Here is a 72,089-nt window from a genome sequence, read left to right as displayed (position 1 = left end):
TAATTATGTCCACTCTAATTAAGTCAGGGGACCCATTATAAAGAATCTTTGCTTTACAAAAGGAGCCAGTCCTATTGAAGTTCACCTAAGAGATACATTTCAATGGTGCACTATGAATACTATGTTGATGGCAAATTTTATCATACGTATGTTTTTTAGCACTAGGTCATCTTGTAGTACTAGATACCACTGCACTTCTATGAAACTGCAAGATTAGACTATAAGAGGAATTTAAAGACAGTTCACTTTGGAAATACAACTGCTATATCCTGATTCTAGTGGACAACCCTCATATGAACTATTTACTCCAATTTTTAACAATAATAAAATTATTATTATTTTGTTTGTTTTGCATGTTTAGACCATGGCCCTATTTAACTGCAATGAAAGATATAGGATGAAGTGATCCTACCTTTCTTCAGAATCCTGCCATTCACAGTAGCCAATATATGTTTCCATTCTATTCTCATTTTCTAAATTTCTTTTAAACTCTGATCAGCCACACTCTCTCCCTCTACCTTCTTACTACTGCTAGAAATAGTCTTTTGCTTTTTTACCTTTGTTTCCTTTATCCAAGACAAAGTTTATTAACACATGTTGCTACTATGACTTTTAGAGTACTTTGATCTTATTTTTTAAAAATGTTAATGTTTTATTATAAATATAATGTAAGAACACAGTAAAGAATTCAAGCAGTACAAAGGACATACAGTATGCATATACCTCCCTTCCTCCTCTGACTCACAGTAATTTGACCCTGAGAGCCAAATGTTGATTCCAGCCCTTTATGTACTATCCCAGAGATACTCCATCATGAGTGACTATATATGAATAACAGTATTTCATATTTTTATTGAGGCAAAATTCATGTAACATAAACATAACCATCTTAAAGTGAACCATTCAGTGGCATCTAATATACTCACAATGTTATGCAACAACTTTATCTAATTCAATATCACTTTCACTATCCTAAAAGAAAACCCTATAATTTAATGGTTACTTCCATTCTCCTCTCCCTCAAGTCCCTGGCAGCTTCCTATCTGTTTTGTCTCTATAAATTTACCTCTTCTGGATATTTCCATATAAATGGAATCACTCAATGTGTATACTTCTGTGCCTGTTTTTTTTCAATTAGCATAATGTTTTTGAAGTTCGTCCACATTGGAGCATGTGTCAGTAATTCATTGCTCTTTATGACTAAATATTATTCTATGTATCCATATGCTCAGTTCAGTTCAGTTCAGTTCAGTCGCTCAGTCGTGTCCGACTCTTTGCGACACCATGAATTGCAGTTCACCAGGCCTCCCTGTCCATCACCAACTCCCGGAGTTCACTCAGACTCACGTCCATCGAGTCGGTGATGCCATCCAGCCATCTCATCCTCTGTCGTCCCCTTCTCCTCCTGCCCCCAATCCCTCTCAGCCTCAGTCTTTCCCAATGAATCAACTCTTCACATGAGGTGGCCAAAGTACTGGAGTTTCAGCTTCAGCATCATTCCCTCCAAAGAAATCCCAGGGCTGATCCCCTTCAGAATGGACTGGTTGGATTTCCTTGCAGTCCAAGGGACTCTCAAGAGTCTTCTCCAACACCACAGTTCAAAAGCATCAATTCTTCAGTGCTCAGTTTTTTTTTTTTTTCACAGTCCAACTCTCATATCCATACATGACCACTGGAAAAACCATAGCCTTGACTAGAAGGGCCTTTGTTGGCAAAATAATGTCTCTGCTTTTCAATATGCTATCTAGGTTGGTCGTAACTTTTCTTCCAAAGAGTAAGCGTCTTTTAATTTCATGGCTGCAGTCACTATCTGCAGTGATTTTGGAGCCCCAAAAAATAAAGTCTGACACTGTTTCCACTGTTTCCCCATCTATTTCCCATGAAGTGATGGGACCAGATGAAGATCATTTTCTGAATGTTGAGCTTTAAGCCAACTTTTTACAATGTGCTTATCCATTCATCTGTTGATGAAAAGGTTGTCTTCACTATTTTGCTCTTGTGTGTAGTACTACTATGAATATTTGTGTCCAGGTATTTGTTTGAGTGTGTGCATGCTAAGTTGCTTCAGTCATGTCTGATTCTTTGCAGCCCCATACTTCAGCCTGCCAGGATTCCCTGTCCATGGGATTCTCCAGGAAGAATACTGAAGTAGTATACTATTTCCTCCTCTAGGAGATCTTCCTGATCCAGGGATTGAACCTGGGTTTCATGTCTCCTGCATTGGTAGGCGGGTCCTTTACCACTAGCACCACCTGGGAAGCCAATTTGTTTGAGTACCTGTTTTCAATTCTTTGAGGTATATAATTCATAGTGGAATCTTTGGGTTATATGGTAGTTCTATGTTTATCTGTTTTTGGAACTGACAAAATGTTTCCCACAACATATGAACAATTTTATATTCCCACCAGCAGTATACAAGGGTTCTGATTTCTCACTGGTGTTTTTTATTTTTCTTAATTAAACAAAATTCAGCCATCCTTGTAGATTTGAAGAGGTGTCTCACTGTGGTTTGGATTTACATTTCCTAATGATTAATGATGTTGCATATCTTTCCATGTTCTTATTGCCCATTTGTATATCTTCTTTGAAGAAAAGTCTATTCTAGTACTTTTCCCATTTTTAAAATGAGTTATTTGTTTTTTATTGTTGCTGAGTTATAATTATCTTTTATATATTTTTGATTACTAGATTCTTATCATATATACGATTTGGAAATATTTCCAAACTTTACAGATTGTCTTTTTACTTTTTTATGAATATGCTTTTATGAATAAATGTGTTTAATTTTAATGAAATCAAATTTTTCTCTATTTTTAATAATTCTGGTGTTATATCTAAAGAAGCCACTAACAAATCCAAGGTCATAAAGATTTACCCTTATATTATCTTCTAAGAGTATTATAATTTTAGCCTGATATTTATGTCCTTGATCTACTGTGAGTTAATTTTTGTATAATTCTGTATAAATTTTGTAATATTTGAGATATGTGTCCAAATTCATTCCTTTGTACATTAGTATGCATTTGTCCTTAGCACTATTTGTTGAAGAGACCATTCTTTCCTCATTGACTCGTCTTAGCACCTTTGACAAGAAACAATTGACCAGAGATGTATGATTTTATTTCTGGATCCTCACTTCTGTTCCATTGATCTATACCTCTATCCTTACACCTGTACTACAATCTTGATGATTTTGTCTCTATAGTATGTTTTGTAATCAGAAAGTATAAGTTCTCCAAATTTGTTTTTCTTTTGTAATATCGCTTTGGCTATTTAAGGATCTTGCAACTCCATATGAGTTTGAGGATTTTTTTTTCCATTTCTGTTAAAATGGTCAATGAGATTTTGATAAAGATTGCATTGAATCTGAATATTATATTTGGTAGTATTGATGTCTTAATAATATCCAGTTTTCTAGTTTATGATATGGGATGCCCCCCTCATTTATTTAGTTCTTCTTTGATTTATTTCAACAATGTTTTATAATTTTCAATGAATATGGCTTTGGCCTCTTTGGTTAAATTTATTTCTAAGTATTAATTCTTTTGAATACTACTGTAAGTAGAAATATTTTATTAATTTCCTTTTTAAAAATTCACTGCAAGTGTATAGAAATAAAAAGGATTTTTATGTGTTGATCTTGTAGCTTGTAACTGCATAATTTATGATGTCTAGTCGTGTGAGTGTGTTCTTTGGGATTTTCTATCTATAGGAGTATGCCTTCTATGAATAAAGATAGTTTTACCCTATCCTTTTCCCACTTTCCTTTCTTGCCTAATTGCTCTAGCTAGAATTTACCATGTTGAATAGTAGTGCTAAAAATGATCATTCTTGTTTTGTTCCTTATCTTAGTGGAAGAAAATATCTTTCATCTTTTATCATTGAGCACAGTGTTACCTGTAAATTTTTCATAAATGTCTTTTATTATGTTCAGGAAGTTCCATTATCTTCCTATGATAGCACTTGTTTTTATCATAAAAGGGTGGTGGTTTCAAAATATTTTTTGGATATCAATTGAAATGTCATGTATTTTTTTTCTTTCTTGATTTTATTGATGTGGCATATAATACTGATTGGTTTTCTTAAGTTGAACCACTCATGTGTTCCTAAGATAAATGCCAATTGATCATCATCTGTAATCTTTTAATATGCTAATGAATTTGGTTTGGTAGTATTTTGTCAAGGATTTTTACATCTATGTTCTTAAGGGAAAATTATCTTTGTCTGTCTCTGATAGTAGAGTAATACTGACCTCATCAGTTCAGTTCAGTTCAGTCACTCAGTAGTGTCTGACTCTTTGTGACCCATGGACTGCAGCATGCCAGGCCTCCCTGTCCATTAACAACTCCCGGAGTTTACTCAATCTCATGCCCATTGAGTTGGTGGTGCCATCCAAACACTTCATCCTCTGTCATCCCCTTCTCCCACCTTCAATCTTTCTCAGCATCAGGGTCCTTTCAAATCAGTCAGCTCTTCTCATGATGTGGCCAAGTTATTGGAGTTGCAGCTTCATCATCAGTCCTTCCAATGAATATTCAGGACTTATTTCCTCCAGATTGGACTGGTTGGATCTCTTTGCTGTTCAAGGGACTCTCAAGAGTCTTCTCCAACACCGCAGTTCAAAAGCATCAATTCTTTGGTGCTCTGCTTTCTTTATGGTGCAACTCTCACATTCATACATGACGACTGGAAAAACCATAGCTTTGACTAGACAGACCTTTGTTGCCAAAGTAATGTCTCTACTTTTTAATATGCTGTCTAGGTTGGTCATAACTTTTCTTCCAAGAGCAAGCGTCTTTTAATTTCATGGTTGCAGTCACCATCTCCAGTGATTTTTGAACCCCCCCCAAAATAAAGTCTATCACCGTTTCCACTTTTTCACCATCTATTTGCCATGAAGTGATGAGAACAGATGCCTGACCTGACCTCATAGAATGTATTGAAAAGTATCTCCTCCTCCCCTATTGTTTGGAAGACTTTGAGAAAAGTGGTATTAATTCCTTTCTAAAAGTTTGGTGGAATTCACCAGTAAAGCCATGTGGTCCTGGACTTTTTTGTTTGTTGTGATTTTGAAAAAATTACTGAATCATTATATTTACTAGATATACAATGGATCAGATATTTTATCTTTTTGAGTTAGTTTTAGTAATTTGTACGCTTTTAGAAATTTACTTATTTTATCTATATTGTCTAGTTTTATTTCTGTAAGGTTAGTAGTAACTTTATTTTTATTTATTTTTTTAACTTTAGTTATTTGCATATTGTCTCTGTTTCTCTTTTAGTCAATTTGGCCAAAACACTTTGCATCATGTATATTATTAACCCCTTATCAGATAAATAGGTTGGAAGTATTTTCTCCCATTCCTTAGGCTTCCTTTTCAGTTTTGTTGATGATATCTTTTGCTGTGCATAAGCTTTTTAGTTTGAGGGCGTCCCACTTGTTTATTTTTGCTTTTAGTTGTGCTTTGTTTTCATATTGAGGAAATTGCTGGTAATACAAAGAACGAGTTTTTTTTTTTTTTTCTTTCCTGTTCCTTCTAAGAATTTGAAGGTTTCAGATCCATTTCAGATCCATTTTAGGTTAATTTCCATGACTGGTGTAAGATAGGGATTCAATTTCATCATTTTGCACATGGTTATTCAATTTTCCCAACACCATTTATTGAAAAGACTATCCTTTCCCCCACTGAGAATGTGTGTCTTCCTTGTCAAATATTAATTGACCAAATGTGTGGGGATTTATTCCTGGGCTGTCATTTCTGTTCCATTGGTCTACGTGTCTCCATTTCAAAAAGTATCATATTGTTTTGATTACTTTAACTTTATAGTTTATTTTGAAGTCAAAAGTGTAATGTCCCTGGCTGTATTCCTTCTCAGGATCACTTTGCTTATTTCAGGTATTTTTATGGCTCCACGCAAATTTTAGGATATGTTTCTTTCTATGAGAAATTCCATTGGAATTTTGATTGGCATTGTGTTGAATCTATGTACGGATTTGGGTAGTGTGGATATTTTAGCAATCTTCTTCTGATTCATTAACATGGTTTCTGTGTCTTCTTAATGTTATTTTATCTACGGCATGTATCAATAATTTTCATCTCACAAATATTTCACCTCTTAAGTTGTTAAATTGATTCCTAAATATTTTATTCTTTCTGATGCTTTTGTGAATGTGATTATCTTTCTTTCTTTTTCAAAAGTTTTATTGTTATTACATAATAAGACAACTATTTTTTTCTATGTTGATTGTTGTATACTGCAGTATTATTTTGTTGCTTGATGTTAGAAGTTTTTTTTAAAGGAGTCTTAAATTTTTCCATATATAAGATCATCTCATCTGCAAACAAAGAGAATGTTGCTTTTTTAAAAAAAATTCTTTGTTCTTTCTTATGCCTTCCATTTCCTTATTTTGCCTGGTTGCTTTGCTTAGGGCTTTCAGTAATATTCTGAACAGAAATGGTGAGAGTGAGCTTTATTGTCATGTTTCTAATTTTGGTGGAAATTCTCACCCTTAACCATTGAGTATGATGTTAGCTGTGTGTTTGTCATATTTGGTCATCTTTGTGCTTAAGAATTTTTCTTCTATATACAATTTGTTGAACATTTTGAACTTGAAAGAACATTTTATATTGTCAAATGATTTTTCTGAATATATTGAGATAATATGTTTTTTATCTTTCATCCTATTAATGTACCTACTCACATTTGCATCCGTTGAAACATCCTTGCATTCAAGGGATAAACCTCACCATTATCATGGTGAATGATCCCTTTATTGCATGCTGAAATCTTTTGCTACTATTTTGTTAATAATATTTGCATCTATATTCATCAAGGATATTGATCTCTTATCTGGGTTGGGGTAGAGAGTAATGCTGCAACATAAAATGAGTTTGGGCATGTTCCCTCTTCTTTAATTTTTTTCAGAGTTGGGGAAGGATTAGCATTACTTCACTTTAAATATTTGGTAGAATTAAGTAATAAAATTATCTGGTCATGTACTTTTTTTTTTGGTTACTGATTGAATCATCTTGTTCATTATTAATCTGATTTTCTATTTCTTCATGATTCAGTCTTTGTAGGTTGCATATTAATAGGAAAATTATCTTTTTTCAAGATTATCCAACTCACTGGCATATGATCATTTATAGTACTCTCTCATGATCCTTTATGTTTCTGTGGTATCTGTTGCAATGTCTCATTTTTAACTTCTGATTTTATATTTGGGTCATCTCTGTTTTATTCTGAACTAGTATAGCTAATGTTTGTCAATTTTGTTTATCTTTCCAGAGAAAGACTCAGTTTCAATGATCATTTTTATTGTTTTTCCAGTCTCTATTTTATAAATTTCTCCTCTTAACTTTGTTATTGTTTATAAATAACTTTGTTATTTCTTTCTGCTAACTTTGGGCTCACTTCCCCCTCCCCCGGGGAGTAGAGGTGAGAGATTGATGAGGAGCAGGATACTAAATGTTAGTGAGGATATAAAAAAATCTGAAAATTTCATTCATTGTTTGTGGGAATTAAAATGGCACAGAAAATTTAGAAAATAACTTGGCCATTTCTTAAAATGTTAAACATGGACCTACCATTTGATCCACCAATTACACACCTAGGCATTTATTCAACCAATATGAAAGTGTATGCTTATAGAAAGACTTGGACACAAATGTTCTAGCAGCTTTATTTATAATAATTCAAAACTGTATACAACTCAAATGCCCATCAACAAATGAATGGTTAAACACATTTTGAAACAATGTAACATGAACCAGCAATGAAAAATATGAATTATACCACAAGCCACAATGTGAATGAATCTCAAAATAATTATGCTGCATGAAATAAGCCAAATAAAATAGAGCACATATTATATGATTCCACTTATGTAAAATACATTATATGTTTATTATTTTCACTCTGGTGATTTTTTTCACACATGTCAAAACTTATCTAAGTGTATAATTTAAATATGTGTTGTTTATTTGGTTGTCAAATATACCTTTATTAAACTTACTAATTTCAAAAGAAAGCTAAACAATAATTATAACATAAATGTATTAGTGCAATTATTAATATTTAAGGGGAAAAGTAGAATATGTAAACTTTATTTAATGAGGTACAGGAACGAGATAGACAAGTGATGTAAAAAAAATCAAAATCCAGTATTGAAAGTAGTAAGAAAGTATCAATAGGCTCACAGTCATATAGGAATGGGGTGTACACATAGAAATGTGAAACTTTAAAAAAATGTTTTAGCTAAGTAGTGATTCTCATGTTATTATATTCACAATCAAGAATGTTTTGTTATAAACAAGAAATCTTTAAAAGAAAGAATGGTCAAGTGTAATTGGATCCTGCAAATGATGATAAATCATTACATTCAAAAGAATAGCATACAAATATACATATTTTTGTTTTCATTTATTCTCATTAACAGTGTCTATTGATCTCCTTTATATATTTAAAACAGAATAGCTGACCACTGCTTTATTTTTCAGCTTTATGAGGTATAATTGATGAAGTAATAAAATATTTAAAATGTAAAACACACTGATTTGATATACAAATGATTTGTGAAATCAAGTTAATTAATACTCATCAAGTTAATTAATACTTCTTCCAAACACTGTTTGAAAAACAGAGAATTCAAAATAGTATGTGAGAAACTATGAGCTTCAATTCAGAGCTTACAGTTTTAAGTAGGGATGACATAACTACATAAAATGATTTCAATAAAGCTAAATATATATTTGTTAGTTAATTTATTATAAAGAATGTTTCTGTATTTTTATTCAAATATTTTTCCTTGTTTTTTTAATCTATTTGTTTGTTTATTGTCACTATAGAACATTGAATTCTTACTTTATTCAGTGAATTATAGTATCACATTGTACAAGGTTTAATTGTTTTTTACCAGGCAACAAATGACATGGTTCATTTTTTCCTGTACTCACTGACAACTTGGATATTTTCCTTTATAAAGTGCCTGTTAATCCTTTGTGTCATTTTTACATGTTTGTGATTTGTCTTTTTGCATTTTTATGTGTAGGAATTTTTATATTTACATATATACAGCTTATATAGATATGCAGTTTTATATGCATGCATATTCTGTATACATTCTCTAGACATTCCATTAGATATATGCATCATTATGAGGAAGAAATATAGTGCTATATAATGATTCAGAAAATGAAAGAAATTACTCCAAGCTAAGACAGCACTTAGAGCAATAACTTGGAACCAAAGAAAAGCTGATAAAGAGGATTAATGGGTCCTACTACTTATCCTACTGCAGATGATCACTGCAGATGGTGACTTCAGCCATGAAATTAAAAGAGGCTTGCTCCTTGAAAGAAAAGCTATGGCAAACCTAAAGAGAATATTAAAAAAGCAGAGACATTACATTGCTGACAAAGCTTTGGTTTTTCTACTAGTAATGTATGGACCTAAGAGTTGAACCATAAAGAAAGCTGAGCACCAAAGAATTGATGCTTTTGAACTGCAGTGTTGGAGAAGAGTCTTGAGAGTCCCTTGGACTGCAAGAAGACCAAACCGGTCAATCTTAAAGGAAATCGCTTCTGAACATTCATTGGAAGGACAGATGCTGAAGATGAAGTTCCAATGCATTGGCCACCTGATGCAAAGAACTGACTCATTGGAAAAGACCTTGATACTGGGAAAGATTGAAGGCAGGAGGAGAAGGGGAGGACAGAGGATGAGGCAGTTGAATGACATCACCAACTCAATGGACATGAGATTGAGCAGGCTCTGGGAGTTGGTGAAGGACAGGGAAGCCTGGTGTGCTGCAGTCCATGGGGATGAAAAAAGTCAGACACTACCTACTGAACTGAATTGAACTGAACTGAACTGCTTATCCAAATGAGAAAGTGGATCACCTTAATAAATTGTCATTTTGAATCTTTTCATCTTTCTCTAACTAAAGTCAGATTCTTGAATACCTACTTGTTATTCCCAACGCAAAGAATGCTCAAAATACCACCCAACTGCACTCATCTCACATGCTAGTAAAGTAATGCTCAAAATTCTCCAAGCCAGGCTTCAACATTATGTGAACTGTGAACTTCCAGATGTTCAAATTGAATTTAGAAAAGGCAGAGGAACCCGAGATCAAATTGCCAACATCTGTTGGATCATTGAAAAGTGAGAGAGCTCCAGAAAAATCATCTATTTATGCTTTATTGACTATGCCAAAGTATTTGACTGTGTGGATCACAACAAACTGTGGAAAATTCTTAAAGAAAGAAATGGGAATACCAGATCACCTGACTTGCCTCCTGAGAAATCTGTATGCAGGTCAAGAAGCAACAGAACTGGACATGGAACAAGAGACTGGTTCTAAATTGGGAGCAATAAATACTGGAGAGGGTGTGGAGAAAAGGGAACCCTCTTACACTGTTGGTGGGAATGCAAACTAGTACAGCCACTATGGAGAACAGTGTGGATATCCCTTAAAAAAAAAAAAAAAACTGGAAATAGAACTGCCATATGACCCAGCAATTCCACTGCTGGGCATACACACCAAGGAAACCAGAATTGAAAGAAACATGACACGATACCCCAATATTCATCACAGCACTGTTTATAATAGCCAGGACATGGAAGCAACCTAGATGTCCATCAGCAGACGAATGGATAAGAAAGCTGTGGTACATATACACAATGGAGTCTTACTCAACCATTAAAAATAATACATTTAAATCAGTTCTAATGAGGTGGATGAAACTGGAGCCTCTTATATAGAGTGAAGTAAGCCAGAAAGAAAAACACCAATACAGTATACTAATACACACACATATATATATGGAAATTAGAAATACGGTAATGATAACCCTGTATGTGAGACAGCAAAAGAGACACAAATGTATAGAACAGTCTTTTGACTCTGTGGGAGAGGGCAAGGTTGGGATAGTTTGGGAGAAGGGCATTGAATCACGTATATTATCATATGTGAAATGAATCACCAGACAACGTTCTATGCATGATACAGGGTGCTCGGGGCTGGTTCACTGGGATGACCCAGAGGGATGAGATGGAGAGGGATGTGGGAGGGGGATTCAGGATGGGGAACATTTGTACACCCGTGGCAGATTCATGTCAATGTATGTCCAAACCACTACAATATTGTAAAGTAATTAGCCTCCAATTAAAATAAATAAATTTATATTAAAAAAGAGTATATCAAGTCTGTATAATGTCACCCTGCTTATTTAACTTATATGCAGAGTACATCATGAGAAATGCCCCAGGGAATCGGACCTTGAATAGCAGTGGGATTTGATTATAAGATTTCCACAATAGTATGGGAAAAAGAATTCAGTCTTGGAGGGTACAAACAAAATCTTGTGTGCACCAAGACCCAGAGGAAAAGAGCAGTAACCCTATAAGCGACTAAACCAAAACCACCTGGTCTGTTTGAGGGTCTCTTGTGGAGGCTTCAGTGGGCAGGGATTCAACACAGGGATAGGGGCACTGGCAGCAACAGTCAGGGAATATCCCCTTTGGTGTAACCTCTCTTGGAGGTCACCATTAACCTTACCCGAATGCCAAATTCAAAGTTAAGTTGAACAAAGTAAGGAAAACCACCGGACCATTCAGGTATGAGCTAAATCAAATGCTGTATGATTATACAGTAGATGTGAGAAATAGATTTAAGAGACTAGATCTGATAGACAGAGTGCCTGATGAAATATGGTGAGAGGTATGTGATATTGTAAAGGAGACAGGGATTAAGACAATTCAAAGAAAAAGAAATGAAAAAAAATACATAGGTGCTGAGGAGGCCTTACAAATAGCTGTGAAAAGAAAAGAAATGAAAAGCAAAAGAGAAAAGGAAAGATCAGTTCAGTTCAGTTCAGTCACTCAGTCGTGTCTGACTCTTTGCGACCCAATGAATCGCAGCACGCCAGGCCTCCCTGTCCATCACCAACTCCCGGAGTTCACTCAAACTCACGTCCATCGAGTCAGTGATGCCATCCAGCCATCTCATCCTCTGTCGTCCCCTTCTCCTCCTGCCTCCAATCCCTCCCAGCATCAGAATTGTTTCCAAAGAGTCAACACTTCACAATAGGTGGCCAAAGTATTGGAGCTTCAGCTTTAGAATTATTCCTTCTGAAGAACACTCAGGACTGATCTCATTTAGAATGGACTGGTTGGATCTCCTTGCAGTCCAAGGGACTCTCAAGAGGTTTTTCCAACACCACAGTTCAAAAGCATCAATTATTCGGTGCTCAGCTTTCTTCACAGTCCAACTCTCACATCCATACATGAACACTGGAAAAACCATAGCCTTGACTAGATGGACCTTAGTTGGCAAAGTAATGTCTCTGCTTTTGAATATGCTATCTATGTTGGTCATAACTCACCTTCCAAGGAGTAAGCGTCTTTTAATTTCATGGCTGCAATCAACATCTGCAGTGATTTTGGAGCCCCCCAAAATAAAATCTGACACTGTTTCCACTGTTTCCCCATCTATTTGCCATGAAGTGATGGAACCAGATGCCATGATATTTGTTTTCTGAATATTGAGCTTTAAGTCAACTTTTTCACTCTCCTCTTTCACTTTCATCAAGCAGATTTTTAGTTCCTCTTCACTTTCTGCCATAAGGGTGGTGTCATCTGCATATCTGAGGTTATTGATATTTCTCCCAGCAATCTTGATATCAACTTGTGCTTCTTCCAGCCCAGAATTTCTCATTATGTACTCTGCATATAAGTTAAATAAGTAGGGTGACAATATACACCCTTGACGTACTCCTTTTCCTATTTGGAACCAGTCAGTTGTTCCATGTCCAGTTCTAACTGTTGCTTCCTGATCTGCATATAGGTTTCTCAAAAGGCAGGTCAGGTGGTCTGGTATTCCCATCTCTCTCAGAATTTTCCACAGTTTATTGTGATCCACACAGTCAAAGGCTTTGGCATAGTCAATAAAGCAGAAATAGATGTTTTTCTGGAACTATCTTGCTTTTTCCATGATACAGCAGATGTTGGCAAAATGAACTCTGGTTCCTCTGCCTTTTCTAAAACCAGCTTGAACATCAGGAAGTTCACGGTTCATGTATTGCTGAAGCCTGGCTTGGAGAATTTTGAGTATCACTTTACTAGTGTGTGAGATGATTGCAATTATGTGGTAGTTTGAGCATTCTTTGGCATTGCCTTCCTTTGGGATTGGAATGAAAACTGACCTATCCAGTCCTCTTGCAACTGCTGAGTTTTCCAAATTTGCTGGCATATTGAGCATAGCATTTTCACAGCATCATCTTTCAGGATTTGAAGTAGCTCAACTGGAATTCTATCACCTCCACTAACTTTGTTCGTGGTGATGCTTTCTAAGGCCCATTGACTTCACATTCCAGGATGTATGGCTCTAGGTGAGTGATCACACAATCATGATTATCTGGGTCGTGAAGATCTTTTTTATACAGTTCTTCTGTGTATTCTTACCACCTCTTCTTAATATTTTCTGCTTCTGTTGGGTCCATACTATTTCTGTCCTTTATTGAGCCCATCTTTGCATGAAATGTTCCCTTGGTATCTCTAATTTTCTTGAAGAGCTCTCTAGTCTTTCCCAATCTGTTGTTTTCCTCTATTTCTTTGCATTGATCACTGAGGAAGGCTTTCTTATCTCTCCTTGCTATTCTTTGGAACTCTGCATTCAGATGCTTATATCTTTCCTTTTCTCCTTTGCTTTTTGCTTCTCTTTTCACAGCTATTTGTAAGGCCTCCCCAGACAACCATTTTGCTTTTCTGCATTTCTTTTTTTGGGGGGATGGTATTGATCCCTGTCTCCTGTACAATGTCATGAACTTCTGTCCATAGTTCATCAGGCACTCTATCTATCAGACTTAGTCCCTTAAAGCTATTTCTCACTTCCACTGTATAATCATAAGGGGTTTGATTTAAATCATTCCTGAATGGTCTAGTGCTTTTCCCCACTCTTTAATTTAATTCTGAATTTGACAATAAGGAGTTCATGATCTGAGCAACAATCAGCTCCTGGCCTTGTTTTTGTTGACTGTATAGAGCTTCTCCATCTTTGGCTGCAAAGAATATAATCAGTCTGATTTTGGTGTTGACCATCTGGTGATGTCCATGTGTAGAGTCTTCTCTTGTGTTGTTGGAAGAGGGTGTTTGCTATGACCAGTGCATTCTCTTGGCAAAACTCTATTAGCCTTTGCTATGCTTCATTCCATACTCCAAGGCCAAATTTGCCTGTTACTCCAAGTGTTTCTTGACTTCCTACTATTGCATTCCAGTCCCCTATAATGAAAAGGACATCTTTTTTGGGTGTTAGTTCTAAAAGGCCTTGTAGGTTTTCAGAGAACCGTTCAACTTCAGCTTCTTCAGCGTTACTGTTTGGGGCATAGGCTTGGATTACCATGATATTGCTTTGGAAATGGACAGAGATCATTCTTTTGTTTTTGAGATTGCATCCAAGTAATGCATTTCAGACTCTTTTGTTGACCATGATGGCTACTCCACTTCTTCTAAGGGATTCCTGCCCACAGTAGTAGATATAATGGTCATCTGAGTTAAATTCACCCATTCCAGTCCATTTTAGTTCTCCGATTCCTAGAATGTGGATATTCAGTCTTGCCATCTCCTGTTTGACCACTTCCAATTTGCCTTGATTCATGGACCTGACATTCCAGGTTCCTATGCAATATTGCTCTTACAGCATCGGACCTTGCTTCTATCACCAGTCACATCCACAACTGGATATTGTTTTTGCTTTGGCTCCATCTCTTCATTCTTTCTGGAGTTATTTCTTCACTGATCTCCAGTAGCATATTGGGCACCTACCGACCTGGGGAGTTCCCCTTTCAGTACCCCAAGCCAAAGCCTTTTGCTGTGTGGATCACAATAAACTGTGGAAATTTCTTCAAGAGATGGGAATAGCAGACCACCTGACCTGCCTCTTGAGAAATCTGTGTGCAGTTCAAGAAGCAACAGTTGGAACTGCACATGGAAAAATAGACTGGTTCCAAATCGAGAAAAAGGTATGTCAAGGCTGTATATTGTCACCCTGCCTATTTAACTTATATGCAGAGTACATCATGAGAAATGCTGGCCTGTATGAAACAAAGCTGGAATCAAGATTCCTGGGAGAAATATCAATAACCTCAGATATGCAGAGGACACCACCATTATGGCAGAAAGTGAAGAGGAACTAAAGAGCCTCTTGATGAATGAGAAGATGATACGGAGAGAGAAAAATTTGGCTTAAAGCTCAACATTCAGAAAACTAAGATCATGGCATCTGGTCTCATCACTTCATGGCAAATAGACAGAGAAACAGTGGAAACAGTGGATGACTTTATTTTTCTGCACTCCAGAATTACTGCAGATGGTGATTGCAGCTATGAAATTAAAAGACGCTTACTCCTTGGAAGGAAAGTTATGACCAACCTAGACAGCATATTAAAAAGCAGAGACATTACTTTGCCAACAAAGGTCCATCTAGTCAAGGCTATTATTTTTCCAATAGTCATATATGGATGAGAGAGTTCAACTATAAAGAAAGCTGTGTGCTGAAGAATTGATGCTTTGATCAGTGGTGTTGGAGAAAACTCTTGAGAGTTCTTTGGATTTTAAGGAGATCCAACCAGTTCTGGAGATCTGTCCTAAAGGAGATCAGTCCTGAGTATTCATTGGAAGGATTGATGTTGAAGCTGAAACTCCAATACTTTGGCCACCTGATGAGAAGAGCTGACTCATTTGAAAATACCCTGATGCTGGGAAAGATTGAGGGTGGGAGGAGAGGGGGACGACAGAGGATGAGATGGCTGGATGACATCACTGACTCGATGGACGTGAGTCTGAGTGAACTCCGGGAGTTGGTGATGGACAGGGAGGCCTGGCATGCTGCGATTCATGGTGTCGCAAAGAGTTGGACATGACTGAGCGAATGAACTAACTGACTGATGTATAATAACATGTCATTTACAAACACTGAAGTTTTATTTCTTTTTTTCCAATATGTAGTCCCTTTATATCTTTTTCTTCACTGATTGTTATGGCAGGGACTTTCAAAACAATGTTGATTAAGAATGGTGAGAGTGGACATCTTTGTCTTTTCCTCATCTTAGGGGAAATTATTTTCTTTAACTAATGAGAATTATGTTTGACAGGGGTTTGTCTTATTTGGCCTTTATTATGTTGAGGTATTTTCTCTCAATGCCCATTTTCTGGAGAGTTTTTATCAAAAATGTGTATTGAATTTTTGTCCAAAATTTTTTCTGCATCTATTATTATATGATTTTTATTCTTAATTTTTTAATATGTTGTATCACCTTGATTGATTTGCATATATTGAATAATCCTTATATAGATAGGGTAAACCCCACTTGCTCCTCCTGCATCTTTCTTTTTATGTGTTGTTGGATTATGTTTGCTAGTATTTAGTTGAGGAATTTTCTGTTTATGTTCATCAGTGATATGGTCTATATTTTCTTTTTTCTGATATCTTTGTCTGGTTTTGGTGTCATGGTGATAGTGGCATGATAGAATGAATTTGGAATGTTCCTCTGCAATTTTTTGAAAGATTTTTAGAAGGATAGGTGTTAGCTATTCTCTAAATATCTGGTAAAAACCTGTGAAGCCATCTGGTCCTGGGCTTTTGTTTGTTGGAATATTTTTAATCACAGTTTCAATTTCATTACTTGTGATTCATCTGTTTATATTTTCTAATACTTCCTTGGTTCAGTCTTGGAAGGTTGTACCATCCCTAAAATTTAACTGCAAGTAATTTAAAATCATTATTTTATGTAGGTGATAAAATTTTTGTTTTTTTAATAAACAGAAAGGCAATATATAATCATACACATGAATATTATTTTTCTACAGTTTCCACAACAAAATAACACAAACCAGGTGGCTTATGCAACAGAAATTCATTGTTTCATGTTTCTGGAGCCTGGAAGTCCAAAATAAAGGTGATGGCAGGTTTAGTTACTTCTCAGAGCTATGATGAAAGGGTGTTTTCTGGGCCTCTCTCTTTGGCTTGTAGATGGTCATCTTCTCTCTGTGTCTGTTTGTATTATCTTCCCTCTATGCATGTCACTGTGTCCAAATTTCTTCTTTTTAGAAAACATCACTTATATCAGATTTATGCCCATCTTCATGACTTCATCTCACCTTACTGCACTTACAATGACCTTATTTCTAAGTCAGGTCACATTTTGAGATACTAGAGGTAGGAACTTCAACATTTGAATTTTGAAGGGACATAATTTGACATAATTCATGTGTGTCATATATGCTATCCATGATGGATTTTAACAGATCCAATTCATCAGGTTAAGTTCATCAGGAAGTTCTTTTCTAACAATACTTAAGTACAAGTTTTCAGTAGGAAGGTATATTGAGTTTTGTCAAATGCTTCCTTTTGATATTTCTTAATATAAATATATGTTTTCCTTTTTTCACCTATTAATATTTTTATTACATTCAGTTCAGTTCAGTCACTCAGTCATGTCCGACCCTTTGCAACCCCATGAATCTCAGCACGCCAGTTCTCCCTGTCCATCACCAACTCCCACAGTTCACTCAGACTCACGTCCATCGAGTCAGTGATGCTATCCAGCCATCTCATCCTCCGTCGTCCCCTTCTCCTCCTGCCCGCAATCCCTCCCAGCATCAGGGTCTTTTCCAATGAGTCAACTCTTTGCATGAGGTGGCCAAAGTACTGGAGTTTCAGCTTCAGCATCATTCCCTCCAAAGAACACCCAGGGCTGATCTCCTTCAGAATGGACTGGTTGGATCTCCTTGCAGTCGAAGGGACTCTCAAGAGTCTTCTCCAACACCATAGTTCAAAAGCATCAATTCTTTGGCACTCAGCTTTCTTCACAGTCCAACTCTCGCATCCATACATGCCCATTGGAAAAACCATAGCCTTGAGTAGACGGACATTTGTTGGCAAAGTAATGTCTCTGCTTTTGACTATGCTATCTAGGTTGGTCATAACTTTTTTTCCAAGGAGTAAGCGTGTTTTAATCTCATGGCTGCAGTCACCATTTGCAGTGATTTTGACATTATTACAATTTTAATTGCTGCACATTCCCTGGATCCTAGGGAAAAAACACAGTTGGTCATGATGTATGCATTTATTGTTACGTATACTCTTCAGGTAGCAGCGGCCAACATTTTTTTAACTTACTTTTAACAGTAAGCGGGCTCCATTATAACCTCCTGCTTCAAGCCCAGAGCTTACTCAGGTACTAAATATTCAGTGGAACAATTTTAGTGTTCACAAATCATAGATGCTGAACACTCAGCTGCTATTGGAATATGCAGAATTAAAAACATTCAGGTCCTTGGCTTCAGCCCTACTCAATGCTTGATATTTTTTGTTTGTTTCTGATCAAAAAAATACTTTCCTTTCATTTCTAAGCCTAACTATCATTTTTTTGTTTTCTCTTTTCATACCTGATTTCATCTTTGCTCAGTGTTTAAAGCATAAATAATGTCAAAGCTTGAGCTATATTTTATCAATTTCACCATAAGCTCCATGGTGTTTTTATATTAGTGAAAATTATAAGCAATTTAATTATCTTTTAATGGGAAATTCTAGTACTATGTATGATGAAAACAGTAGTAGAAATAGATTTGGTAAATTGAAAAAAAAAGATTCATAATATATTTTTTATGAAAAAAAGAAAACTAAAATTCAGCACTTCCTGGGTGCAATATTGGTTTTCATTACTTCATAGATTATTACTCTAGACAAGTTATGTAACCTATCCCTGCTTTAGTTTCTTCAACTATAAAAAGAAGAGAAGAATTTTACTAATATGATGTAGTTGTTAGAACTTTTTAAAATACATTAAGTATTTTATCACCTAGAAAATTTAGTGTTTAATAAATTTGGTATTTATCAGTCATATTCCAAATTTGTAAACCAAAATCAAGAATTTCATATATGTGCAGGAATAAAGACTTGAAAGAAGTAGAATAAAATGCAAATGAAGTTATGGCTATTTTTAACATTTTGTTCTATTTTTATTTTTTATAGAAATCATGTATGAAAGGTACAAAAAGTAAAACACAAAAATGGAATGTGACATTTGAGTGCAGACTTGAAAAATGTGACATAGATAGTAAAGGGGAAGAACATCCCAGCTAGAAAGAAAGCAGTACGATGGCCCCAAGCTGAGAGAATTTTTGTCTAAGGAACAGCAAAGAGGTCAGTGCATGGCTTGAAAGTGCTGATAAATGTACAATAAAATGCATGACAAGGTATCAATTGAAGTGAAATAAAGAATAACACAAATATCCATAATTAGTAGAATGGATTACTTGTGGAGTACTCATTCATAATATCGAATATTATATGGCAATGAGAATGATGTTAGTTCTACATTGGGCAACATAGGTACCCTTGATGAAAAGGTTGAATAAAATGTCAACAATAAAACAGTGAGTAGCACAAAATGGCCTTGTGTTGTGTTAGTCACTCAGTCGTGTCCAACTCTTTGCGACCCCACAGACTGTAGCCTGCCAGGCTTCTCTGTCTATGGAATTCTCCAGGCAAGAATATTGGAGTGGATTGCCATTCCCCCTCACTCCATCTGAAATAATTTATTTACTTTTGAATGGACCTGAAGCAAAAATAGTATAGCATTATTTATTAAATCTGAGTGGTGTGTACTTGGGTACTTGATATATTAATATTCACTTTATATGTTTCTAAGGCTTCTCTGATAGCTCATTGGTAAAGAATCTGCCTGCAGTGCGGGAAACCTGAGTTTGATCCCTGGATCGGGAAGATCCCATGGAGAAGGGAAAGGCTACCAACTCCAGTATTCTGGCCTAGAGAATTCCAAGAGTCAGACACGACTGAGTGACTTTCACTTCATTTATGTGTTTCTGATACATTTTATGCTTGTTTAAAATAGAATTAATTTAAATTTTTCTGTTAGAATAAACTCCTACCCTTAGGGTTTCTATCATTTATATATTATTTATTTTTTCATGTCTTTTACTACAGCAGGTTTTTAAGATGGTGGGAAATATTTGCTTCATTATGATAGTCACCAAAATGGTTAATATCATGCCTTGCACATAATAAACATTAGACAAACCCAAAGTAATTATTAAAACCCATTCAATTAATGTACTTCTTAAAGTCATCAGTGATTTTATCCATGTTTGTGACTGGGATGATTGATTTACAGTTGCAGAATGGAAGAAAAATATGGGAAATTGATTATAGATTTATAAATGTTGAATTAAGCATTAGTTAAAATACAACAAAATAGGAAAAAAACCCTCAGTTGATGATCTCATTTTATATATATACTATATCTTCTTTATATATTCATAGACATCTAGAATTGCTTCCATTTCTGAGCCAGTGGTGGGAATGCTGGATCATATGGCAGTTTTATTCATAGCTTGTTATTGAATTTCCATACTGTTCTCCATAGTGGCTGTATAAATTTACATTTCCACAAACAGTGCAGAAGGGTACTTTTTCTCCATATCTTCTCCAACATTTATTGTTTGTCTTTTTTTTTATGGTGGCCATTCTGATTGGTTATTCAGGTCATTAAAATCTTCTGTGTATTCTTGCCACCTCTTCTTAATATCTTCTGCTCCTATTAGACACTTTCTGCCCTTTATTGTGCCCATCTTCACATGAAATGTTCCCTTGGTATCTCTAATTTTCTTAAAGAGATTTCTAGTCTTTCCCATCCTGTTGTTTTCCTTTATTTCTTTGCATTGTTCACTTAGAAAGGCTTTCCTATGTCTCCTTGCTCTTCTTTGGAACTGCATTCAGTTGAATATATGTTTCCTTTTCTCCTGTGCCTTTAGTTTGTCTTCTTTTCTCAGCTATTTATAAGACCTCCTCAGACAACCATTTTGCCTTGTTGCATTTCTTTTTCTTTGGGACCATCTTGGTCACTGCCTCCTGTACAATGTTACAAACTGGATAACCGGGTAACCACGATGGTGTGATCATTTACCTAGAGGCAGAAATCCTGCAGTGTGAAGTCAAGTGGGCTTTAGGATGAATTACTACAAACAAAGCTAGTGGCTGTCATGGAATTTTAGCTGAGCTATTCCAAATCCTAAAAGATTATGCTGTGAAAGTGCTGCACTCAATATGCCAACAAATTTTGAAAAATCAGCAGTGGCCACAGGACTTGAAAAGATCAGTTTTCATTCTAATCCTAAAGAAGGGCAATGACAATGTTCAAGTGAAGTGAAGGTTGCTCAGTCATGTCTGACTCTTTGCCACCCCATGGACTATACAGTCCATGGAATTCTCCAGGCCAAAATATTAGAGTGAGTAGCCCTTCCTTTCTCTAGGGGATCTTCCCAACTCAGGGATCAAATCCAGGTTTCCCACATTGCAAGCAGATTCTTTATCAGCTGAGCCACCTACCGATCCAGGAATCAAATCAGGGTCTCCTGCTTTGGAGGTGGATTTTTAAAAAAATATTTTACTTTATTTTACTTTACAATACTGTATTGGTTTTGCCATACATCAACATGAATCTGCCACGGGTGTACATGAGTTCCCAACCCTGAACCCCCCTCCCACCTCCCTCCCCATACCATCTCTCTGGGTCATCCCAGTGCACCAGCCCCAAGCATCCTGTATCCTGCATCAAACCTAGACTGGTGATCCGTTTCTTACATGATACTATACATGTTTCATTGCCATTCTCCCAAATCACCCTACCCTCTCCCTCTCCAACTGAGGCATCAGGGAAGCCCAAGAATGTTCAAACTACCACACAATTGTACTCATTTCACATGCCAGCAAGGTTATGCTCAAAATCCTCCAATCTAGACTTCAACAGTATATGAATCGAGAACTTTCAGATGTACAAGCTGAATTTAGAAAACACAGAAGAACCACAGGATCAAATTGCCAACATCCACTGGATTATAAAAAAAGTAAGAGAATGCCAGAAAAATATCTACTTCTGCTTTATTGGCTACACTAAAGCCTTTGACTTTGTGGATCAAAACAAACTGTCGAAAATTCTTAAAGAGATGGAAATATCAGACCACCTCATCTTCCTCCTGAGAAACCTTTATGCAAGTCAAGAAACAACAGTTAGAACTGGACATGGAACAATGGACTGGTTCCAATGTGGGTAAGGAGTACTTCAAGGTTGCATACTGTCACCCTGTCACCCTGCTTATTTAACTTATATTCAGAGTACATCATGAGAAATGTCAGGCTGGGTGAAGCACAAGCTGGAATCAAGATTTCCAGGAGAAATATCAGTAACCTCAGATCTGCAGATGACACCACCCTAATGGCAGAAAGTTAAAAAAAAAAAAAAAAACTGAAGAGCTTCTTGATGTCCATTGAGTCAGTAAAAGAGGAGAGTAAAAAAGCTGGCTTAAAAATCAACATTCAAAAACCTAATAGCATGGCCTCTGGTCTCATCACTTCATGGCAAATAGATGGGGAGACAATGGAAACAATGACAGACTTTATTTTCTTGGGCTCCAAAATCATTGCAGATGGTGACTACAGCCATGAAATTAAAAGATGCTTGCTCCTTGAAATAAAAGCTATGATAAACATAGGCAGTGTATTCAAAAGCAGAGATATTACTTTGACAATAAGGGTCCATATAGTCAAAGCTATGATTTTTCCAGTAGTCATGTATGAATGTGAAAGCTAGACTGTAAAGTAGGCCGAATGCTGAAGAATTGATGCTTTTGAATTGTGCTGTTGGAGAAGACTCTTGAGAGTCCCTTGGACTGCAATGAGATCATACCCATCAATCCTAAAGTAAATCAACCCTGAATATTCATTGGAAGGACTGATGCTAAAGCTGAAGCTCCAAAACTTTGGCCACTTGATGTGAAGAACTGACTCATTTGAAGGCAGGAGGTTAAGGGGATAACATAGGACGAGATGGTTGGATGGCATCACCAACTCAATGGACATGAGTTTGAGCAAACTCTGGGAGATGGTGAAGGTCAGGGAAGCCTGGTGTGCTGCATTCCATGAGGTCACAAAGAGTCAGACACGAATGAGCAACTGAACAGCAATTCTGATTGATATGAGTGATACCTTATTGTAGTTTTGATTTGAATCTCTAAAAATGAGCAATGCTTAGCGTCTTTTCTTGTTTACTGTCATCTTCATGTCTTCTTTGGAGAAATGTCTGTTTAGGTTTTCTGACCCTTTTTTGTTTGTTTGTTTTTAATTTGACTGTTCTGATATTGAGCTTCATGTGCTGCTGATATATAATTTGGAGATTAATCCTTTGTTAGTTGTTTCCTTGCAATTATTTTCTCCCATTCTGAGGACTATCTTTACATCTTATTTATATTTTCCCTTCCTGTGTAAATCTTTTAAATCTAATTAAATCCCATTTATTTATTTTGTTTTTATTTCCATTACTCTAGGAGGTGGGGTCAAAGAGGATCTTGCTGTGATTTATGTCAAAGAGTGTAACTTACTATGATTTCCTCTAAGAGCTTTATAGTTTCTGGCCATACACTTAAGTCTTTAATCCATAATGAGTTTATTTTTGTGTATGATAATGAGATGTGCTCTAATTTCATTATTTTATGTGAAGCTGACCATTTTTCCAAGAACAATTTGGTGAAGAGACTCTTTCTCCATTGTATATTCTTGCCTTCTTTGTCAAAAATAAGGTGCCCATAGATTTGTGTGTTTATCTCTTTGCTTTCTATCTTGTTCCATTGGTCCATAATTCTATTTTTGTGCCAGTATCATACTGTCTTGATGACAGTAAATTTGTAGTATAGTCTGAAGTCAGGAATGTTGATTACTCCAGCTTGCTCCAGTTTTTTTTTTTTTTTTCTCAAGGTTGCCTTGGCTATTTGGGGTCTGTTGTGTTTCCATACAAATTGTAAAATTTTTTCTTCTGGTTCTATGAAAAATGCCATTGAAAATTTGACAGTGATTTAATTGAATCTGTAGATAGCTTTGAGTACCATAGTCATTTTCAAAATATTGATTCTGCTAATCCAATAACATGATACATCTCTCCATCTGTTTGTGTTGTCTTTGATTTTTGTCATCAGTGTCTTAGTTTTTTGCATACAGTTCTTTTGTTTTCTTAGGTAAGTTTATCCCTAGGTATTTTATTCTTTTTGTTGCCATTGTGAATGAGATTGTTCCCTTAATTTCTCTTTCTGATTTTTATTGTTAGTGTATAGGAATGAAAATAATTTCTGTGCATTAGGTTTATATCCTGCATCTTTATTAAATACATTGATTAAATCTAGTAATTTTCTTGTGGCCTATTTAGGTTTTCTATGTATAATATCATGTCATCTCCAAAGAGTGAGAATTTAACTCCTTCTTTTCCAATCTGGATTACTTTTATTCATTTTCTTCTCTGATTGTCATGGCTAGAATTTCAAAAACTATATTAAATAACAATCATGAGTGTGGGCACCCTTTTATTATTCCTAATATTATAGAGATGTTGAGAATAATGTTTGTTGTGGGTTTGTCTTATATGGCCTTTGTTATGTTGAGGTAGGTTCCTTCAATGCCAATTTTCTGGAGAGTTTTTAATTATAAATGGGTCCTGAATTTTGTCAAATGGTTCCTCTTCATCTATCGAGATGATGATAGGGTTTTTATCTTTCAATTTCTTAACATGGTGTATCACATTAATAGGTTTGCATATATTGAAGAATCTTTATATCCATGGGATAAACCCCAGTTGATCATGCAGTTTTAATGTGTTATTGGATTCTGTTTGCTAGAATTTTGTTAATAATTTTTGCATCTATGTTTGTCAGTGATATTGGCCTGTACTTTTCCTTATTGTATGATATCTTTGTCTGGTTTTGGTATTAGGGTGATGGTGGCCTAGTAATATGAGTTTGGGAGTTTTTCCTCCATCAGTAATTTTTTTAGAGGATTTTGAGCAGGATAGATATTAGCTCTTCTCTAAATGTTTCATAGGATTCACCTGTGAACCCACCTGGCCCTGGGCTTCTGTTTGTTTGAAAATTGTTCTGTTGCTGCTGCTAAGTCTCTTCAGTCGTGTCCAACTCTGTGAGACCCCATAGATGGCAGCCCACCAGGCTCCCCCGTCCCTGGGATTCTCCAGGCAAGAATACTGGACTGGGTTGCCATTTCCTTCTCCAATGCATGAAAGTGAAAAGTGAAAGAGAAGTCGCTCAGTTGTGTCTGACTCGTAGTGACCCCATGGACTGCAGCCTACCAGGCTCCTCCTTCCATGGGATTTTCCAGACAAGAGTACTGGAGTGGGGTACCATTGCCTTTTCCATGAAAACTTTTGATTCAACTTTTGATTTCAGTGCTTGTGACTGGTATGTTAATATTTTCTAATCTTTTCTGGTTCAATCTGGAAGGTTGTACTTTTCTAAAAATTTGTTCATGTTTTTTCTGAGTTGTTCATTTTATTGTCATATAGTTGCTCATAGTAGTATCTTATGATCCTTTATATTTCTGCATTTTCAGTTGTAACATCCCCTTTTCATTTCTAATTTTATTGATTTGAGTCTTCTCCCTTTTTTCTTGAAGAATCTGGCTAGTGGCTGTCAAGTTTATCTTCTCAAAAACCAGCTTTTAGTTTTATTGATCTTTCCTATTGTTTGCTTCATTTATTTTTTCATCTTATCTTTATGATTTATTTGTTTCTACTAACTTTGGGGTTTTGTTCTTTTTTTCTAGTTTCTTTAAGTTTAAGGTTATATCATTTATTTGATGTTTTTATCATTTCTTCAGGTAGACTTATATTGCTATATACTTCCCTCTTAGCACTGCTTTTACTGAACCCCATAGATTTTGAGTTGTTTGTTTGTTTGTATTATCATTTCTTTCCAGGTATTTTTTGACTTTCTTTTTTTTTAATTTTCCTTAAGTGACCTTTTTGTTTTTTAGAAGCATATTTTTAGCGTCTGCGTTTGTGTTTTTTACAGTTTTTCCCCTGTAATTGATATTTCATCCTATAGCATTGTGGTCAGAAAAAAATACCTGATACAATTTCAATTTTCTTAAATTCACCAAGGCTTGATTTGTGATCCAAGGATGTAATCTATCCTGGAGAATGCTTCATGTGCACTTGAGAAAAAAGTAAATTCTACTGGTTTTGGGTGGAATAGCCTGTAGATATCAATTAGGCCCATATGGTACAATATGTCATTTAAGGCTTGCTTTTCTTTTTCAAATGTCTGTCTGTTTGCATGATCTGTCCATTGGTATGACTGGGGTGTTAAAGTCCCCCACTTTTACTCTTTTGCTATTGCATCCTTTATAGTTGCTAGTATTTGAGGTGGTCCTATGTTGGTGCATAAATATTTACAATTATGTCTTATTGGAATGATCCCTTGATCATTTTATAGTGTCCATCTTTGACTGTTGAAATATTCTTTATTTTAAAATGTATTTTATCTGATATGGTTATTGTTACTCCTGTTTTCTTTTTATTTCCATTTGAACAGATTAGAATAAAGAAAGTAATAAGAAAAATCCAACAAACATACAAACAAACAAAAAAAGAATGGACAGACAAACCTCCAAGACAAATGGTAAAAGCAACATTAAAGAGACAGTAACACACAAAAACTTACACACACACACACAAAGAAAACAACAAAAGAAGAAAAAAAAGAAAGGGTAACCCAAAATAGAGAGCAATCAAGCCAACAAACAAACTCATAAATGAAAACAAACACTATACAATAGACTAGCAAAAATACAAAACCAAAAACATGGAAAAATGCACTATAACAAAAATAAATTTATTAAAAAATAAAAGCACTCAAAAAGGAAAACTAACTAAAAATTTAACAATTAAAAGAATAATGATAAAGAACAACAATAGAAAAAATGAAAAAGACAAAAGAGAAAAATATTTTTTGAGAGAGTGATAGTAAGAAGAATATTTTCTTATGGCCTCAGTTGTTACTCTCCCTGCTACTTAATGAAGTCCAGCCAATCTTTCTACTCAGGAATTCCTCCAATATTTCTAGGAAGGTCTCCAGACCTGCTGTGGGCACTGTGGGTCAGCTCAGAATCAACTCTGTCCTCATTCCAGCTTGTAGTTGCTTCCAAAGTCCACAATTGCCCCCAAAGTCTGTAGCCTCAAACCAATTGTGGAGATTTAATTGAGTGCTCCTGTGGCTGCACAAGTGAATTCCCTTCCTCTTCTTTGTTCACACACAGCCCCTGGTGCTCAGCTTTGGTTTTGTCTGTGTCTTTTTGTAGACCACCCTCTGACATCAGTTCCCCATGCAGACAAGATTAGGCAAAAGCATCGGTTACTTAGGGCTCAATTATCCAGTAAGCCCAGGGAGAGGAAGGGATACAGCAGACAGTCTTCATTTCTGAGATTGGAGACTACAGCCTCAGCTAGTCCCATCCATGGCACTCGTGGAGGCGGCATCCTACCATAGGCAAGCACATGGGGTTAGAAAGTCTCCATGCCAGTGATCGCTTGCCTCTCTGGCAGGCCCAGGCTTTTCCCTGTATTCCATCAGCTGTATTTTACTAACTCCTTCAGACTGTTGTCAGGGCAGTTAACACTAGTCCTCACCCTTGGGTTAGATCTCCAAAGCCTAAGCCTCAAAACCCAGCCCCCATTCACCACGGCATGCATACAGAAGAGTATCTCAGGCTGGGAAATGCTGGTTGGCATCAGTCTCTGTGCTGAATTCTCTCCACTTTTTGTTCCATGAACCTGTTGCTGCACTCCTCCCTGAGGTTGCAGAGTTCTACTCTGTCCCCATCCATGTGTGGAAACTTTGTCTCTGTCACAGCTCCCTCCCAGAAGCACAGCTTCCATTCCAATTCCCTTGTATCTTTTTTCTTTTGTCCTAACGCATCATATGGAGATTAGCTTGCCTTTTTGGAATCCTGAGGTCTTCTGCCCACGTTCAGTAGGTCTTCTGTAAGAGTTGTTCCACATGAAGATATACTTTTGAGGTATTTGGGGAGGAAGATGATCTCCACATCTTACTCCTCCACTATCTTGTATGTTTCTCCATCACATTTTCTTTATCTAGTCATCTAACAGGAGGCACTTAAGATGTTTTATATTTTGACAAATGTAAATAAAATTGGAATAAACACAAGGGTACATTTATATTTTTGAACTAGTGTTTTCATTTTTTTTCATAAAAATACCCCAAAAAAGAATTGATGGATCAACTAATTCTATATTTCTATTTTTAATTTTTTGAGGAATCTCCATATTGTTTCACATAGTGGCAAGACCATTTTGCTATCCCACCAGTAGTACATGAGGGTTCACTTTTCTCTACATTCTGACAACCCTTGTTACTTTTTCTGTTTTTGATAATATCCATTCTGACAGATATGAGGTGATATAACATTGTTGTTTTGATTTTCATATTTCTGATGATTACTGATGGTGATCATTTTGTGTGCCTATTGGTCATCTGTATGCCTTCTTTGGGAAAATGTCCATTCATGTCCTCTCCCCATTTTTTAATCATATTTTTTGTTTTTCTAATGGTTGATATATGTGAAGTATTTGTATATTGTGGATATTAAGCCCTTATCAAATATATTATTTATAAATATCTTCTCCCGTTCAGTAGGCTTCCTTTTCATTTTGTTGATGGTTTCTTTGGCTTGTGCACAAGCTTTTCAGTTTCATGCAGTCCCATTTATTTATTTTTGTTTTGTTGTCCTTGGTTGTGAAGTCAGATTTAAAAAGAAATATCTCTAAGACTGGTGTCAAAGAGATTACAGCCTATGTTTTCTTCTAGAAGTTTTATGATTTCAGATCTCTAATCTGTCTGGAGTTCATTTTTGGGTATGGTGTATGTAGTGGTCCAATTTCCTTCTTTTGAATGTATCTATCCAGTTTTCCTAACAACATTTAATACAGAGACTATCTTTTCCATATTGTATATTCTTGCCTCCTTTGTCAGAGGTTATTTGACCATCTATTGCTGTTGTTCAGTTGCTAAGCTGTGTCCAACTCTTTGCAACCCCATGAACGGCAGCACTACAGGCTTCCCTGTTCTTCATTATCTCCAGGAGTTTGCTCAAATTCTTGTCCACTGAGTTGGTGATGCTATCTCAACATCTCATCCTCTGCCCTCTTCCCTTTTTGCCTTCAATCTTACCCAGCATCAGGGTCTTTTCCAATGAGTCAGCTCTTTGCATCAGATGGCTAAAGTTTTGGAGCTTCAGCTTCAGGATTGACTGGGTTAACCATCTATATATAGGCCTGGTTTGGGGCTCTCTATTCTTTTCCATTGATTTATGTGTCTCTTTTCATGTCAGTACTATACTGTTTATATTATCATAGCTTTGTAGCTTAGTTTGATATCTGGGAGTGTGATATTTCCAGTTTGTTGTTCTTTCTCAAGATTGCTCTGGCTATTGGAATCTTCTGTGGTTCCATACAAATTTTAGGATTATTTGTTCTAATTCTGTGAAAAATGCCTTGGTAATTTGAATCTATTTATTGCTTTGGGTAGTATAGATTACAACAATTTTATTTCTTTCAATCCATGAGAAATATGGAACTTCCTTTTACTTGTGTCTTCAGTTTCTTTTATCAGTTTATTCTAGCTTTCAGAGTACATGTTTTTCACCTCCTTGGTTAAATTTATTCCCAGTTATTCTTTTTGATGCTTTTGTAAATAGGATTATTTTCTTAATTTGTATTTGAAATATTGTGTTTTATTCTTCATTTTTTAGAGGTTTTTTTAAATTTCCCCTTTGTTTTCTTCATTAAAAAATTGGACTGGTCATTCAGTAGCATGTGGTGTATCATCAGTGTGTTTAGTATGTATTCCACTTTTGTTTTTGTACTTCATTTCTAGTTTCATACCATTGTCATCAGAGAAGATGCTTAGTATGATTTTCAGCCTTCTTGAATTTGTTGAACCTTTTTTGTGTTCTAACATAAACACAATGGAGAATGTTCCATATGTAGTTGTAAAGAATGTATATTTGGCTCATTTTATATAAAATTTTATGTATATCTCTATTAAGTTTATCTGATCTACTGTGTCAGTTAAAGCCACTCTTTCCTTATTTCTGTCTAGATTATTTATCCATTTATATAAGTGGAATAATAAAGTCCCCTCCTCTTTTGCGTTACTTTCAGTACCTCCCTATAAGTGTGTTTGCATTTGTTTTGTATATTTATGTACTCATATTGGGTGCATAAATATTTTTCAATATTATATGCTTTTGTTGGATTTACCCCTTTATCATTGTGTAATGCACTTCTTTGTCTTTAGTTGTGGTCTTTTTTAAAAATCTGTTTTGTGTGATATGTGTATTACTACCTCAGCTTTCTGGTTCCATTTTCATGTAATATCTTTGTTCCATTTCTCCACTTTCTGTCTGTGTATTTTTAGATCTGAAATGAGTAGTTTTTTATTCATTCAGTCACTCTATGTCTTTTGATTGAAATATTTAGTGCTTTTACATTAAAGTAGTTTTAAAATGTTGTCCAGTCACCACAGACTATTTATTATTATGTTGTTCATTGTTTTTTGGATGATTTTGTAAGTACTTTCTGTTTTTGTTTTCTCTTTCTTCTCTTATTGTTTGATAATTTTATTGTTATATTTAAGTACATTTCTCATTATTTTTTTGCATGTCTACTCTGTGTTTTTGCTATGTAGTTACAATGAGGTTCACATATAATAGTCTATAAGTTGTTAGAAACTTAAATTTAAATGCATTCTTAAAACTCTACATTTTTACTCCTTCCTTCCACATTTTATGTTTTTGACATCATGTGTTATATTTTTATTGTGTGTATCCCTTAATTAATTAAGTTATAATTAATTTTACTGTTTTTATCTGTTTACCTTTATACTAGTATATGAGTTGTTGATCTATTGCCTTTAGTATATATTTTCCATTACTGATGATTTTTCTCTTTCATATCTTTTCTTATTTCTATTTATGGCCTTTTCCTTTTAGCATAAATAAATTCCTTCCGTTTAACTATTATTTTGTAAGGCGTCCTTCAATTCTGAATCATAACTTTGCCATGTAGAGTATTCTTGGTTGGATTTTTTTTTTTTTCTTTTCAGCACTTTGATATATCATTCCACTCCCTCTGGACTGCAAAATTTCTTTTGAAAAACCAGCTGATAGTTTTATGGGGGTTCCTTTGTATATAATTAGTCAGTTTACTCCTATTGCTTTTAAGATTCTCTATCTTTAGTTTTTGACATTTTAATTATAATGTGTCTTGGACAAATATCTTTGAATTTATCTTGTTGGGGACTCCCTGTGCTTCCTAAACTTAGATGTCTGTTTCTTTTCCCAGGATTGGGAAGTTTTTATCAAGTAGTTTTTAAAATAAAATTTCTGCCTCTTTCCCTATCTCCCTTTTCATTCTGGGAGCCTAATAATGCAAATATTAGTATGTTTTATGTTGTCCTACAGATTCCTTAAACTATCTTTATTTTAAGATATTCTTTTGTTCTTTTTGATGTTCTCTTTGGTTGATTTCCAATATCCTACTGTCTAGGTCATTGATCCTTTTTTCTGTATTGTCATAGTTTGATTTTTATTATTTTTATTATTATGTTGATCATTTTAATTTTTTATTTTAAAAATTTATTATTATGTTAATTACTGTTTTTATTATGTTTTATATTTTTCAGCTCTGTTATTGTGCTCTTCAGCTCTGTGAGTTCTGTTTGAAACTTTCTTATGCTTCCATCTCCTGTTGAAATTTTCAATGTGTTTATTCATTTTTCTTCCAAGCTCCCTGACACCCTTTGTGATCATTACTTTGATTTCTTTCTCATGTACATTGTGTGTGTCTCAGTTGCTCTGTCATGACCGACTCTTTGCAACCCCATGGACTGTAGCCTGTAAGCCCACCAGGCTCCTCTGTCTATTGAATTCTCTAGGCAAGAATACTGGAGTGGGTAACCATTTCATTATCCAGGGGATCTTCCTGACCCAAGGATCAGACCTGGATCTCCTGCATTGCAGGCAGATTCTTTAGTATCTGAACCAACAAGGAAGCCCTCTCATGTACATTACTTATCTCCATTTCATTAACATGCTTTATCCTATAGTTTTATCTTGTTTCTTCATTTGGAACATGTTCCATTGATTCTTCATTTTGTTTGGCTATTTTTCTGTGTATAGTGCAAAACAACTGTCTTTGTATATCTTAAAGGAACGGCCCTGTATAGGAGATAAACATTATTGTCTAACTTTGCCCTACCTAGTTCTTAGTTTTCTCTCAGATTGGCTCTCCACTTATTCCAGCACCATGTGTCCCAGAACAACATTGTCTGATTTTAACCTGATTGTGGCACTTAAGGGAACTCTCCCATGTGAGTTGTAGGCACCCATTGTCTCTGGTGGGTGAGGTCATATGAGCAGTGCAGGAGAGTGAATTTGCTCCTTTCTATGTCTATTTGAGTCATGTACATGGCATGGGATTGGAGTTCAGGGCTGCTTGCTTTCAATGAGTTGATGCCATGTGTGAGCAATATCGGGCCAGAGGTGCCTGTTCACCCTCCTCATTTGTCAGTGTCACACAAGAGCAGCATGGGGCTGAGTGGACAGCATATTAATAATTTTTAATTATAATGAAGGTCATCTGTCACAAAGAAAACAAGTGACTTTCTGTGTGAATTTGTAGATTTGATTTTAACAACATAGAATGTTAGTTTGAAGTGTATCTTCATTTCAAATCACTTATTTAAGAAAAATATAAAGGACAATTCGGATATGAAGCATTTGATCCTTGGAAAGGAATCTTGCATTGAAATGGCTGAATTTACTTCTCAACTACTAAAGCTTAAAGAAATGCAAGTGGCCTCTGTATAAAGAAAATTCAGCTCTCATGCACGTGTGAATGAATGCATCCACAATAACATGTATACATATGGGATTAGATTCTTAATGTAATCAACACTTCTTTGGGAACTTCTCATGGTCTTTCTCAATATACCATCAGATTTTCAGTTCTCTAAGTGAAAATATTGCAACTGTATGTGTTTATATATATATATATAATGTATATTCAATATACATATTGTTTCACAAATGTCATATATATGATAGTGGATTCAATGAAATGCTAATATATTGGCTTTAATTTGATGCCTCAAACACTAAAATAGTGTCCTATCTAAATTCATTTAGTAGAAACATTCTGCCAATAAAAACAAAGACAATCTAAGGTAGTTGTGTGCACTGGGCATGGTTTTAAGTAATATTGAGATATTAGAGTCAAATATTAGGAATGGTTGATAAATTTCTAGTCATACTTGCCTGGCACCATGCTGAAGAAACTACATTGGTTAGTCCAGGGTCAATCAATTTTTCTCCTGAGGTAATATTAAATTGGAATATAGAAAAACTGAGTTATTGGAGTTATTTTCCTTATGAGATTATTTTCCTTATGAGGAAATAATGACTCAAAGATATTAAGTGACTTACCAAAGGATACAAAGGTAGTAAGAATGGAACCAAAAAGTGTTGGAAAGCCATAATTTCATGAAATAACATATATATGAGAATGTTTATAAATTTTTGCCTGCAGAATACAGAAGCAGATATATATAAACTTAACATGGCTAACTCAGAGTTACATTGTCTTCCTGGATTATAGGTATATATGAGACATAGTGGACAGTCTGCAAAGAATTTATGAATCAATGCAGAAAATAAATGATGAAATCTACCTGGCAACTTTAAACTTTAGAAATGCATAAATCTTAAACAGAAAATTTAAGATCTTGGAATGTTAGGTGATTATTTTCATTTATTTCTTCTTTTAAGTTTTGACTTTTCAGGGGTGAAATGGATTTTATGTTCATAGTCAGATTTGTAAATTGTATCTAAAACCAAGTTATTTTTTAAGTGTGGACCAAGTTAATTTTTTCATATGGACTCTTGTCAAGGTAGTTCATATACAAAAAGCAAAAAGCATATCATGTTTGACAGGATATTTGCTAACTTGACAAATGGATTTTAAAATGAAGTTTATGAGTTAAAGAGATAGTGGTGATAAAACGAGAAAAATCACTTAATACTTTCCTATCACATTCCTAAAGTTGTCCCAATGTTTTTCATGTCTTTTTTTCCTAAAACAATGCTTATGGTTGATAAACTAATCAGTATTTGTGCCTTCGTGTTTGACTTCAGCTTGTTTTGGGCATTTGTTGTCAGTCATTTGCTCTGTTTTTTGTTTCAATACTGTTTTTTGGATTACATTAGTTCCTTTGAAATAATACGTTTACTCGCCACACAAATCTTAGTTCTGACATATTATAAAGCCACCATAAATCTACATATTCTACTCACATTATCTTCCTTAGTAGATAATCTAAAAGAGTGAAGAGCCAGGAATCATTTATATTAATCTCTGGAATATGATTTTGTTATTCAACTTGAAGGTAGATATGTTTGATGTTCTAAGAACCTATACAAATTAAAGTAAAATAATGGAACACCAGCATTTGCTGAACTACACAGTGTATCATTTCTCCATTTGATCCTGTCAAAAATTTCCTACATTCTCCTTGTTAAATATCAGCAATTAGTAGTGGTTGAAAAAATATTTGGCTTGTTATTATTTCTTAGTAATCAGGAAGTAACAGTTAGAATTGGACATGGAACAACAGACTGGTTCCAAATAGGAAAAGGAGTACGTCAAGGCTGTATATTGTCAGCCTGCTTATTTAACTTATATGCAGAGTACATCATGAGAAACTCTGGACTGGAAAAAACACAAGCTGGAATCAAGATTGCCGGGAGAAATATCAATAACCTCAGATATGCAGATGACACCACCCTTATGGCAAAAAGTGAAGAGGAACTTAAAAGCCTCTTGATGAAACTGAAAAAGGAGAGTGAAAAAGTTGGCTTAAAGGTCAACATTCAGGAAACTAAGATCATGGCATCTGGTCCCATCACTTCATGGGAAATAGATGGGGAAACATTGTCAGACTTTATCTTTTTGAGCTCCAAAATCACTGCAGATGGTGACTGCAGCCATGAAATTAAAAGACGCTTACTCCTTGGAAGAAAAGTTATGACCAACCTAGATAGCATATTCAAAAGCAGAGACATTGCTTTGCTAAAAAAGGTCCATTTAGTCAAGGCTATGGTTTTTCCAGTGGTCATGTATGGAAGCAAGAGTTGGACTGTGAAGAAAGCTGAGTGCCAAAGAATTGATGCTTTTGAACTGTAGTGTTGGAGAAGAGTCCCTTGGCCTGCAAGGAGATCCAAAATGTCCATTCTAAATACAGTATTCTAGAGTAAAATAAAGTAAAAAACAACAACAAAAATAAAAAATAAAGGAGATCAGCCCTGGGTGTCCTTTGGAAGGAATGATGCTAAAGCTGAAACGCCGGTACTTTGGTCACCTCATGTGAAGAGTTGATCCATTGGAAAAGACTCTGATGCTGGGAGGGATTCGGGGCAGGAGAAAAAGGGGCCGACAGAGGATGAGATGGCTGGATGGCATCACCAACTCGATGGACTTGAGTTTGAGTAAACTCCAGGGGATGGTAATGGACAGGGAGGCCTGGCGTGCTGCGATTCATGGGGTTGCAAAGAGTCAGACACAACTGAGAGACTGAACTGAACTGAACTGAACTAATCACATTCCTAATTGACAAATATTTGGCAGTGCCTTTAATATGTTTTTGAAGCAGTAGCCCATATATCAATATCAATATCAATATATATATATATACTTTGCTTAAACAAAAGTACATGTTTTTAATCCAAAATTAAAATTTTACTGAATATTCTATATTTTTTCAGTCAGCTTTATATTAATTAGTTTGCTAACTCTTGCCACTAACGACTTAAAAGGTAATACATGACACTTGGTATCACATCTTTGCAGAGATTTTTTTTTCTTTGATAGAGTTTTCTTCTTTTGACCACTTATTCATAACGATCTCTTATATTTAAACAATGTTTAAGAGTATTGCAAAGTTTTTTGACATTTATTATTTCATTTCAAATAGCTGTGAAAAGAAGAGAGGGAAAAAGCAAAGGAGAAAAGGAAAGATATAAACATCTGAATGCAGAGTTCCAAAGAATAGCAAGAAGAGATAAGAAAGCCTTCCTCAGCGATCAATGCAAAGAAATAGAGGAAAACAACAGAATGGTAAAGACCAGAGATCTCTTCAAGAAAATTAGAGATACCAAGGGAAGATTTCATGCAAAGATGGGCTCGATAAAGGACAGAAATGGTATGGACCTAACAGAAGCAGAAGATATTAAGAAGAGGTGGCAAGAATACATGAAAGAACTGTACAAAAAAGATCTTCACAACCCAGATAATCATGATGTTGTGATGACTAATCTAGAGCCAGACATCTTGGAATGTGAAGTCAAGTGGGCCTTAGAACAAAGCTAGTGGAGGTGATGGAATTCCAGTTGAGCTATTTCAAATCCTGAAAGATGATACTGTCAAAGTGCTGCACTCAATATGCCAGCAAATTTGGAAAACTCAACAGTGGCCACAGGCCTGGAAAAGGTCAGTTTTCATTCCAATTCCAAAGAAAGACAATGCAAAAGAATGCTCAAACTACCGCACAATTGCACTCATCTCACACGCTAGTAAACTAATGCTCAAAATTCTCCAAGCCAGGCTTCAGCAATACGTGAACCATGAACTCCCTGATGTTCAAGCTGGATTTTGAAAAGGCAGAGGAACCAGAGATCAAAATTCCAACATCCGCTGGATCATGGAAAAAGCAAGAGAGTTCCAGAAAAACATCTATTTCTGCTTTATTGACTATGCCAAAGCCTTTGACTGTGTGGATCACAATAAACTGTGGAAAATTCTGAAAGAGATGGGAATACCAGACCACCTGACCTGCCTCTTGAGAAATCTGTATGCAGGGCAGGAAGCAACAGTTAGAACTGGACATGGAACAACAGACTGGTTCCAAATAGGAAAAGGAGTACGTCAAGGCTGTATATTGTCAACCTGCTTATTTAACTTCTATGCAGAGTACATCATGAGAAACGCTGGACTGGAAGAAACACAAGCTGGAATCAAGATTGCTGGGAGAAATATCAATAACCTCAGATATGCAGATGACACCACCCTTATGGCAGAAAGTGAAGGGGAGCTAAAAAGCCTCTTGATGAAAGTGAAAAGAGGAGAGCAAAAAAGTTGGCTTAAAGCTCAACATTCAGAAAACAAGGATCATGGCATCTGGTCCCATCACTTCTTGGGAAATAGATGGGGAAACAGTGGAAACAGTGTCAGACTTTATATTTTTGGGCTCCAGAATCACTGCAGATGGTGACTGCAGCCATGAAATTAAAAGACGCTTACTCCTTGGAAGAAAAGTTATGACCAACCTAGATAGCATATTCAAAAGCAGAGACATTATTTGCCGACTAAGGTCCGTCTAGTCCAGGCTATGGTTTTTCCTGTGGTCATGTATGGATGTGAGAGTTGGACTGTGAAGAAGGCTGAGCTCCAAAGAATTGATGCTTTTGAACTGTGGTGTGGAGAAGACTCTTGAGAGTCCCTTGGACTGCAAGAAGATCCAACCAGTCCATTCTGAAGGAGATCAACCCTGGGATTTCTTTGGAAGGAATGATGCTAAAGCTGAAGCTCCAGTACTCTGGCCACCTCATGCGAAGAGTTGACTCATTGGCAAAGACTCTCATGCTGGAAGGGATTGAGGGCAGGAGGAGAAGGGGACGACCGAGGATGAGATGGCTGGATGGCATCATGGTCTCGATTGACGTGAGTCTGAGTGAACTCCGGCAGATGGTGATGGACAGGGAGGCCTGGCGTGCTCGATTCATGAAGTTGCAAAGAGTCAGACACGACTGAGTGACTGAACTGAACTCAACTGAACTCATAAACCCTCTGAAAGTGTGGAAGCTCACACTGTATAAATGATGAAGCTGTTTGTAGAAGTTCTCTGACTTGCCTGAGTTCACATATTTTGTTAGTAGAAGACATCAGATTAACATCCAGATTTGGGAAGCTCTTCAGAACATACTTTAAAGAATATTTTACAGTGTTCCTAACTATTTAAAATCAGAAGTATAAACATTACAAAACCAAACGTTTTACCTGAAGAATTTTCAGGTATCTTAAAGTGCTTAATATATGTTACATTTTTCCCTATAGAAATTGAAACATTTTTTTCCTTTCCTTTCCACTTTTCCAGTACAGCAGATCTATTTATCAATTCTAACAGTGGCATAGAATCTTAAACGTATCTTTCCTGTAATATTTTCTTTACTATCAAAAAAAAATAATTGCACATATAATGGTGATCTCTATAGGAGATGAAAAAATGAATAGAGGCTATAGATTGGCTCTCATAAATATATAATATGAATGTTTCAGAGTCTATAACAGAGGTATTCATTTGGTCTCTCTCTATATATATATAAAACAAATGTTTGTTAATAACTCTACATAAGAATTATGTGTCTTTGAGATAAAAATTAGTATAAAAAACAGATTTTTGTAACCACTGTAAAATAAGAATAAAAAAGAAAGAGGAAAGGAAAGAGCAACATGAGTAAAAGTGCTGAGATGGGAATGTACCATTCTTATTCAAGTGACCTTTGAATGTCAAACAAAGAGAACTAGATTTGATTTTGCAAGTATTTGAATAGGACACAACACACTCAAAACAGTGTTTTAGAAAGATCATTCTGTTCGTTACATAAAATCTATATGTAAAACACACCACTGCTCTAATGCACATTGTCTTTGAAGAAACTATATTTTTGTTTTCTGTTATGTTTTCTGGGAACCTGTATCAAATTTGCAGACTGATACCTAAAAAAAAGAAATAACTGAGCAGTTAGAAAAGAGTAAATTCTGAAACAATGAATCTTAGAATCTCAGATGGTTTATTCCAACCAACCAGTGCTGAAGGTGGGAAGTAGGAAGGACACAATGATAAGAAAACCCTGATGACAGGTGTAATTTGATGATTATATTTTTCATTATAGTGATTTTATTTTAGATTATAAGAGACCTAGTCAATGAGGGTAGGGAAAAATGTCTTTTTTCCATACAGTCTACTGAGTCTTAGGTGAAAGTCTAAAATTTCACCAAGAGCTGAATATATCTAATTTATTTCCAAATGTAAGCTTAAGAAAGGGAATTTCTCATTATTTAGTTGAATGAGAGCACAGCCATGTAATGACCAGTAACTGGGACTATATAATAGTAGCTTTATATGATAAATAGTAGAGAAAAAAGGCATGGAGACAATGACAGAAGCAACATGGAACCTTTGAATGAGTTCTTTATTTTTCCCAAAATTCGGAAGCTAAAAAATGAATATGGTAAATATGTATCTAAATAACCAGAAATGCAGAACATTGCTGATCTAAGGTACTTTCAAGGCCTCTGAAATGGAGTAAAAAGCTAAAAAGAGATAATAATCTGAAGTGTATAGACAACTGATTAAGATGAGAAGATGATGGACTACAGAAAAACTAAGAAAACTGAATAACTAATGAGATCTGCATTGTAGGCTGTAAAAGTTATAATAGAGTATGTGGAAATTAAATCAGTGACATTGAGACTATAGTCCTTAATAACAAAGAGATAATTATGATGTGTGTTATGCTGTGCACTCAGTTGTGTCCGACTCTTTGCAACCTCATTCACTGTAGCCCACCAGGCTCCTCTGTCCAGGGGGATTATCCAGGCCAGAATACTGGGGTGGGTCACCATGTTCTTCTCCAGGGGATCTTCCCAATCAGGGATGGAACCCAGGTCTCTTACACTGCAGGCAGATTCTTTACCATCTGAGCCACCAGGGAAGCCCAAGAATACTGGAGTGGGTAGGCTATCTCTTCTCCAGGGGATCTTCCCAACCCTGGCACTGAACTGGGGTATCCTGCATTGTAGGTGAAATCTTTACCAGCTGAGCTACCAGGGAAGCCCTAAATATGATGATACTGTATATAAAAATGAAAGGAAAAGAATGAGATGTTACAAGGGGAAAATGAAAAAAGTTTAATCACAACTGCAATAATGAAAGAAATCCTTCTGGATAAAGAATTTAAAAGATTTGTTGAATTTAGTAAAGGTAATGTAGAAGTATGTCCTCAACCTCTAAACTATAAATTCCACAAAAATAAACAAAGCAAACTAACAATAAAAAAGAAAAATTAATTTATACTAAAATATGGCAATAACTTTAAACATATACTAAACACAAATAATTGTATTTCCCTAATATAACAAGATTTTAATAAATGTCAAAAATGATAGTAAGTATTGAACTAAAATTTCACTATGTTGGAGAACAGAAAAATTGTGAGGAAATTAAGTGGAAGAAATGATTGTTTTTGGAAAAAATTATTTTTAAGGATACAATTAAAATATTTTAGATTAATAAAGAACTGAAATGGTACATGAACTATTTCAGGATGGCATACATAAATAATATATGTATAAAAAATTAAGAGAATTTTTGTTTTGTGTATTCAATTTTTTCTCTGATACAGAAGGAAAGATATCTTGTAAAAGTGATAAAATAATGAAAATTTGGAATTTTGAGAAAAAAATGAAGAGAGCTTGAAAGATATATTGCAGAGAAGTAAAAGTTCAAGTTATGTTTTAGAATATGGTTTTATATTGGTTCTTCTTCATAGCTATGTACTTTTCTCTGATCCTGATCAGCAGTCTATATGTAGGCACTGAGATGATTGCTGCTAAGTCGCTTCAGTCATGTCCGACTCTGTGCGACCCCATAGACGGCAGCCCACCAGGCTGCCCTGTCCCTGGGATTCTCCAGGCTAGAACACTGGAGTGGGTTGCCATGTCCTTCTCCAATGCATGAAAGTGAAAAGCGAAAGTGAAGTCGCTCAGTCGTGTCCAACTCCTAGTGACCCCATGGACTGCAGCCTATCAGGTTCCTCCATCCATGGGATTTGCCAGGCAAGAGTACTGGAGTGGGTATAGAGGCATTTAAATGGAACACAAAAATGAAGAGGGTAGATGGTTTACATGGGAGGAATGCAGAAGATTTGAGTAAACTTTGAGGAACATGGCTCAGATGGTAAAAATCTGACCACAATGTGGGAGACCTGGGTTCAGTCCCTGGGTTGGGAAGATCCCCTGGAGGAGGGCATGGCAGTCTTCTCAAGTATCCTTGCCTGGAGGCTCCCCATAGCCAGAGGAGCCTGTCAGGCTATAGTGCATGGGGTTGCAAAGAGTAGAACACAACTGAATGAGTAAGCACAGGACAGCACAGATGAACAGATATATTGGGAGTGATTGAATGAGAGAACATATGTAAGCGTTATGTCACACAAAGGAACATTTGAGCTTAGGATTTCAGAGGCAGTTGCACTGTAGGATCATACTAGATGCACATTATATGCATTGGATTTGGTGGACATTTGGCTAAAATTGTATAATGAAGTTCTTTGAAGATAAAGATTTCAAGGAAGGGGACTTCCCTGGTGGTCCAGTGGCTGACTCTGTGCTCCCAATACAGAAGGCTCAAATTCTGGTCAGAGAACTAGATCCCACATGCTCCAACTAAGGTCAAGGATCCCGCATGCCACAACTAAAACACAGTGCAGTGAAATAAATACACATTCTAAAAAAGAATTCAAGAAAGTCATGAAGATACATGACAAAGTCTGTGTTTGAGATAAAGATAATAAACCTATATCAAAAGCTTCAACAAATGTAGGTAAGTTATTAGGAGCTGAGTATATGACAGTAATATGGCTATTTGTAGATCAATATAGCCTTATTAAATAAGCAGGGTGACAATATACAGCCTTGACCTACTCATTTTCCCATTTGGAATCAGTCTGTTGTTCCATGTCCAGTTCTAACTGTTGCCTCCTGATCTGCATATAGGTTTCTCAAGAGGCAGGTCAGGTGGTCTGGTATTCCCATCTCTTTCAGAATTTTCCACAGTTTATTGTGATCCACACAGTCAAAGGCTTTGGCATAGTCAATAAAGCAGAAATAGATGTTTTTCTGGAACTCTCTTGCTTTTTTGATGATCCAGTAGATGTTGGCAATTTGAACTCTGGTTCCTCTGCCTTTTCTAAAACCAGCTTGAACATCTGGAAGTTCACGGTTCACGTATTGTTGAAGCCTGGCTTGGAGAATTTTGAGCATTACTTTACCAGCGTGTGAGATGAGTGCAATTGTGCAGTAGTTTGAGCGTTCTTTGGCATTGCCTTTCCTTGGGATTGGAATGAAAACTGACATTTTCCAGTCCTGTGACCACTGCTGAGTTTTCCAAATTTGCTGGCATATTGAGTGCAGCACTTTGACAGCATCATCTTTCAGGATTTGAAATAGCTCAACTGGAATTTCATCACCTCCACTAGCTTTGTTTGTAGTGATGTTTTCTAGGGCCCACTTGACTTCCCATTCCAGGATGTCTGGCTCTAGATGAGTGATCATACCATCATGATTATCTTGGTCGTGAAGATCTTTTTTGTACAGTTATATGTATTCTTGCCACCTCTTCTTAATATCTTCTGCTTCTGTTAGTTCCATACAATTTCTGTTCTTTATTGAGCCCATCTTTGCATGAAATGTTCCTTTGATATCGAACACGACTGAGGGACTGAACTGAACTGAACTGAACTGAACTGATAGCCTTATTATGGGCTTCCCTGGTGACTCAGTGGTGAAGAATCTGCTTGCCAATGCAGAGACTCAGGTTTGATCCCTGGGTTGGGAAGATAACGCTGGAGAAGGAAATTGCAACCCATTCCAGTATTCTTGCCTGGAAAATTCCATTGACAAAGGAGCCTGGAGAGCTGCAGTCCATGGGGTGGCAAAAGTCGGACACAACTTAGCAACTAAACAATAACATCATAGGCTTATTGTATAAACTTCAAAAGAGCATGAATTTACATGATGGTTAAAAAAAAAACCTTGCTGATTTGTAAGTGTTACTATGAAAGAGAGTATGACACTGGAGTTAAGAGTGTAAATTCTGAAAACAAATTGTCTGTGTTCAAGTGATGGCTCCTTCCATAGTTGTGTAACACTGAAAAATTTACATATACTCTCTGTGCATGTTTCTTTAATTCTAAAATGCAAATAGCAATTTTATTTACTTACCAGTGTTGTTTTCTTTGCTTAATTGATTAATGTAAAGTATGTTACATCTGTTAAGAACAGGTCCAACTACATTTGACAGAAAATCTAAAGAAACAAGAAAGAGACAGAGGGTTTTTTTTTTTTTTTTTTCCCCTGACATGAGTGTATATCTGTTGTTATAAAATTCAGGTACTGGCTATAGTGACTCTATGTTGCCATCAGTGTCTTCCACCTCCATCTGTTTTGGGGGTCTACTAGTCTTTGGAAGTCAGTCTAGTATTCATGGTTATAAGAAGGCTCCTGTTCTCTAAGTAAGTAAATGAAGTCCCTCAGTCGTGTCCGACTCTTTGCGACCCCATGAACTGTAGCCTACCAGCCTCCTCTGTTCATGGGATTTTCCAGGCAATAGTACTGGAGTGGATTGCCATTTCCTTCTCCAGAGTATCTTCCTGACCCAGGGATCGAACCTGGGTCTCCCGCATTGTAGACAGACGCTTTACCATCTGAGCCACAAGGGAAATTCTCTAAAACCTCTGCCAAAAAGGCAATTCAATCAAGAAATGCATTTCTTTCCAGCCAAGAAGAAATGAGAAAAGCATGCAGAATAAAATAAAATAACAAACATGCATATCAATGGAATTCTCTCAATTTCTAAAGAGTGTTCCAAGGAGGTTCAACCCAAGTTTCTCATGTCTCATTGACCAGAATTCTGTCACAAAGTCTTTTGAATAGCAACTTAGAGTAAACATTTAGTAAAAGTCCTCTATCATTGCTGTTATTCTCAACTCTTGATTTTAAGGTTCATAGTGTGTCCTCGAAAAAGTGTCTGACTCTTTATAACATTATAGGAAAAATATGCCCATGGATAAACGTCTGTTATGTTAAGGTAAAAAGACAGAACATTTCAGCGAATATATTTAAAACATAAAGATGTTTGTCAACCATAGAGCTGGGTTTCCAGAGAACACCGTGTAAAGATCAGAAAGAGAGGGAAGGATGGTGACGTTTGATTAGAAAAAGGAATCACAAAGCATTGTAGAGAAACGTGTAGGAGAAGATAAGCAACTGGAATGCCTTATATCTTAGACTGTATATTAGTTTCCTATTGCTATATAACAAAATATCACAATTTTATTAAAGCCACACAAGTGTGTGTTTCTTCTTCTTCTTCTTTAATCTCACAGTTTTACAGGTCAGAAGTCCAGGTATGACATGGATGAATAAATTGTCCAGAGTCTCATCAGATTGAAATCAAGGTGTCATCTGGGACTAGAGATCCAATCTTGGCTTAGAGTCTTAACCCAAGAACACTGGTTGGCAGAACTCAGTCTCTTCCAACTGTAGAACAGAAGCTCTTGTTTTTCTTCTAGCTCTCAGCATGAACAACTCCAGGTTTCTAGATGACTCCCACAGAACCTTGTCATAGGGCCCCCAGAAGCAGATAACAGCATCAATGCTTACTTTATTCCCAGAAAACCAGAGTGTGCCTCCTCTGTTACCAAATAGAGAACATTCTTTGCTTTTAATGGGCTGATGAAGTAAGGTTAGTCCCATCTGAATGATCACCTTATCTTAAGGTCAATTGGTAGTAGTAGTGAAAGTCATTCAGTCATGTCCGACTGTTTGCGACCCCATGGACTATACAGTCCATGGAATTTTCCAGGACAAAATACTGTCATTCCATTCTCTAGGGGATCTTACCAACCCAGGGATTGAACCCAAGTCTCCCACATTGCAGGAAGATTCTTTACCAACTGACCTACCAGGAAAGCCCAAGGTCAATTGGTATAGGATCTTAATTACACACACAAAAATCCCTTTACAACAGTACCTAGATTGGTGTTTTACTAAATAAGAGGGGAAAGGTGTATGTAGACCTATTGACAGGTATTTTGGGGAGGCCATCTTAGAATTCTGCCTACCATAGAAGGTGACCAAGGAAAATAGAATGTGTAGCATGATGTATTTTTCTGGCAGGATCACCGAGAGAGTTGAGTAGCCTTTGCCTTAAACTGGACTTGGCATTTGTGATTTTTCATGATGTATTTGTGGCCTGAACTGATTTTTGTATCTTCTTGCAAAGTGAGTTACTTACTAAAGTATTCACTAAAAAAGCACTTTGGAACCTATTGCAAGTTTTTGACCTTTAAAAACTGTAAGTACACAGTATTGTGCTCTAATATTTGTTAACAATCTTTACACTTGCACTCTGCCATGAAAATTAGTAACCAAGAAATCTGTTTTTAAATACTCAAAAAAAGTAAAATTGCATAAGAATATAGTAAACATTTTCATTGCCAAAATGCTTAAAAAGTGATTTTATGCACTGTAGAAATTTATATTAAAGTATTTTTGTTAATTGGGCAAGAGGAATAACTTGCTCTTATTGCCAATAATTTGTAGGTATTATCTGTAAGAAGCCTCTTCTTACCATTCTTCATTAAATGTTTGTGAATGTTCATGTTTGAAGTGAAGTGAAGTCGCGTCGCTCAGTTGTATCCGACTCTTTGCAACCCCATGGACTGTAGCCTACCAGGCTCCTCTGTTCATGGGATTTTTCAGGCAATAGTCCTGGAGTGGATTGCCATTTCCTTCTCCAGGGGATCTTCCCAACCCAGGGATCGAGCCCGGGTCTCCCACATTGTAGACAGACGCTTTACCGTCTGAGCCACCTAAATCTCTGTATATACAATTTGCTCTCAATTATGTTAGTGCATTTTGTTATGTGGGCTTACTTCTTAGCTCAGTCGGTAAAAAGACTAAAAATAACCATCAGCTAGAAATAAACCCTGTTAACATTTTGGTGTATTTTCTTAAAATCTTTTTAACATAATTAACACAATTTAGGTAGTATTTGTCCTTATTTTTAATGTACTCCTCTTTAATGCACTTTTATGTTTTCTGCATTAAGAATGTACAACTTTTTTATTTCATTTTTTAATTAATTTAATTGGAGGATAATTGCTTTACAATATTCTGATGGTTTTTGCCACTCATCAACATGAATCGGCCACAGGTATACATGTGTCACCCCCATCCTGAACCCCCGTCTCAGCTCCCTTCCCACAGTATCCCTCTGGGTTGTCCTAAAGCACCACTTCAGGAGCCCTGCTTCATGCATTGAACTTCCACTGATCATCAGTTTTACATATGGTAATGTACATGTTTCAATGCTAAGAATGTACTACTTTTATAATATTAATGCATTTCAAAATAATTTGTAAAAATTTGTAAAAAAGTGTGTGTGTGTGCATATGTTGTATAATCAGCATATTTAATGCAAATAGCAGAAAATGAAATATAACTTCAAAATGAAGGAGATAAAAGTAAAACAAAATTTAGAACAAAACAAACTGAAATTCTAACAGTCATTATCTTTATGGGTCAAGGCTGGGTGATTTATTTTCTTTCTATTATCTGTATATTCCAAATTTTCCATATTAATCAGGATATTAAATTTAGATGATAAGAACAAATATACCCTTATGTTAAAGAAAAAGTAATTTAGAAATTATTATCCTGAAATTGAATTTTAAAATGTATTCAAGTGAAAGTTGTCAAAATTAAAATTTTTCTTACAGAAATATTAGAGTGGCTAATATTTTATGCTTCTTATACTCTTATTCTGTACATCTGAATTTTTAATTAATTTATATAAACAATATAGCTTCATACATTTTTGGTGCTTCTTTCATTACTTATAAATGAAGGTTTTCCTGAAATTGCTTAGTAACATCAGAGAAGGAAAAGATGGACTGCATTATCTTTCCATATATAGCACATATTCCTAATTTATTGTGAGTGAGATGGACAAATGACCCATCATTGTTTTTACCTGTCAACCAACTGATTTTTTTTTAATAAACATGAAAAAACTGTTAAATGACAGTTCAGGAGTTTAATCCATATGAGCTTCCCCCCCCCATCATTCTTTTTTTTAAATTTATTATTATTATTTTACCTTACAATATTGTATTGGTTTTGCCACACATCAACATGAATCCACCATGGGTGTACACGTGTTCCCAGTCCCGAACCACCCTCCCACCTCTCCTACCCTATAGGTTACATATCATTGAGTTCAATATCATTGGGCTTCCCCAGGTGGCTCAGACGGTAAACGAATCTGCTTGCAATGCAGGAGATTCAGGTTCAATCCCTGGTCAGAAAAATTCCTGGAGAGAGGAATGGCAACCTACTTCACTATTCTTGCCTGGAGAATTCCATGGACAGAGGAGCATAGTGGGCTACAGTCCATGGGGCTGCAAAGAGTCGGACACAACTGATCGACCCAGCAAGCAAGCAAGTTATCATTGAGCTACCTGGGCTTATGCAATGATGTATAAGTACTAGTTCTAGTATAAGTACTTCAATTGTGAAGACAAGTTGAAGCTATTAATGATTGAAAAAATAGCCCACAGATTTCCTAAAAATTTAACAATCTCATGAGCTCATGTTAATGGGCCAACTCCAGAACACTGCTCCTTGTGAGAACTTATCTTTGTGACTCAGTAATGCTCTTAATTCATTTAATGCTTTTTTCTAAGCAGAGAAATTTTAAGCATGGTGTTTTACTTGTTACAATTCCTTTCTCAAGAAAGATCATATTTAGGTTGAAAATATATATATTGCTTTTGATTTTTTAATTTTGAAAAGATTTGGCAAAACTGACACCTATATGCTAAAGATGAGATTATTGTTTCATTTTCAATATTTCTTCTAGCTAGTAGGTGGTGACATCCAGAAAGAACAAGTGTTTGAGTCTTACCGATAACTGATAACTTAGAAACAGGAAAGGACATTTCAGTATAGAGAAAAGCCTAGGCAAATCTGATTGAAATTTGGAAGCAATGAATCTTGCTGCTTTGAAACTAAGAATAAAAATTATTGAATGGCATTTCTGGTTTTTACTTGCAGATAGGAAATAAAGAAGTATTCTTACAATGAAAAAAGCTGGGCCAACACCAAGTTTACAACTTTTCTTCAACCCATTATATTAAGAGTACTGACATCTCAAGACAAATGGTCCAGAATTTAGGGAGAGACAGACACTTTCTAGGGGAGATGGAGCCCAAGAACTGGATTATCAGGGAAAGATGCAATGGATTGGAACATTATTTAAGAATTCATTGAGGGGTATTGGCAAATTAGTGGGGGCCAGTAAATGGTGGCTTCCCTGGTGGCTCAGATGGTAAAGAATTCACCTAAAATGCAGGAGACCTGGGTTTGATCCCTGGGTCAGGAAGATTCCCTGGAGAAGGAAATAGTTACCCACTCCAGTATTCTTGCCTGGAGAGTTCCATGGACAGTGGAATCTGGAGGACTATAGTCCATAGGGTTGCAATAAGTTGGACACCACTGAGCGACTAAACAACTTAGCATAGTAAATTGTATTAAATATATCTGTGAGAGAGTGTGAAACTTCAGGTGGTTACAAATACAGAGAGAGTACACATCATGTTTCATGCTTTTTCTTCACGACCCTCCTTCAGGATCACAGAAAAGACTGAATGAGTCCTTAGAAAGTCTTCATGTTGTGTACGTGGAGGATGCTAACAGTAGACACTGCAAGAGGGACAAGCAACTCCACGTGGACTTCTCTTCCTTATTTCATCTACCAACTTTAATTTGTGGCAGGAAGGGCAACAATCACTGCCATCCTTAATCTACTAGTGAAATCTGATTGCAGCTAGGGGAAAGTAAAAGGAGGAAAGAGAAGTAGAGAGGAGCAAGAATATATTATGGGTTAAGAACCTATTATGTGAGGAGAAGACCAATAAAGTAGTCTGCATGAGTCCCAGGGACAAAATCCCTGCTTTATACTAAAGTTTAATCAAAACAACAACAAATACACCACACTCCACACCTCCATCGAGTTGCAAGCAATATTGAAAAACAAGTATTATGCAAGACATATATCCACTCTGAGGCACAATACAAATGGTAAACTTAAGGGTAGAGATGACATTAGAATATTAAATCTGGTGCAAAACTCTCATTGTAAATGGAGCAATCATTAGAAGCTTAAATAGAAATGTTAGAAGTAAAACACACAGTACCTTTTTAACAGATTTTAACATTTTTTAACATGATTTTAACAGACATATTAGTAGATTTAATATAGCCATGAAAATAATTAGTGAACTTGAAGGTAGATTTCTAGAAATAACCAAAGGTTAAACACAGAGAGCAAAAATTAAAAAGAGGAAGAAGGAGAGGGAGAGAGAGAGAACAGATTATTGAAATGCTGTGGAAAAATAAGCAACTGTATGTATAACAGATGAAAAATTGAAATCCCAGAAGAGGAAGAGAGAGAGAGAATGTAGAAGAAATATTTGAAGAGTGCAGATGAATACTTTTTAATTATGTATACACACACAAATACATCCCTCGGTACATCATATTCAAACTGCTTAAAAATATAGAACCAATCTTAAAGGCAGCCAGATTGTCAAAGAAATGCCATGGGCAGTAGCAAACATGCATTGTATTCATATAAAATAAAAAACAAACAAAAATTTTGGAAATGGAAGAGGAAATTTTGAAAGCAGAAAAACTTTTATTCTATAAAAATAAATACAAGAAACTGGAAATAGAAAAAATGAAGGTAAAATAAATTTGTTCTGTTCTAATTTTAATTGATCTCATGTGGTTGCCTAAAGTAAAAATAGTAGCCAGGTATTTTGTATTTATATACATGTAAAAATAGAATGTATGTGAATAATAGCATTTAGGGTGGGGGTGAAGATTGCTTACAAGGTTTTCATGTTGCATGAGAAATGCTATAAAGTTATTTACAGATAGATTCTCAGTAATTAAAGGTAAACTTCAGGGCAATGATGAATAGAATTTTCAAAAATTTATAAAGTTATTCAATAGGGAGATAAAGAGGAATCATAAAAATGTCCAATTAACTAAAGAGAAGTCAGAAAGGGGAAAAAAGATACAATGAACTAATGAAGCACTTAGAAAAAAATATATAAAATGTTGAAATTAAACTCAACCATATCAATAATCACGAAAAATGTGAAGAGTCCAAGCTCATGAACTAAAAGATATAAACTGTCAAATTGAATACCAAAAACATGACTCAAGAATATGCTGTCTGCAACAAATTTGCATTAAAAATAAAAACATAAATATAGTAAAAGTAAAATGGTGGATCAAGATATCATTTTAAAAAATGAAACAGTAGAAGTCTGGAAGATTTGTATTAATGGCAGATAAAGTGGATTCATAAGAAGAAATATGTTATTGGGGGTAAATATTGAATAAATAAATAAATATAAATATTGTCCTTACAATAAAGGGACAATTTTGCAGATAGTGATCCTAAAAATTTATGCACTTAACATTAGAGCTTTAAAAAACATAAGTCAAAAACTGATAAAAAATAAAAACTGATTGAACTTAAGATAGAAAGAACCACAGTGTTGGAGAATTCTACCCTTCTCTCTCCAAAAACTGATAGTAAAAGGTGGCAGAAAATCAGTAAGAATATACATGATTTGAACAACATTATCAGTCACATTGACCTAACTGATATTCAGAGAACAATCCACACAACAAAAGCAGGCTACAAGTGAACATTGAACAATCACCAAGATAATATGTATTCTGAGTTACAAAAACAAAGCTTTCAAATTTTCCTAAAAAATATAGATCATATAAAATTAATTCTTGAATTATAGCATAATTAAACTAAAACTAAATAGTATAAAGATATCAGGAACATCCACAGTTATTTGGAATTAAAAAAAAAATACTTCCAAATAACACGTATCAAAATGGAAGCTTCAAGTGATATTTGAACAAATACTTTTAATTGAATTAAAATGAAAATACAAAATTCCAAATATTCAGGATGCAAATAAACAAATTATTAGAGGGAAATGTATAAAAATGTTTGCATTGAAAATGTAGAACTGTATCAGCCAAGATTTCTAAACTTCTACCCTAAGAAACTGGAGGGAAAAAAAGAGCTAATTATATTTAAATCAAGAAAAAAATGAAATAATAAAGATAATTGAAAAAAAGAAATTAAAAACAAGAGAACAATATAGAAAACAAATGAGACCAAATGTGGCCCTTTGAAAAGATCAATGAAACTGACAAATGTCTAACCAGACTGACCAAGAAACTGGAGAGAGAAGTAGATAAATATTATCAATATCTGGAATGGAAGAGAGCTTCACACTAACCATAAAAACATTAAAACATTAAGGAAATTCTACTCTGTGCCATTAAATTTGATGGCTTATTAAAGTGATTATTTCTTGAAACACACAAATTACCAAAAACTCACTCAAAGAAATATAAATACTATGAATACTCTTACATATATATATAAAAAAAAAAAAACCAACAACTGAGTCTTTACCTAAAAAAATTCCACAAAACAAAACGCCAGGGCCAAGTGGTTACACCATCAGATTCTATCAAACAGGAAAGAAATCATACCAATTCTGAACAATTCCTTTCTGAAAATAGGAGAGGAGGAGATGCTTCCCAACTTGTTTTAGAAAATAAATGTTACCCTGATAGCAGTCATAGACATTGTAAGACTGCTGCTGCTGCTGCTGCTGTTAAGTTGCTTCAGTCCTCCGACTCTGTGCCACCCCATACATGGCAGCCCACCAGGCTCTGCCATCCCTGGATTCTCCAGGCAAGAACACTGGAGTGGCTGCCATTTCCTTCTCCAATGCAGGAAAGTGAAAAGTGAAAGTGAAGTCGCTCAGTCGTGTCTGACTCTTCCCGACCCCATGGGCTGCAGCCCACCAGGCTCCTCCATCCATGGGATTTTCCAGGCAAGAGGACTGGAGTGGGTTGCCATTGCCTTCTCCATTGTAAGACTAGAAAGCTACAAACCAAAATTCCTCGTTAAAATAGACAATATATATTCTCAACAAAATATTAATGAATTGAATCCAGTAGTACATACACGGGGTAAAATGTCAGACTAGGTGAGATTTTTCTAAAGAATGGAAACTTGTTTCAACATTTCAAAATTAACCAAATTTATTTACCAGATTAACGAGTTAAAGAAGAAAAACATATCTCAATAGATGCCACAAAACTACTTGACAACATTCAACATTCAATCATAATTTTTAAAAAGTTAGACTAGAAGAGAACTTTTTAACATAATAAAGTGTATCTGCAAAATATTCACAACCTACAGTAAACTTTGTACGTAACACTGAAAGACAGAATGCTGTACCCCTGTTTTGCTGATCCTGTTTGTAATGCCAATTGTCTTGCTGTTCACACTGTGTACACTGTTTACTGAACCCAGGGTAGGCAAGGCACAAGCTAAGAGGCTGGAAGAAGACTCGAGGAGCCATAGAAACTGCAAACTTATTCTCCCTTGACTGATGCAACAGCCACAACATAACCATAACGTAGCATATAGCAGACCCATAACATAACCTCATGTAACATAACCATGATGTTACTGCAGTCTGGGGCTTCCCAGGTGGCTCAGAGGTTAAAGCATCTGCCTGCAATATGGGAGACCTGGGTTCGATCCCTGGGTCAGGAAGATCCCCTGGAGAAGGAAACGGCAACCCACTCCAGTATTCTTGCTTGGAGAATCCCATGGACGGAGGAGCCTGGTGGGCTGCAGTCCATGGGGTTGCAAAGAGTCAGACACGACTGAGCGACTTCACTTTCACTTTTACTCCAGTCTAGCCCCAATGCAACAGCAGTTAGGGCTTTCATGGTGAAGCCCATAGAGGCGTCCAGCACGTGGTCCCATAACCAAGTAGGTACCACACAATGGGCAGGGGCAGTGCTATAAATGATCTCAGCAGTTACACAACCGTGTGAAATCATTGTTTACCGAACATGGGGCCAGAGGATGTGAGAGCATGGAGCGAAAGACCCTGACTGGCACCATCTTATTAATTTCCCCACAACACTTAACATGAAGAAATAGTGAAAAATGCCCTATCTTTTATTTAACATACATTCTATATTCTAGCCAGTGAAATTAGAAAGTGAAAGAAATAAAAGGTACACCAGTGGGAAAGAAGTAAACAATATTCACAGATGACATGATTGTCTATGTAGAAAATTCAAAAGAATCAGCAAAAAATCTAAATCAATAAGAACTACTAAGTGAGTTTAGTAAGTATACAGAATGGAAGATCAATGTAAAAGTTATTTTAATTTCTATGTACTTATAATAAATTTTAAATAAAAAATATCATTTACAATAGAACAAAATTAAAATGCTTAGGCATAAATGTAGCAAAATATATGAAGTATCTGTATGTTGGGTACTACAAAACACTAATAAAGGAAGTCAATAGAAACCTACATTATTGGGGGCCTATACTGGATGAATGAGTTTTAAGTCTAAATATTGTTAAGATGTCAGTTCTTTCAGATATATTTCTAAATACAACACAATCCAAACCAAAATACCAGCAAGTTTTTTTGCAGCTATCAACAAACTAATTATAAAATTTATATGAAAAGTTTAAAGAATTAATATAGAAAAACAGTTTTGAAAAAAAAAAACACAGTTGGAGGTCCAACATCACCTGTTTTTAAATTTTACTTTAAAGCTACAATAATCAAGAATGTTTGGTATTGGCAAAAGGATATAAGCAGAACATTAAAACAAAATAATGATTCTAGAAATAAATCCACACAAATGTGGTCAAATGGTTTTGTGTTGTGTGTTAGTCACTTAGTCGTGCCCGACTCTTTGCAACCCCATGGACTGCAGTCCACCAGGTTCCTCTGTCCATGAAATTTTCCAGGCAAGGATACTGGAATGGGTTGCCATTTCCTTCTCCAGGGGATCTTCCCAACCCAGGGATCGAACCCAGGTATCCTGCATGTAGGCAAATTCTTTAGTGACTGAGCTACAAGGGAAGCAAGGTGATAGCAATTACAAAAGGAATTAAATGGAGAAATGTTAGTTTTTTTTTTAGAAAATGATAGTGATATAATAATTGGTGGTTCACGTACAAAATAATTATCCTCAAATCATACCACATATTTTATGTAAAACTTACTCAAAATGTCTCATACATATAAACATAAACTATTAACTTACAAGATTTCTGGAAGAAAGCATGGGAGGAAATCTTTATGGCCTTGTTTCAGCAAAAAGCGTTTGGATATGACAGTAAAAGAAAAAAAGAAAAATGGAATATAATGAAAACCAAATCATTTTTTTGTTTCAGAAAAATACAATACTGTAAAGTAATTAGCCTCCAATTAAAATAAAGTAGATTAAAAATAATAAAAATTTTAAAAAGAAAAATACTATTAAGAGAATGAAAAGCTATGAAAAAATGTTTGCAAATCACATTTCTAGATAAAAAAGACTTGAATCTAGAATATGTAAAGAATTCATAACTCTATATAAGTAAAAAAGCAACTCACTTTAAATAGATTTAAATAGACATTTCATTAAAAAAGGTGTATGAATGTGAAATGATATTAGAAAAAGGTGCAGAACATCATAGTTTCCTAGAGAAATGTGAAGTAAAACCACAATGAGATACCATTACATATACATTAGGATGGCTAAAATGAAAACTGATAATAACAAGAGAGGATGAAATAACTGGAACTTTCTTTTTGGTGGGAGTGCTATGTGCTACATACTATTCATAAAAAAGTTTGGCAATCTTTTTCTTAGAAGGTTACCAAACAACCCAGCAATCCCACCATTAAGTATTAGCCAAATGAGATATATGTATAGCTATGGCTGATTCATGTTGAGGTTTGACAGAAAACAGCAACATTCTGTAAAGCAATTATCCTTCAATAAAAAATAAATTAATAAAAAATTAAAATAAATTAGAAAAAAACAGAAAAAAAAAACATATTCACACTAAAAACTTGTGTGTCAAGGTTTTTAGCCCTATACTCATAATAATAAAAATCTGGAAACAACTCAAATGTTTTTCAATAGGTGAATGGATAAACAAACCATCATTCATACTACTCAGCAATAAAAAGAAAAAAAAAACTACGGGTTCATTCAATGACATGGATGAATTCTAAATTCATTTTGCTAAGCAAAAGAAGCTAGATTTAAACAACTGCATGTTGTATGGACTGTTTATATGACATCCTAGAAAAGGCAAAATATATGGAGCTGATCTGTATGATACTGTGGTTTTACATACATAACCACATTCATTTGTTAAATTTCACATACTTATACCTTATAATAAATGCAAATTTTAAAAATCAATTAGGATATCAACAGAGCCCAAGATGGAACATAAACTTCCTCAAATAAGCATAATCATAATAAAAATGCATAGCATGATTTTAATGAAAAAGGTGAGGAATAAAAGCAATGGACTAATAACTTTGACACTCTGTTTTATCTCAACATTGTAAGACTAGAGACAAAAACAATTGCACACAAACATGACATTCTAGTTGGTAGAATTGCTTCTCACAGGAGTAGGGGTTTGCAATTTTCAAACAACTTGCATCAAAAAAAAAAATAATGTATGGTTGATCAAATAAGTATATTGAAGATAGTGGGTGTCAAGTTTCTCACTATCAGAAAAGAAAGTTGAAAATAAGCATAGGGAATGCTAGAATGAAGTCTTAACTTGGATTGTAGATGAACATAGTAAAAACTCATATTTTAAAGTACAATTGACCCTTGAACAGCAGAGGTTTGAACAGCATGAGTCCAATTATATGCATATTTTTAATAGTAAATATTATACAAAATGTGTTTAATTTAATCCTTAGATGAGGACCTACCCTATACAGAGGGCTGACCATAAGTTGTAGTTGGATTTTTCAGTTGCACAGAAAGTCAGGCCCCCTAACCCTCATGTTGTTCAAGGCTCAACTATAGCAAGACAGATAGAGAAATGAAAATAGATATTTGATGCACACTTGGCTTAATATATATACTATTTCTGTCCGTTGAGAGGGCTTATAACCTGTGGACATCTCACTAACAATAAGCACACCTAACATCTAGATCACAATTTCAAAATACTATTCTCCAGTAAAAGGAATCAGTGCTCCTTGGATAACTATTTAATCATAGAACTGTGGCAAGGAAAATACAAGCTGAAAATTGGATATCTTGTGGTGCCAGAAAGTAAAGAAATGCTAGGAAAAAAATCATGAGGGGAATAGAAGTATATCAAAAGGACACAGGAAGCAATCTGAAATAACTCAAGGGCTTAAACAGAACAATTTGACCAACAATTTAAATAAATATACTAACAGATATACTAATATAACCTAAATAATGCGGTAAATATCCATGAGTTCACATAGATATAAATAAATGATTAAATAAATAAGTGAAGAAAGCATGAAAAATCTTATGAAAGAATCCTAATTAATAAATGCAAATAGAATGGGGAAAAATCACCAGAATGCCACAGTGATAATAGCTAGTTGAAAGATTCACAAAAATTTTCAACAATAATTTGAACAAGTGTTTAGACAGGAGAAAAAAAATTGGCAAAGCCTCAAAGTATCTCCCTCGAACTATTTTTAATTACATATTGGAAAAGAGAAACTTAATTCTAGAGAAAACTAGCTGATACCTCTTTAACCAAAGTTAATGTGACCAGTAATAAGAAATGCACTCCTTGTATTGAAAAAGGCATATGACCTCTGTGGTTTTCTTCACCATAATGAATAATTTCTATTAATAATTAAAAAGCATCAGAGAAACCAAAATGGAGGGACAATCTACAAAATAACTGACCAGGACTACAAAAATGCCAAGGACAAGAAAGACAATAAAAAACAGGATAGCTATCATAGATTGGAGGAGATTAAGAGGACATGACCAAGAAATGCAATGTGAGATACTGGATTGGATCTTGTGATAGAAAACAAAAATAGTAGAAAAGTGATTAAATTTGAGTAAAGTCTCCCATGTAGTTAATAGCATTCCACAAATTTCCTAGTTTTGGTAGTTATACTATAGATATGCAAGATGCTAATGGTAGGGAAAATTGGATAATAAGTATACAGGAGCTCTTTGTACTATCTTTGAAATTTCTTGTGTCTAAAATTATTTCAATATACAAAGCTAAAAATAACAAAAAATGGTTAGAGTCCATTATTTTGAAGAGCAGTCACAAGAATATATAATGTCTTGGATTCTTGGAACCAATTTCCATACTCAAACCTATATTTTAAGTTTAAATATTTGGGGAATAAGAATGGAAACATCCTTAAATAAGCAGAAAATAAAATAGAATAATTGCTTACTATAGAGTACTTCATAGTTTCAAATATTAATCATTTGTTCTTGAATTCAATTATCCCATGCAAAAACCTGTTGAGAAAAGTTTCATTTTCATTATACAAAGGAAAATTAAGTTCAAAAGAGAGTTAATTTCCCCAAATCAGACAGCTAATCAGTCACATAATCAAAAATTTAACACAAGTAATCTAACTTGAAATTTTGTGCATTTTTTAATTAACCAAATGTTATGTAAATTTACCCTCTTCTGTTGCTGAAATATAGGCTTCCCTGATGGCTCAGTGGTTAAAAAAAAAATCCACTTGCCAATACAGGAAACAGATTCAATCATTGAGTAATGAAGATCCCCTGGAGAAGGAAATGACAACCCACTCCAGTATTCTTGCCTAGGAAACCCCATGAAGAGAGCAGCCTGACAAGCTACAGTCCATATGGGTTACAAAAGAGTTGGACAAGACTTAGGGACTCAACAATAGTTGCTAAAATTAATTTCATGTATTGAGGCATAGTAGTTCTTGACTAATGTCCCCTTATACAATACTGTTTTTGCTAATATGTTCACAAGTTTAAGAAAATCACTTTCTTCTAACTAAAGGAATAATTAAAGTTGATAAAAAATCAAGTCCTATATTATAAGCCTCTGAAATAATAATAATTTTTTTAAGAAATAGCTTTGTTTTGATTTTGATAATGTTATTTACAGTGAATACTTGATACCTATTTATTCATGATATTTGACTTTCATATGAAAGCTCAAATTTTTATATTTAAGTTTATAGAATCCTTCACTAGGGCTGTGCATTGTGGCATAGATCTGTTTATATTTATTCATTAGTGTGTTTCTAATTAAAAATGTGTTTCATTAAAGCTGTAAAAAGTGAAGACTTAAGGGGAGAATGATATGTTGAAATTAAGGACACGACTGAGCGACTTTCACTTTTCACTTTCATGCATTGGAGAAGGAAACGGCAACCCACTCCAGTGTTCTTGCCTGGAGAATCCCAGGGACGGGGGAGCCTGGTGGGCTGCCGTCTATGGGGTCGCACAGAGTCGGACACGACTGAAGCGCCTTAGCAGCAGCAGCAGCAGCTTGTGGCTAACTCCTTGAAACTTATGAATAGTATCATACTCCCACATGTTGCACTTTTGGTAACTTAGTAGAGTTCTTGATTATACAATTGGGTCAAGCCTGCCATTAGTAATAGAAACATGATGGTTTTTAATCCTTCACTATTAAATGCTAAAGTTAGTGGTGATTAGATTATATTCTTTTTTTTTTTGAGACATTACACTTCAAAAATGGGTTAATATAATTTTTTTTCCCCGACCCAGTTGTTAGGTAAATTGTGCAATAGGCAGATTTTGTATTTGGTACCCTTGGGTATTTTATATGTATTTTGGAGCCCTTCCTTTCCCATTATTTCTGTGTTTTCTAGCACTGTCATGCTGCCTTTGCTTTTGCTAATTTCCAACAATCGTACCCCACTGATAAGTACATATACCTAGCTTGATTTATAGTACAAAATTGTATGTCCCTTCTTTTTACTATCTGCCATTCAAAATTATTTTATTCAGCTTTTTAAAATGTAGTTAGGTTTTTGTCTGTAAGTTATCCAATTATTATGACCCACAATAAAATAAATTATTGTCTGTAGTCATCTCCCAAATAGAAGATACATATATGGGTGCATGCCAAGTCACTTCAGTCATATCTAACTCTTTGCAACCCATGGACTGTAGTCCACCATGCTTCTCTGTCCATGGGATTCTCCAGGTAAGACTACTGGAGTGGGTTACCATGACCTTCTCTAGGGGATCTCCCCCAACAAGGGGTCAAACCCTATTCTCATGTCTTCTGCATTGGCAGGCAGGTTCTTTATCACTAGTGCCACCTGGGAAGCCCCTAGAAGATACTTACTAACCCTAAAGCTTGCTTTGGTATGATGATGAAAAAAATAAAATAAAATAGTGAAATAATCTACAATCTAAACTGGTTTAAAAGTAGACTGCTGGAAAAGTAGAAATCAATCCTCTAGATTAGAGGAAATACACGAACCTGCAGAAATCAGGCTAGAAAATGAAACAGAGCAAAATCCAAGGAACTTTGGGCATCATCAGTGGAAAAGTAGAAAGAAATGAGGAAAAAAATAAAATGGCAATTGTTGCAGGTATAAAATATACTAAAGTATGTCATTCATTTATTCATTTGTATATTCTTTTAAAAATGTTTATTGAGTTTCTACTATAAGAAGAGTTTTTCTTGCTAGATGTCAGGAGTAAAATCCTGAGTGAAAACAGACACATCAATCTGTCCTCGTGAAATTTAACTGTTTGTTGGGGGATATAGATATTGATCAAAAAACTCATACTTATGTCTATGACATAAAGATACATGGTTCAGTATAGAATTAGGAAAAGGATTTTACTTTTTTCAGTTATGGGAATTTAAAAAGAAGTCTTTGATAAGGAAATGATATTTGAGCTGAGATCATAAATGTGAGTAAAGGCAAAGATGAAAGACTGAATGGTAAAGGAAGCAGCATGTTGAAAAGCCCAGTGATGAGAGAAAACATGGCTAGTCCAAAAGAAGAGTAGTTTGGCTGCAGTATGGACAGCAAGAGAAAATGTATAGAAATGAAGCCAAATTAGAGTTAGATCATAAAATAGTTTGTATGTTCTCAAATTCTGTTCTTTTCCTTAAGAGCAACAGGAAGCTATTGAGAGGATTCAAATGGATGGATATGACCTAAATTGTATTATTCAACGGGAAAGATGAAGTAGAATGCATACAGGAGCAAGAAAGTAATGACAGATTCAAGAGATATCTCAGCAATACCAGGAATTGTACAAGTGGTTGAAGAAGAGTGAGGCGGCTACAGTGATTCATAGGTTTCTGAATAGCAAAAAAAAAAAAAAAAGGATGAATGCTTTCTTTACATTTAGATATCCTCAACTGTCCTCACTATCATCTGCTCACACATTCTGAACAGAAATTAAACTTATAGTAATTTCTGCCCTTCATGATTTTGTTACTGCAAAGCCTTTTTATAAGAGCTGTTAGGAAACTGCCCATAACAGGTGACCATAGCAACTTATACTGAATAATATAGCTCTTAATTTATATATGTAAAAACTGTCAGTAAGTTTCCAATGAAAATGGAAGGCATTGAATGGAAGGATCCATATTACAAGCAGACAAAATTCCCCTGGAAAAATAAAAAATAAAAAGATTCGAGGAACAGAAAAGAATCTCAAAAGTATAGGTAATATATTTCCTCAATTCTGAAAAGTATTTGACATATCAAGTCAAATTTTAAAGAAAAATATGTACAAATTGGTTAAAAGTATGTACTAGTCAGCTTAAGCTGCCCTAGCAAATTACCACAGACTAGGTGGAAGCCACCTAGTGGCTTTATTTGTTTTCTGGAAATTTATTTTCTGACAGTTCTGGAGTCTGGAAATCTGAGACCAGAACTCCAACGTGATTGGGTTCTGGAAAGGATCCTGGGAATTGTCTGGTAAGGATCCTGGACAAGAGTTTGAGTAAACTCCAGGAACTGGCGATGAACAGGGAGGCCTGGCAGGCTGCAGTCCATGGGGTCGCAAAGAGTTGGACACGACTGAGCAACTGAACTGAACTGAACTGAAGGATCCTGTTTTTGTCTTGCCAGCTTTTTGCAGTGTCCTCACATGATGTAGAAAAAATAAGGTGAGTTATCTAGTACCTTTACTTATTAAGATACCAGTTGTTATATATCAAGGCCCCATACTTATGAACTCATTTAAATGAATTACCTCCTTGCAGTCCTTATCTCAAATTATAGTAACATTGAGAAATAGAACTTCAACTTTGAATTCTCTGGGGACAAAATCCAGTCTATAAAAAAGTACAGACTGATTTTAGAAATATAATGAAAAAAGGCACATACATGTATATATTAAAATCTAGGAGATTCAAGATAATAGGTATTCATAAAAATACAGCAGAATACTCCATTAAAAGAAAGATAGGAAAAATTACAAACTGATTTGAGATTAAAATTAAATGGACAAAATAGACATTTAAAATAAGCTAAATAGTAAAATGTACGTAGTTTAAGCATAAAGATATTCTTTGAAATAAAAGATAAGAAAAATATAAAAAATATGGCAGAAAATATGAGTCATTTAGCATATAAAAATTAGTTTCAACATCATCTAATAGGAGTTCCAGAAGAGATGATAATAAAAGGAATGAACGGATATGATTTAAAAGGCGATTGTCTTAGAACTAGAGAAAAGAACTTTTTTGTTTAAATGTAAAGGGCATACTGAGTGCCAATCAATAAAATTAAGGAAAAATATCTAGATATATTGTAGTGATATTTAATATTCTATGATTAAATAGTAAATCACGCAGGATTTAGAGAGAGAAAGGTATATTAATAACAACTAGAAAAAAGGAACTAGATTTCTTTTTCAGTGTAAAATACCTCTGCTAATTTAAAGGTCATATTAACAATAATGTAAATATCAATATTCTTATGTATCTGGTTCTTTATATTCTACTTTGTTACATTTTTGTCAATGTTCCTGTGCCAACCTGATTTTCTTTTAAATGAAGTAATTTTGTAATATAACTTGATGTATGATATCTTGTAAGCTACATACAAAAGTGAAGGAAAGCAATTACTATTTTACTTCCAACACCTAAATTATAAATAGACTTTTGCATGTCAATATTTTGTCCAATAAGTTAATAAACTTAGCAATTTTAATAGATTTTAGTTGATTAACTTGGATATTTTATGTAGACAAATTTTCTGCAAATATTTGCAACTTTCCTCTTTTTTTGAGACTTTATACCACAAATTTTGTCTCAGGAAAATAATTGTTTATTAATATATACTTTATTGAAGTATAGTTGACTTACAATGCTTCAGTGCATAGCAAGGTGGTTAGTTATGCTATATATATATATATATATATATATATATATATACTATTTTTGAAATTATTTTCCATCATAGGTTATTACAATATATTGACTATAATTCCCTGAACTATATGATAAACCTTTTTTGCTATGTGACTCAGCATTTAGCTTTTCAGCAGACATTACAGAAACTCCAGGAGGTTAACTCTTGACCCAGCCTTTGAGTCAGACAAGCCACTCTTTGAGCCAGGAACCGAGACGGGCCTAAGAATCTATGTGGGCTTGCTTCTGCTGATTTCCAAAGTCCTGAGTCAGCATTCGATCCTCAAGACAATGCCCTCCCATCCTGGGCACATTCCTATGCTACATTCCTCAATGGTCTAATTGCTGGGTCTGTGGAGCACTCCCCAACACATCAATTGTAGGCTTCCCATGGTGGGTTTCTCCATTTCAGGGAAAAGACTTTCTTCAACTTTTCTTGATCTGATGACATCTAACAATACAAGATGGACTGGTATAAGACATTTTAGCTTAACTATGGACATAATGTGACTTTTAATTTTGCTTATGTTTTAACTTGATTTAATGACTATTTCGCCTTACATCTGGAACTCTTTAACAGGGTTTGTTTAAATCGTGTGAAAGCTTTTAGGTTACAAATGGTTGTCCAATTTCCTATAAATGTCACAACATCCTCCAACTATTATTTGGGGCCTCTGGATCAGAGACACTTAATATGAGGGTTAAGAGAATATGTTGCCTCAACAATTTAGGGATGACACCTCTCAACAACAGGAAGTAGTATGGAGTGAAAACGATGCCCCCTTCTCTTGGCAACATAATTCTTCTAAAAGAAAAGGGTGGATGAGAGAGTCAATTCCTAGGAAGGTTAATAAATAGTCCAGGGTCTCCGAGGAGGAGAGAAGCACCTGGGATCACTGAGGAGAAGAAAGGGGTCTGGGGCTCTCAAGGAGGAGAAAAGGACAAACATATTTTTCCTACATTGCTTTGTCTTCAGTTCAGTTGCTCAATTATATCTGACTCTTTGCAACCCCATGGACTGCAGCATGCCAGGCTTCCCTGTCCATCACTGACTCATGGAGCTTACTCAAACTCATGTCCATTGAGTTGGTGATGCCATCCAACGATCTTATCTTCTATCATCACCTTCTCCTCCTGCCTTCAATCATTCCCAGCATCAGGGTCATTTCCAATCAGTCAGTTCTTGGCATCAGGCAGCCAAAAAATTGGAGTTTCAGCTTCAGCATCAGTCCTTCCAATGAATGTTCAGGACTGATTTCCTTTAGGATGAACTTGTTGGATCATCTTGCAGTCCAAGAGACTCTCAAGAGTCTTCTCCAACACCACAGTTCAAAAGCATCTATTTTTCAGCTCTCAGATAGCTTTGGCTAGACAGATGTTTGTTGGCAAAGTAATGTCTCTGCTTTTTAATATGCTGTCTAGGTTTGTCATAACTTCTCTTCCAAGGAGTAATTGTCTTTTAATTTCATGGCTGGAGTCACTATCTGCAGTGATTTTGGAGCCCAAGAAAATAAAGTCTGTCACTGTTTCCATTGTTTCCCCATCTATTTACCATGATGTGATAGGACTGGATAACATGATCTTAGTTTTCTGAACGTCGAGTTTTAAACATTTTCATTCTCCTCTTTCACTTTTATTCAGAGGCTCTTTAGTTATTCTTCACTTTCTGCCATAAGGGTGGTGTCATCTGCATATCTGAGATTATTGATATTTCTCCCAGAAATCTTGATTCCAGCTTGCTCTTCATCCAGCAAAGCATTTCACATGATGTACTTTGCATATAAGTTAAATAAGCTGGGTGACAATAACAGCCTTGACGTACTACTCCTTTCCCAACTTGGAGCAAGTCTATTGTTCCATGTCCAGTTCTAAGTATTGCTTCTTGACCTGATTTCTCAAGAGCAGGTCAGGTGGTCTGGTATTCCCATCTCTTTAAGAATTTTCCACAGTTTGTTGTGATCTGCACAGTCAAAAACTTTGGCATAGTCAATAAAGCAGAAGTAGATATTTTCCCGGAACTCTCTTGCTTTTTCCATGATCCAGCGGATGTTGGAAATTTGATCTCTGGGTCCTCTGCCTTTTCTAAATCCAATTTGAACATCTGGAAGTTCATGCTTCACGTATTGTTGAAGCCTGGCTTTTAGAATTTTGAGTGTTACTTTAGTAGCGTCTGAAATGAGTGCAATTGTGTGGTAGTGTAATTCTTTGGCATTGCCTTTCTTTGGAATTGGAATGAAAACTGACATTTTCCAGTCCTGTGACCACTGCTGAGTTTTCCAAATTTGCTGGCATATTTAATGCAACACTTTCACAGCATCATCTTTTTTGTATAGTTCTTCTGTGTATCCTTGCCACCTCTTCTTAATATCTTCTGCTGTTGTTAGGCCCATAACATTTCTATCCTTTATTGCATCCATCTTTGCATGAAATGTTCCCTTGATATCTCTAATTTTCTTGAAGAGATCTCTAGTCTTTCCAATTCTATTATTTTCCTCTATTTCCTTGCACTGATCACTGAGGAAGAACTGTACAAAAAAGATCTTCACGACCCAGGTAATCATGATGATGTGATCAGTCATCTAGAGCCAGACATCCTGGAATGTGAAGTCAAGTGGGCCTTAGAAAGCATCACTACGAACAAAGCTAGTGGAGGTGATGGAATTCCAATTGAGCTATTTCAAATCCTGAAAGATGATGCTGTCAAAGTGCTGCACTCAATATGCCAACAAATTTGAAAACTCAGCAGTGGCCACAGGACTGGAAAAGGTCACTTTTCATTCCAATCCCAAAGAAAGGCAATGCCAAAGAATGTTCAAACTACTGCACAATTGCACTCATCTCACATGCTAGTAAAGTAATGCTCAAAATTCTCCAAGCCAGGCTTCAGCAATACATGAACTGTGAACACCCTGACGTTCAAGCTGGTTTTAGAAAAGGCAGAGGAACCAGAGATCAAATTGCCAACATCCGCTGGATCATGGAAAAAGTAAGAGAGTTCCAGAAAAACATCTATTTCTGCTTGATTGACTATGCCAAAGCCTTTGACTGTGTGGATCACAATAAACTGTGGAAAATTTTGAAAGAGATGGGAATACCAGACCAACTGACCTGCCTCTTGAGAAATCTGTATGCAGGTCAGGAAGCAACAGTTAGAACTGGACATGGAACAACAGACTGGTTCCAAATAGGAAAAGGAGTACATCAAGGCTGTATATTGTCACCCTGCTTATTTAACTTCTATGCAGAGTACATCATGAGAAACGCTGGACTGGAAGAAACAAGCTGGAATCAAGATTGCCGGGAGAAATATCAATAACCTCAGATATGCAGATGACACCAGCCTTATGGCAGAAAGTGAAGAGGAGCTAAAAAGCCTCTTGATGAAAGTGAAAAAGGAGAGTGAAAAAGTTGGCCTAAAGCTCAACATTCAGAAAACGAAGATCATGGCATCTGGTCCCATCACGTCACGGGAAATAGATGGGAAACAGTGGAAACAGTGTCAGACTTTTTTTTTTTTTTTTTTTTGGCTCCAGAATGACTGCAGATGGCGACTGCAGCCACGAAATTAAGACGCTTACTCCTTGGATGAAAAGTTATGACCAACCTAGATAGCATATTCAAAAGCAGAGACATTACTTTGCCAACTAAGGTCCATCTAGTAAGGCTATGGTTTTTCCTGTGGTCATGTATGGATGTGAGAGTTGGACTGTGAAGAAGGCTGACCGCCGAAGAATTGATGCTTTTGAACTGTGGTGTTGGAGAAGACTCTTGAGAGTCCCTTGGACTGCAAGGAGATCCAGCCAGTCCATTCTGAAGGAGATCAACCCTGGGATTTCTTTGGAAGGAATGATGATAAAGCTGAAGCTCCAGTACTTTGGCCACCTCATGCGAAGTGTTGACTCATTGGAAAAGACTCTGATGCTGGGAGGGATTGGGGGCAGGAGGAGAAGGGGACGACCGAGGATGAGATGGCTGGATGGCATCACTGACTCGATGGACGTGAGTCTGAGTGAACTCCGGGAGATGGTGATGAACAGGGAGGCCTGGCATTCTGCGACGCATGGGATCGCAAAGAGTCGTACACAACTGAGCAACTGAACCGAACTGAACATCAAAATGATGCTAGCAAACAAGAGAATATAGCCCAGTATTAGAAGTAGTTGCATATCAGAAAGCCAAGACAAATCAATATCAAGAGTAAGGTTAATGTAGCATGTTTTACAAGCCTCTATTATATATATACACACACCACAGGGGCTGCAATTAACGATCCCTCATTCCCTCATGCTGGCACAAAGAATGAAGATCCCATGTACCACAACTAAGACCTGGTGTGGCCAAATAAGAAACTGTTTAAAAATTTAATTTACTGAGAAAAATTATAAAAGTGAGTGGTTTGTATGAAAGTAACTTGACAACTATTTCTACCTTGAACAAAATGGAAGCTTCAGTAGAAATTAGTGTTAATACTTACACACCGAAATTCATGGTACTGTAAAGTTTAAACATGGTGCTAATATATCAACTTTCCATATAAAAATTTATTTTTGACAGAGATTAACATCAAGGAAAAAAAAGAATAAACAAACAAACAAACAAAAAAGATTGAATCTGAACGAGATTGGTAGTTTGCTTTCTAAGTGAGAAAATGCACACATAGGTTCCTAATAGTACATGTATATTTTCCTAAGCATTACAAGGATGGTAGAGGGTTATTATGCTCTCAGGATGGAAAGATTTAATGTTAAAATAAAGTTGGCCTTAAAAGTAACCTAGAGTTAAAGGTTTCTGTAATATTAGAACTGGATGTATCCTAAGGATCATAAACTCCAGTTTACTGATAAGAAAACTGAGATCAAGATCAGGGATATTCCTTGGCCTCCTTAACCCTGTGCTCTGAGTTTATAGCTATTGATAATAAAGGACTTTATTTGAATTATAGAAATGTCTGGCCTGGATTATATTCTTTTTTTTTTTAAGAAAGGTAAGCATAATATCCCAAAAGATTATCATTGCTTTAGAATATTATGAGAAGTGAATAACTGAATATAAACTATTTTGGAAAACTGTTAATAATTATACAAATGTGAAGGATCTCTATTATTAATATCTTGAGTAAAGTTGGAGAAGACTCTTGAGAGTCCGTTGGACTGCAAGGAGATCCAACCAGTCCATCCTGAAGGAAATCAGTCCTCGGTGTTCATTGGAAGGACTGATGTTGAAGCTGAAACTCCAATATTTTGGCTACCTGATGTGAAAAGCTGACTCATTTGAAAATACCCTGATGCTGGGAAAGATTGAGGGTGGGAGGAGAAGGGGACAACAGAGGATAAGATGGTTGGATGGCATCACTGGCTCAATGGACATGAGTTTAGGTAAACTCCGGGAGTTGGTGATGGACAGGGAGGCCTGGCGTGCTGCAGTTCATGGGGTTGCAAAGCATCGGACATGACTGAATGACTGAACTGAACTGAACTGAAAGTTGTATGATGACAGTGCACCACAGTGCTTAGTTTAGAATCTCTCAGATGGAGGAAATAATCTTTTTGTCTGAGTTAATGGTGCAAGATGAAAGTAAAATTATTCCTTTAGCACATGGCGGGGGGGGGGGGAAGCTAAACACTGTAGCATGACTTTGACTACCCTCTTCATTAGTTTAGCTTGTGTGAAATCCACAAATATTATTAGTGGTCATAAAATTATCAAACCCACCTCAGGACTGACTACAGAATTGGCCTCTATGACCATCAGTCCAACAGTGTGCTTCATATTGACCACAGCAATAGTAATTTTAAAATTATATCCCAATTTGTCAGCTATTAATTTCAAATGACACTTTGATTCTCATTTTACTGCAGAGAACTGAAAGGAGAGCTTGACAAGATTTTATTACCCACCTTTGTAACCTTGAAGATGTCAATCAAATCTGTCATAACTCATCTTTGACACCAATATTCCTGGGCTCTACAATAGCAATATATTCCATAGAGTCAAAGAAAAAGTTAGTGAAGGCATTTTTTTTCCTTTTTTACATGTCAAACATGCAATTGGTTTGGATATTTGTTTATTTTAATTTGCTTTTGTTTTTTTCCAAATAATCACTTTTATTATAATGAATTTTTTTATATCTGTGAGTAAACACACAAAAAGCAAATGAAAGAACACACCTAAATAAAACCTTTCTAACAAATTGATTTTCTCCAGACTGTCCAGATGTTACTGCTATGCATTTATTTCACAACAGCTTGCTAAGAATCCTATTGGACCTGGCCCTGGCACTGCCAAATGGTATCATAATCCACAGTTGCAGGAATGAGCAGAGGTCCTCAGAACACCCATCACGTCTTGATTTTGATGACTTTGCAACTTTTATGGTCGTGCAAATTGTGCAACTTCAGGACTTGCTTGATCTGCACCTTTTCCCCCTTTGGGGTCCTTGTCTATCATACTGTAAAATATCTTTGTATCCTTCACCTTACATTACCTGTCTTTGGACTTATCTTGAGATCTGCTGAAAGCCTAATTGTTTTTGAGATATTGGTTTACCCTGTAGTGTATCCTGGATAAAACTTAGAGCAATATTTCATATGGCAGCTTTCCTTGACATTAAAGGGGGAAAATACAGTTTGCCCAGGAATCTGCTGCTTCACTAATTTTGAATTCAGAAGAAATATTTATTTTCATTATGCCATATTGATTGCATCAGCAACTCATTTCAATTTCAAGCATCTCAGTCTGATATTTATTTACCTTTAGACTGTAAAAACAAGACTTGAAAAACAAACAAAAAATAATACTAATGTCTTCTTTCTGAAATATCCTTAGATTCAGGGATTGCTATACATATCATATCAAGAGTTCATTATGTCATTTGACAAATATTTTCCCTGCTACTCTCTCCTTATCAATGTCATATAGAGCTCCCGAGTCCCCAAGGGTTCCTGAAGAATGAAATTTTTAAGTTACCATTCAAACTTCTCTTGAAATATCATCATGAGCTCACTGCTAATGAATAACCATTTTGTCTTCTTTGTATTATGTTCACTCAAAGATCTCAGTCTTTCCCTAAATGAGTCTCACTGTGAAATTGATCTGAATGAGCCTTGGTGTGCAACTGAAAATGGGTTACAATTGCCTTTGTTGAATCCATTCAAAAAGTTAGATAGTATATCCTAACTCAGGTCTCATAACACATAGGACATAGAAGACTCTTGAGAGTCTCTGGGACTGCAAGGAGATCCAACCAGTCAAACCTAAAGGAAATCAGTCCTGAGTATTCATTGGAAGGACTAATGCTGAAGCTCCATTACAGACCTTGATGCTGGTAAGGATTGAAGGCAGGAGGAGAAGGGAAGAACAGAGGATGGGATGGTTAGGTGGCATCACCGACTCAATGGACATGAGTTTGAGCAAGCTCTGGGAGTTGGTGATGGACAGGGAAGCCTGTCCATGTGTGCTGCAATCCATAGGGTCACAAAGAATCAGACACGACTGAACTACTGAACTTAACTGAACTGTTTAGTAACTTTTAATTTCAAGTTTGATTTAATAACAAATTGGAGCCATATTCTCTCCTGGCACATTCAATTACATATGCACTGTGCTTAGTCGCTTAGTTGTATTGGACTTGTTGTGACCCCCGTGGACTGTAGCCTGCCAGGCTCCCCCATCAATGATGGGATTCTCCAGGCAAGAATACTTTACTGGATTGCCTTGACCTCCTCCAGGGGATCTTCCCGACCTAGAGATCGAACCCAGGTCTCCTGGATTGTAGGAGGATTCTTTATCATCTGAGCCACCAGGGAAACTCAAGAATCCTGGAGTAGGTAGCCTTTCCCTTCTCCAGAAAGTATCCTGACCCAGAAATTGAACCAGGGTCTCCTGTATCTCATGCAGATTCTTTACCAGCTGAGCTACCATGGAAGCCCCAGTTACATATAGCTAATTCTGATTCAGTTTACTTCTTGGTCAACAGATCAAACAAAGGCAACCTCAGGTTAAATTCACCAAATTCTATAAAAATTATCAAATCTGAATTACTGTTGGGGATCTCTTAAATAGGGATCCTTTATTGAAGGCTCATATATAATCTCCACTTTTTCAGATTTATCAGCTCACTTCAATTATGTTTTCAGACTAGATCACTCCTTGAATTATCACAGAAGTTAAAAACAAAATGATAAACATAGAGAAAAAAGTCTCACAAGAAGTTACAGAACTAGATTTTGAAGCACTAAACTAGTTGAATCTAAATGATTCTACCATTATTTCTAAGAAAAATATATTGCAGAAATGATCTTGTAGTCAATGTGTTCTATCTGATATTACTATGAGTTTACTCAGTATGTGAAAATAATTGAAATTGTAAATCCTGTCTTTGCTGCCATGCAAATTTTCAATGACCCAATTGAAAATCATATTCTAAAAATCTTAATTTTTTAATTTAAGAATGTTAAGCAGTATGCAGATTCAGTAACAGAATCTTTAGAAGTTTCATGGGGAAATCTTGCATATATTATTTTTAAAAGAGTTGTATTTTATTGTAAATGTTGGTTCTTTGTACACAGCCTAACATATGTTGCCAAAATGTGTTATCTCCCTAGGTAACTCTTGAGTAAAATCTGTCAAATTTTAAGAGAATCTTGACTATTTTACTTCAAATTTTAAAATCTGATTCTGAACTTAGGGTATTATTTTATGCACTTGTATATAACCCTATATATTTTCCATGGGGCATTTTGTACCTTAAATGTAGAACATTGAATCTTTTTTTTTTTTTACTTTATTTTACTTTACAATACTGTATTGGTTTTGCCATACATCAACATGAATCTTATTTGAATTGTGTTTTATTTTCCTTACTATACATTCATAACTTTTTAAATTGAAACATATTAAATGTATAACTGTGAATTTAAGGTATACAATATGATTGGATACCTTTTTATATTGTAATATTATTGCCATTGTAGTGATGTTTAGAACCTTTATTACATTAGGATGTTGTTTTTGTTTAGTCTCTAAATTGTGTCCAACTCTGCGACCCCATGGACTGTAGCATGCCAAGCTCCTCTGTCCCTAGGATTTACCAGACAAGAATATACTGGAGTGGGGTGACATTTCCTTATCCAGGGGATCTTCCTGATCCTTGAATTGAACCTGTGTCTCCTCTCCTGCATTGCAGGTGGATTCTTTGCCACTGAGACACTAGGAAAGCTCTATCACAACAAGTACTTATCATTTAATTTTTGTGGTTGTAATATTTAAGAGCTCGTCTCTTTGCAATTTTGATGACTATAACACAATGCTATTAATATTCACTATTTTCTACATTAGATCCCTAAAAATTATTTACTACTCATTGTAAATTTGTGGACTTACAAGTGGCTCAGTGGTAGATAATCCACCTGCCAATTTGATCCCTTGGATCAGGGAGATCCCTTGGAGTGGAAAATGGCAACCCACTCCAGCATTCTTGCCTGCAAAATTCCATGGACAGAGAAGCCTGGTGGGCTACAGATCATCAGATTGAAGAGTAAGGCATGGCTAAGTGACTGAGCAAGCAGGTAAATTTGTACCCTTAAGCAGCATATCTTCTGTTCCCTCATCCTCCAGTCTCTGGTAACCACCATTTTGCACTGCCTTTTTGAATTTGACTTTTTACAAATACAATATGTATCTTTCTCTCTCTGACTTATCTCACTTAGCATATATCCACAAGATCTATTCATGTTGTTGCAAATGACATGATTTCTTAATTTTATGTGGTTGAATAATATTCTATTCCACATCTTCTATATCCATTCACTTGTTGATGGGCACTTAGGTTGTTTCCGTATCTTGCCTATTGTGAATCGTATTTCAATAAACATGGGGA

Source organism: Oryx dammah, unplaced genomic scaffold, assembly GCF_014754425.2.
Source record: "Oryx dammah isolate SB20612 unplaced genomic scaffold, SCBI_Odam_1.1 HiC_scaffold_23, whole genome shotgun sequence".
In the NCBI taxonomy this organism is placed as follows: domain Eukaryota; kingdom Metazoa; phylum Chordata; class Mammalia; order Artiodactyla; family Bovidae; genus Oryx; species Oryx dammah.
This window is presented reverse-complemented; position numbering follows the sequence as displayed.